This window comes from Cupressus sempervirens, chromosome 3, assembly GCF_028749045.1.
Source record: "Cupressus sempervirens isolate cs-2001-9-10 chromosome 3, ASM2874904v1, whole genome shotgun sequence".
In the NCBI taxonomy this organism is placed as follows: domain Eukaryota; kingdom Viridiplantae; phylum Streptophyta; class Pinopsida; order Cupressales; family Cupressaceae; genus Cupressus; species Cupressus sempervirens.
Genome location: NC_143120.1, coordinates 818,187,386 through 818,259,474, shown reverse-complemented (window position 1 = coordinate 818,259,474; position 72,089 = coordinate 818,187,386).

Genomic DNA, 72,089 nt, shown 5'->3' with positions numbered 1-72,089 from the left:
TGAGAGGGGGGGTGAATCATAAGTATCATATTTTAGACAATAAAACTTTTAACTGAAAGTAAATTGCATGCATGTAAATACATCAAGTAAATATGAAATTTAACACATGCATCAACAACTCATAACACTAGAATTTGGTAACCCAGAAACCCTCCAGGAATAAGAAGGTAAAAACTGGGGTGGGGATGATACCCACAAAAATTACTGCAACAATATTGTTCAACCACTTCTGATGGTCTACCTTGTTAAAGGCTTGCCCTGTTAAAGGCTTTACACTATGTCAATAGTGACCTAGTTAGAGGATTTCAAATGCTTAACATGAAGTGTCACCCTATTAAAGGATTTTAATCACCTAATCAAAGGATCTAAAAAATAGCTGTTAAGCTAACCTATCACCATAGGATTTTCATTCTAATAAAATTGCTAGAAAGTAATAGGTATAATGAACCTGATAGATTACAATCCTTGATTGTTGAATGCAGGCACCTTTTTTGTTTTCTCTGATCTTGATCCTTTTGTGATCTGATAACCCTCGCTTCTAAAAATAGTTTTCCCTTGTGCACCCTTGTATGTCCACTCATATATATTTACAATGAAATTTCATCTTCCTTATAAAAACTTCAAAGACTTAGGGTTAGATTTGGATCTACGATCCATATTGAATCTCAATTTCCTGCTCAATACTTGTCTTTTACTGATTGGTTGCATGCCTTTAACATTTTAATTATTGGCTACATGTAGATTGGATGGGAAAAATAAAAGATTCGATCTCATCATTAAATCCCTCGAAGTTTACCTTATGCCGGCTGCAAAAACTGTTTGCATCATAGTTTGTGCAATTTCAAACTTTTATGCTAATATTTTGTGTTACTCAACTCCTAAATCATTGTTGATGCTCGACACATGTTGTTTCCTGGATAGCTCGCCACCTAAACAAAACTGTATCACTCGGCACCTATTAACACTCAACACTTGTTACTCTCAGCACTTGTTGACACTTGGCACTTGTTACCACTCGGCACTTGTTACACTTGGCACTTGTTACTCTCGTTACTTGTTAACACTTGACACTTGTTACACTCGGTCAGCACCTACTGTTACTCGACACTTGATATAGCTTGACACTTCATCTTACTCGACACTTACTCTTGATCTTGGTTAAGTGTATTGACACTTAGTTGTCAAATTTATTCTTTAAGCTAACAATCTCCCCCTTTGACATGAGTGGCAAAAACACTTAACTAAGATCCTTGTGACTCCTTATTAATTGATCCTGTATGTACACTCAGTGAGTTCTGTCCAGTTCAAAATTTTCTATCTCAAAATTTGCTATCTCCCCCTTTTATCATACTTATCATTTCATATATTCTGTACTTAACTCCCCCATACTTAATCACTTCTTATCACTTCCCCATACTTATTCTCCCCCTTTTTGACACTTATGTCAAGGGTCTTAAAAGGAAATGCCATACTTGGCCAAAAATGTACTATTTACTTCAAGGAGTACCTTCAGAGTTGCATCCCAATTTGCTAATGCGACATCCAATGTCTTTCACTATTTTAGGCTCGTTCATGCTCAACAAGCATGTATCATTTCTCAACTTAATTCTTGTCATTAGTCTAGCATCTTTCTCTACAATGATTTGTGTAGTAGGATGACTCCTCTTGACATATTTGGACAATATTAGTTCAGCTCTAGTCTCATCATTTGGTTTATGTATTTCAAAGTCATTATGTACATTTCTATCAAGTAGTTCAACATCTCTCTCATGTACATTAATATTAGAATTAGAATGTGCCTTAACTTCATTTTGTAACTCAACAACTAAATGTAGCACAATTCTTGAATGCAACTCAGCATTCATTCTATGTGACTTGATAGTCACTGAAACTTGCTATTGATTAATAGCTTGATTGGCATCATCTTTTTCAGTAGGCATGCCTTCATAAAAATATACAAATGATTTGTAATCTTTCATTTCTTTCATAGGTTCAGCCTCATAAACTTCTTTATGTTCATCAAATTTCATATTTACACTTTCCACAACTTTGTTAGTGTTAGTATTTAAATATTTATAAGCTTTACATCTTGTGGAATTACCTATGAGCATACCTTCTTCACTTTTTGCATCTAGTTTACCATTCCTGAAATTTTTGAGAATAATAAATTTGCTTCCAAATACCATAAAACATTTTACATTAGGTGAGTAGCCATACCATATTTCAAAAGGTGTTGAATGAGTACCTTTCTTGACTTATACACAATTCAAGGTATAGATAGCTATACTTATAACTTCTCTACAGTATTTCAAAGAAAAAAATTTCTCCATCATGATTTTCCTAGCATAGTCCATTACAAACCGATTTGTCCTTTCAAAAATTCCATTTTGTGGAGGGGTTCTAGGGTAAAAGCACAAACCTGTGTCACCCTTTTATAAAGGAAAAGGCTACAAAAGGATAAATTTTTACCTTCAATGACATAAAATTGGTATTATTATTTGGAATTTGAAAATGAAGTTAAATAATGAAATATGTAGAAATGGATCAAGTTTAGGAATTTATTTATTCAATAATTATTTGGAATGAGAATTGGTATACTTTCCTATTTTTCAAAGATAAATTTTTAGTTGCTAAAAACTGCTAGAAATTAGGGGTCTAGTTCCCACTACAAAACTATATGATAATAAACTTATTATCATTTGATCTTAGAAAATGTTAAAGATAACATATGTAACTACAACAATAAAAAATAAAAATTGTCTTTAGATCTATATTTTCTCTTTTATAATGATTCAAATTTCAACTCACTAGAAATCAATAGTTTTCATCTCCAAACACATTTTAAAAATAAATCTATTCCAGCTAAAAGGAAAATTATGCATTCAGGAAGAGGACTCACTCTAGAATGTCATATAATTTATAAAAACAATTGATAAGATTTAAGATTTTTTTCTTTCTCAAAATTGACATCTTCTCAATTGTTAAAATATGTACTTGTAGACTTTTTAAATTACAATATACTATATTTAATTAAAGCACTATGAAATATATATAAGAATATTCTTGACTTTGAGCTCTATAAAATGGTGTTTATATGTTATTTTAAAAATATCATAAAAATAGTAACAGTTATTAAAATGTCATTTTTCTGAAATAATTTTATTCTTTTAGTGATTGGATACAACTATCATCAAACATGCATTTAATAGACATTTCCAATTAGAAAAGTGTGAGACCATATATAACTTAACTAGAATATATTTATCAAGATAATATGTTTGAAAGCATTTGGTTTTAGATTGAAATACTCAAATTCAGTCATTCTAATGAGTTAGACTAAAAGGTGACACAACTTTGTACTTTTACCCTCTAGGAGTAGATGTCTATCTTTTAATTCCTCTGTCATTACAAAACATCTCAAACACCTTTATGTAAATTCTCCTCCTCTGTCAGATCTCAAACATCTTAGACTTTTACTTGTTTCCTTCTCAACTCTTGCTAAGTACCACTTAAGCATTTGGAAAGCATCAGATTTCTATTTTAGAAACATAACTGTCATCATTCTAGAATAATCATCAAGAAGCAACATAATGTACTTATCTCATTTGTAGCTTTTCCCTTCAATTGGTCCACACAAGTTAGTATGAATATTCTCTAATATTCCTTTAGAGGTATGAGTTTTACTTTTAAAATTTGACTTTGTCATTCTGCCGAACAAACATTGTTTGTACATTATATTATCAAGCTTCTTCAACTTAGGAAAACCTCTAACTTTTCTCATGTTATTGATACTAACCAAGTTATCAAAATTAGCATGACATAACCTTTTGTGTTAGAGCCATACATCTTCAAATTTTACAATTAGACAAGAAGCATCCTCCATATCAAGATAGAATAGATTACTTCTAGTTTGATCACCCTTTCCAATCAGTTTTCCATCAGTATCATATATCTTAGCAATGATGTTTTCAAACTCAACCTTACATCTTGAATTATTCAATTGTGACACACTCAATAGAATATACTTAAGTCCTTCAACATAGTATGCATTGTTACATAAAATCTTTTCTATGAGTTTAATAGAAACTTTTCTTTTTATCAAGCATAGTGCATCATTACCAAATCTTACAATATTTCCATTACAAAATTTCAAGGTATTGAACTTACTTTTATCTCTAGTCGTGTGATGTGAAAATCCACTGTTAATGATCCTTTTGTCCTTCTTGTTCACACAAGACACAAGTGCAGTTGCCTCATCTTTATTAGATTTTTTCTTCATTGCAAAATACATCACTTCATCATCATGTTCATCAGATTCATCGTTTGTTTCCTCTTCAAAAATGTAGCAAGACTTCTTGCCTTTGTCTTTGTTATCCTTGATGTCTTCATCTCTTCTACTTCTTGTACTTGTCACCACCTTCGTAGTTCTTCTTCTCTGGACATCTAGTAGTAAGATGGCCAAATTCATCATAATTGAAACAAATGATAGGCAATTTAGCTTTAAACTTGCCTTTACCTCTATAAAATCTCCTTGCAAGTAGTTCTTGAAGTTGATCTACATCCTCCTCATATTTATCACTACCACTAGACACATACTTTTTCTTTTTCTTCTTCTTCTTCTTATCAAGTTCCTTCATTGATAGCTTAGCTTTGAAAGAAAATTTGATATTTTTAGGTTTGTAATTATCAAATTTATATAGCTCAAAAGTAGCCATCTTACCTATTAGACCTTCAAGAGATAGAGTATTCCCTAGTATACATCTCATTTCTTGTATTTTAGAAACTCTAATAACATATATAGGTAGCAATGTTCTTAAAAAAAAATTAGTATAGTGTCATCATCTATTGTACCAGTAGTTCTTCTTATTGCATTAACAGCATCTTTTATCCTTGAGAAATATTGAATGATATTTTCACCTTCTTGCATTCTCATATCATCAAACTTACCTTTGAGACTCTCAACTTTAGCTCTTACAACATTCTTTGTTCCTCCATAGATGTTTTGTAGAGCATCCCACATTTTATTTGCACTATCAAGACTTTTGATATCATAAAATATAACATAAATTAGAGAAGAGGCAATCTCCAACATTGCCTAGTTATGTTCTTTCTTCTTTTTTAGATCCTTAATAGTTAGGGCTCCAATAGGATCAACATGCTCAGTAGTAATGGTAGACTGTGTATGATCTCTAAGTCTTCCAAGGTGTAGCTTCATGAAACTCTTCCATGTAGGAAAGTTATCTCTATTAACCTTGGGTACATCTCTTTTTGACATATTGATCTTTGTGCTTTTAGTGCCTTCAAACTAGTCCTCTTAAGTAGATGGTTCTGATACCAATTGTCAGAATTCTGTAGAATAATTGAGAGTGGGGCTAAATTAGTTATTCAAGTTTTAGATGTATTTAAATAAAACTTTTCACAACTTAGTGAAACCATAGAACATTTCTCATCATGCATGCATCAATAAGATTATGCAATCACTTAAAACTTGTAGGTTACTGTCAAATCACTTTGCAGAAATGTAAATATGAAACATAACAGATTTAGTGAAACACTTGAGACAATTATTATGTGGAAACTAAATTTGGGAAAAACCACTAGTAACATGCTACTCTTTTTCACTCATTTGAAGTGATTCCCTATGAAAGGCCAACCCTATTAAAGGTTACAATACACACTGTTAAAAATGACATGGTTAAAGGATTTCAATCATCTTGTTAGGGGTGAGCCTTGTTAGAGGACTTTAGACCATTCACTTGGAATGTAACCTGATTAAAGGATTTAAAAATGATTTTTATGTCAACCTTAATCCAAATGATTTATCCTAGACTGATACAATTGTTAGAGAGTAACAGTAAGGCTTGATCTAATAACAATTTACAACTTCATTTGTAGATTACAAATCTCTATTTCAGTTCTCCATTCTGCTTGGCTTTCATACATTTTAGCTTTGATAGCTTGTTTACCCTTTAAGAATACATACCCTTAATCCCTCTTTGTTATCATGCCAATGTAGACTCTCAATTAGGTCACTGAATGAAGTAATAATGTTGACTCCTCATCTTTCTTAGGTTCTTGCACATGAAAACCCCTACTTCTGACCAATCATCCCCTTAAATATAGAATTAATATCATTTTTCATTCATACTCCATCATCCAATTTAGGGTTAGGATAGATTAGGTAGGATTCAATGAATCTACCCCATATTTCATATCACTTCTAGAAACTTTTCCTTCAATCCTCTTTGAAATCATCTCAAAATAGTTTACCATGTATTCTGTGCTAGTAATTCATCAATCTTATCTTCCACCTGGCTCACACAATCCAAGAAAACAAACTTGTTAGCTCAGATCCTTTGAATTCATCATATTTTTAATAATGGTGACACTTGGCATTAACTTTCTTCTGATGCTTGACACATACTACATTGCTCAGTATCCTCTATAAAATCACACAGCATGAACTAAAGTTTACTGGTGCTCAACATCAACTAAACTTTACTTGACATATACTATTTTTTTTTGCATAAACTAAAATAGACTCTTACTTAGCTCTAATTGATTTTTTTCTTTACTTGCACTAACTTTGCTCAAAACCTACTATCCATTTGGTCAAGCTTGACAAAAAAACTTTGTTTAATTTGTTTATCTAATCTTTCTTACTATAGCCAGCCTTTGCAACCTTAAGTAGATTATCAATGCACCATGATATCACTATCTTAACTGATTCTTGTACTCCTTTTTATATCATAACTCAACCTTTCCTCTAGGTGTTATTGTTACATCATTTTAAGAAATCCTCTTCATTAATTAAATAAGTGATAGAACTTAAATCATATAAGTTATAGTCTTACCCAAAAAATACCAGGTTTGACACTAGTGAAAAAATTATAATTGAAAAACATTTATCATACTTGTATCAATCTATGTTCAACAATATCCTTCTTTAATAATTTCCTCTTTGGCATTGATGGAAAACAAAACTAACTAGGTTAAAATAGTAAGGCCAACAAAATACCAAAAGGAAAATAATTCCTTGTATTGAAATCTCTCCCTCTATCAACAATTTTAATCTTTTGAATAGGTTACAAAACTCTATTGTGTCATTCTTATGACTCCCTCTGAATTACTTCTCTCCATTATCTTCCTCTTGCTAGGTAGATCTAATCAGCAAATACACTATCACAATTTCTCCCATTTTGTTCAATCTCTTGTATTTCTCCCTTAAGGATTAGTTTACTCTTTTTTATTTCTCCCTCTTTGACATCAATGCTAAATAATTTTCATCTTAATATGTAGATATGAACTTTTTCAATTTCTCCCTCTGTCACCTTGGTTGTGACTGATTTGTAGTTCTAGCTATTTGATTACTTTAGGCAGATCCTAAAGTAAGATCCACTACATCAATTTTTAACATATGGAAATTAGTTTGTTTGATGCAAGGCACTCTTTTTCTTACTTAGATAACCTTTGATAGGGTTATCACCCCTAGATTACCTCTTAGATTCTCATGATTTGTGAAGATATCAAAAATTTTCTCTTTTGTGTTAAAATATTCCATCTTTACCTCCTTATCTTGAACTAATTCTCCCAAGTAGTGATACTTTATTGCAATATGCTTAGTCTTTTTGTGCATCACAAAATTCTTTGATATATTTATAGAACTTGTATTATCACAATAAAGTATCACTAGTTTAGTGATCTCTTCCTTCATACCTTTGAGTAGTTGTTTGATCCATATAATGTTTGTATAGTTTACAACAACAACAAGATATTTAGCTTCAGCAGTAGATTATGAAGTGTAATTTTTTTTCTTGCTAGTCCATGTAATTAGCCTTTTGCCTAAGAAAAATTCTCCTCCATTGCTGCTTTTTCTATCACGAATGTTTCTAGCACAATCAACATCACTATATGATCTTAATTCAAATTTCTTATTTTTCTTAGAGTATAGATCATATTTCTTTGTTCCTTTTAGATATCTCATTATTCTCTTTACAACCATCAAATGATTCTCTCTAGTATTAGTAAAGAATCTTGTAACTATCTCTAGAGATAATGAAATATTAGGTCTTCCATGTACTACATATTGTAATTTGTCAATCATAGACCTGCATAATGTTTGACTTACCTCAACTAAATCATTAGTCTTTGACAATTTATGTTCTATCAACATAAGTGTACTTACTAGTTTGGAATCTTCCAATCCAAAATATTTTAGTACCTCATTGACATACTTTGATTGAGTGATGTAGATACCATATTTTATTTTATTTATTTGCAAATTCACAAAGAATTTGATCTCTCTAGACATAGACATCTCAAATTCTTGCTTCATTTCATTTGCAAATGCCTTACATAAAGAATCTTGACCTCCAAATATGATATCATCAAAAATAAAATTAGATAACAAAATAAATTTTCCTTTCTCTATCTTCATGTATAGATTGTTGTTATCATTAGTCCTTTCAAATCCAATCTTTAGAAGATAATTATGAAGTCTCTCATACCATACTTTTAGTGCTTAGTTCAAACCATATAAAGGTTTGTGTAATATACATACCATGTTCTTATTGTTAACATCAAAAAATTCTTCTAGTTGTTCTATCTAAACTTCTTCTTCTAATATGCCATTCAAAAATGTAGATTTAACATCCATTTGATAAACTTTGGAACCATTGTATGTAGAATAAGCAAGTAGAGTTGTTACTCCTTCCAATCTAGCAATAGGAGAAAATGTTTCTCTATAGTCAATTCCTTCTTCTTGTGTATATCCTTTGTAGATTAATCTTTCCTTATTCCTTGTGACTTCACCATTTTCATCTAGTTTATTTTTGTATACCCACTTGGTGCCAATCACATTATTGTCTTGTGGTTTAGAAAATAGAGTCCATGTCTTGCTTCTCTCTCTTTGTGCAATCTCTTCTTCCATGGTTGTTCTTTAGTCCACATCTTCTAAGAAATCTTTCACAAGCATGTATCATTTCTCAACTTGTTTCTTGTCATTAGTCTACCATCTTTATCTCCAGCGGGATGATGGCTCTTCATATATTTTGAAAATCTTATTTTAGCACTAGTTTCTTCATTTGGTTTATCTATTTTAGAGTCACTATGCACATCTCTGTTAGGTAGTTTAGGATCTTTCTGATGCACACTAATTTCAGAATTAGAATGTGCCTCAACTTCATTCTATAACTCAGTAGCTAAATGTAGCTTAGTTCTTGAATGCAACTTGGCATTCATAGTATGTGACTTGACACTCACTGAAACTTGCTATTGATTAGTAGCTTGATTTGTAGCATCTTCTTCAGCATGCATTCTTTCATAAAAATATACAAATGATTTATATTCTTTTGGTTCATTAATAGGTTTAACCTCATAAACTTCTATATGTTCATCAAATTTCATATTTGCACTTTCCACAACTTTGTTAGTGTTAATATTTAAACACTTATAAGTTTTACTTCTTATGGAATGCCCTAGGAATATACCTTCTTCACTTTTTGCATCTAGTTTACCATTCATGAAATCTTTGAGAATAAAGAATTTTCTTCTAGATACCTTAAAATATTTCACATCAAGTGAGTATCCATACCATAGTTCAAAAGGTGTTGAATTAGTACCTTTCTTGGCTTGTTCACAGTTAAAGGTATAGAAAGTTGCACTTATAGCTTCTCCCAAGTATTTCAAAGAAACACATTTCTCCATCATGAGTGTCCTAGAATAGTCCATTATAGACCTATTTCTCTTTTTACTATTCCATTTTTTGGAGGGGTTCTAGGAGCAGATGTCCATCTTTTGATTCTCCTATCATTACAGAACTTCTCAAACTCATTTGATCTAAATTCTCCTCCTTTGTCAAATCTCAAATATTTCAGACTTTTACCTATTTCCTTCTCAATGCTTGCTAAGTACAACTTAACATTTGGAAAGCACTAGATTTCTATTTTAGAAACAAAACTACCATCATTTTATAATAATCATCAACAAGAAATATAATATACTTATCTCCTTTATCATTTTTTACTTCATTTGGTCCATACAAGTTAGTATGAACAATCTCTAATATTTCTTGAGATGTATGAGTTTTCCTCTTAAAACTTGACTTTTCTATTTTGCCTAACTGACATAATTTGCACTTTATATTATCAAACTTCTTCAACTTAGGATAACCTCTATCTTTTCTCATGTTATTGATACTAGCCATGTTATCAAAATTAACATGACATAATCTTTTGTGCCATAACCATACATCATCAGATTTTACAATTAGACAAGTAGCATCCTCTATATCAAGATAGAATAGATTACTTCTAGTTTGATCACCATTTCCAATCATTTTTCCATCGATATCATATATCTTAGCAATCTTATTTTCAAACTCAACATTACATCATAAATTATTTAGTTGTGACACACTCAATAGATTATAGTTAAGTCATTCAACATAGTATGCATTATCACATAAAATATTTTCCATGAGTTTGATAGAACCAAGCATGGTACATTATTACCAGATCTTACACTATATCCATCATAAAAATTCATGGAAATGAACTTACTTTTATCTACAGTCATGTGATGTGAACATCCACTATTAGTGATCTATTTGTCATTCTTGTTCACACAAGACACAAGTGCAGTTGCCTCATCCTCATCAGATTCATCCTTCATTGCAACATACACCACTCCATCATCACATTAATTATATTCATCTTTTGTTTCCTCTTCATTACTGTAGCACGACTTCTTGCCTTTGTCTTTGTAATCCTTGTTGTGTTCATCTCTTCTAAATTTATACTTGTCACCACCTCTATAGTTCTTCTTTGGACATCTAGCAACAATATGACCAACTTCATTGCAATTGAAGAAAATGATAGGTAATTTACCTTTAAACTTGCCTTTACCTCTATAAAATCTCCTTGCTAGTAGTACTTCTAGTTGATCTACATCATTCTCATATGTATCACTATCACTGTGTTAGATTGTGGTGACTATACATCATTCTCATACTTCATAAATTCTTTGAGGCCCTATTTTATCAAGATTTTGGGCCGACATGTAATTATTAATTATAACCCTAAAGCAGTAAAAATACATGTATAAAAGAGCTTAGGGTTAGGGATTGTTTTATAGATGTGATAAAAAATTGGTTCTTATGGCAATATTAAGCTGTAAGGGGTTACAGACTATAATCAAGTTATAATTACTGGATTGTAATAATATTGGACATGTTATTTGGGGGACATAGCTTAGAGATTGGGTGAACCATGTTAAATCTTGGTGTCTTGTGTTCTTTTCTATGTGACCTATTATTTTCTATTATTGGTTATATTTGCATGTAATTGTTATTTCTGTTTGTTGCTCAATCCTAACAAGTAGTATCAGAGATAGGTTATTTTTCTCAAATATCTTCTACAGGAAAGTCTCACAGTTGAGTGGGAGCAATGGCAGATGATGGTAAGTTGAGGGTTGACAGATTTAATGGGTAGAACTTCTAGTTATGGAAGATGCAAATGGAAGACTATCTCTATTAAAAGGATTTATGGAAGCTATTGGAAGGCAAAGCCAAGAATTTGGCATCTATGTCAAATGATGAATGGGATCTTTTGGAAAAAAAAGGTACTTGGAAGCATTCAATTATGCCTAGCACCATCGGTGGCATTTAATATTACAAAAGTGAAGATAATAGAAAAGTTGACGAAAGCCCTAGTGACGCTGTATGAAAAGCCCTCCACTTCAAACAACATATTTCTCATGAAGTGTTTATTTAATATGAAAATGGCAGAAGGTGGATCTATTGTAGATCATTTAAATGAGTTTAATACTATTAATAATTAGTTACCTTCTGTGAGTATCAATTTTGAGGAGGAAATTAGGGCTCTCTTGATTTTGTGTTCTTTTCCTAAAAGTTGGAATGGCTTGGTAATGATTGTGAGTAATTTTGTTCTTGGATCTGGTTCCCTAGAATATGATGATGTGATTAGTGTTATTTTGAGTGAGGAAACTCGTAGGAAATCCTTAGGTGGATCTACATTAGGAAGTCCTTTGAATGCACAAAGCAGGGGAAAAATGATTGAGAGAGGAAGTAATTTTAAAAATTGTGTGAAATTAAGAGGAAATTCAAAGGGGAGGAGGTCTCAATTGAGAGGACCAAATGACTACTAGTACTGTGGGAAACCATGTCATAAAAAGAAAGATTGTTGGAATCAAAAGAAAAATGAAGGAGATAAACCAAATAGAGACAAGGAGGCAAATGTGGTAAGTAAAAAATCCAAAGAGGATGCTTTTATTCTATCTTTAGAAAGTGTTGATGATTCATGGATTTTAAATTTTGGTGCTTCATTTCATGCTACACCTCTTAGAGGTTATTTCATCGATTATGTCCAAAGGGATTTTGGGCTTGTTTATTTGGGGGATAATGAACCCTATCAAATTGTTGGAAAGGGATAAATTAAAATTAAGTTATGGAATGGGAATCATTAGTTACTGCATGAGGTAAGACATGTTCCAAGGCTATGTAAGAATTTAATTTCAGCAAGGCAACTCGACGATGAGGGTTGTGTAGTTACTTTTAATGATGAAAATTGGAAGGTTTCAAAAGGGTCAATTGTAGTAGAAAAAGGTGTGAAAGTAGGAACCTTATATATTTTTACAGGTCATATTGTTCCTTCTGCTTTAATTGTTTTAGAGAAAAATGAATGTTTAGGAACAATTGTTGTAGTTAAGCAGGAAGAACAAATAGCTACTGTAAATTCTAATACAATGTTGTGGCATAATAGACTTGGGCACATGAGTGAGAAAGGTATGAAAGTAATTCATACAAAGAAAGTTTTACTTGGTCAAAAATGTGTTAATATGGATTTTTGTGAAAGTTGCGTGCATTGAAAACAAAAGAGAGTGAGTTTTGTAAAGACTAGGAAGGAAAACAAAAGGGAGAAATTAGAGCTTGTGAATATAGATGTATGGGGACTGGCTCACGTATCTTCCCTTGGTGGCTCTCATTATTATGTTACATTTATTGATGATGCAACTAGAAAAGTATGGGTTTATTTCCTTAGACAGAAATCTGATGTATTCCAAACTTTTAAGAAATGGAAATGCTTGGTTGAAAATGAGACTGGTAAGAAATTAAAATATCTTAGATCTAATAATGGTGGTGAGTATTGTAGTCATGAATTTGAATATTATTTCTAAACTAATGGTATTCATATATAGAAAACTATTCCAAGGACTCCACAAGAAAATGGAGTGGCTAAATGCATGAACAGGACTATAACGGAGCGCGCAACGAGTATGAGATTGCATGTTGGGTTTCCCTTACACATGTGGGTGGAGGCTATCAATACTAATGTATATTTGATTAATAGAGGTCTCTCTACTCCTTTGGGTGATGGTATTCTAGAGGAAGCATGGATTGGTAAGAAGGTGAGTTATTCTTTTCTCAAAACCTTTAGCTATGAAACATTTGCTCAAATAGATTCTGAAAATAGAACCAAGTTGGAAGCTAAGTTAAAGAAATGTGTATTTTTTGGATATGGCATTAATGAATTTTTTATAGGCTTTTGGATTTTGAAAATCATAAAATTTTAAGAAGTAGGGATGTCATATTCAATGAGAAAGTGTTGTACAAAGATCTATTGTAGCAACATGAGAAGAAAGAAGATGATTATGTAGTGCTAGATGATACTCCACAAGATGATGTTCTAGCCCTTCCTCATGATGTGAAAAATCCACAACAACATGTACCACACACATCGGTGAATGTTAGATGATCAACAAGGAAAATTAGACATCCAGAAAGATTCTCACCCTCTTTGTATTCAATTTTACTTACTGATGCTGGTGAACCTGAATGTTATGATGAAGCTGTGTAGGTGGATACTAAGATTTAGTGGGAGCTTGCAATGAAAGACAAAATTGACTCTTTTCTGAAGAATAAGACATGAGATTTATGCAAGTTTCCTACACATAAAAGAGCTTTACAAAGTAAGTGGGTTTACAGGTTGAAAGAAAAGGAAGGAGGTAAGAAAATATTTAAAGCTAAGTTAGTTGTGAAAGAAATTGTACAGAAAAAGGGCATTGATTTTGATGATATATTTTCTCCTATTGTTAAGATGACTTCTATCCATACTGTTTTAAGTCTAATGGCTACTGAAGATTTTCATTTAGAGTAGCTTGATGTTAAAATAGTCTTCCTTCATGGTGATTTGGATGAAGAGCTATATGTGTCTCAACCACAGGGATTTATGGTCAAAAGTAAGGAGAACTTAGTGCACAAATTGATGAAAAGTTTATATGGCTTGAAGCAAGCACCTCGACAATGGTATCTAAAATTTGACATTTTTATGCATGAGCATGGATACAATAGGTGTCATTTAGATCATTTTGTTTATTTTAAAAGGTTGGATGATGACAACTACATTATTTTATGTTTATATGTTGATGATATGCTTGTAGTTGGGTCTAACATGGATCACATTAAGGGGCTGAAATGCTAATTAGCACATGCATTTTCTATGAAGGATTTGGGGGCAACAAAAAAAACCCTTGGTATGAAGATTTGCAAAGATAGGAAGAATAGAACATTGACACTATCTCAGGTTGATTATGTGCAGAAGGTGTTGCAACATTTCTCTATGGAGAATGCTAAAGTTGTCAGCATACCTTTACTTGGTCATTTGAAGTTGACTAAGGAGATGTGTCCTAAGATACAAGAAGAAGAAGATATGATGTCCAAGGTACCCTATGCTTCATCTATAGAAAGCTTGATATATGCTATGGTATGTACTAGGCTAGATATTGCACATATAGTGGGAGTCATTAGCAGGTATATAAGTCATCAAGGAATTGAGCATTGGAATGATGTCAAATGGATTCTCAAATATCTGAGAGGAACATCTAATAAGTGTATACACTTTGGGGGATCTACTCCTTATTTATAGGGCTATGTTGACTCAGATTTGGTAGGGGATATTGATACTAGGTAGAGTACTATAGGTTATGTCTTTACTATTGGTGGGGTAGCCATAAGCTAGGTTCCTAGGTTACAAAAGGTTAATGCTTTATCCACTACAGAGGAAAAGTATGTTGCTGCTATAGAGGTAGCCAAGGAGATGATATGGCTTTAGTTCTTCTTGGAAGAATTGGTACGCCCTCATAAGGATAATTATTTGTTTACAAATAGTCAAAGTGTTATTCATATTGGAAAGAATTCAGCTTTGTATTCAAAGACCAAACACATATAGTTGTAGTACCATTTCATTCAATTAGTTTTGGAGGATGGATAGTTAAAGCTAGAGAAGATACATAGAAATGACAATTCAATAGATATGTTGACAAAGGTAGTAACAAGGGAGAAGTTGAACTCCTCTTTAGCTTTAGTTGGTCTTCTAGACTAAACATGAATAAAAGAATAGCAATGTCCAAGGTGGTTTGATCCAATGGGAGCCTCATGGAGTAGTGACATAGCTATAGGATCAGTCTCCAAGTGGAAGATTTTTGTTTTGTTTTGAGCCTAATTAGTTCCAAGTGGAAGATTGTTAGATTGTGGTGACTAATCAAGAAAGTATTGTACATACTTCATAAATTATTTTGGGCCCTATTTTATTGAGATTTTGGGCCAACATGTAATTATTAATTATAACCCTAAAGTGGTAAAAATTCTTGTATAAAAGAGCTTAGGGTTAGGGATTGTTTTATAGTTGTGATGCAAAATTGGTTCTTACAGTGGTATTGAGCTATAAGGGGTTATGGAGTGTAATCAGGTTATAATCACTGGATCATAATAATATTGAACTTGTTGTTTGGTGGACGTAGCCTAGGGATTGGGTGAACCATGTTAAATCTTGGTGTCTTGTGTTCTTTTTTGTGTGACCTATTATTTTTTTATTATAGGTTATATTTGTATGTAATTGTTATTTCTATCTATGGTTTAATCCTAACACACTAGACACATATACTTTTTCTTTTTCTTCATCTCCTTCTCATCAAGTTCCTTCTATGACAACTTAAATTTGAAAGTAGATTCAATATTTTTAGGTTTTTAATTATCAAAGCTAGATAACTCAAAAGTAGTGAGCCTACCTACTAGACCTTCAAGAGATAGAGTATTCACGGGTATACATCTTAGTTCTTGTATTGTAGAAACTCTAGTAGTATATGTAGTTAGCAATGTTCTTAAAACTTTTCTTAGTATAGTATCTTCATCTATTGTACCAATATCTCGTCTTATTGCATAAAAAAAATCTTTTATCCTTGAGAAATAATGAGCAATATTTTCACCTTCTTGCATTCTCATATCATCAAACTTACCTCTAAGACTCTCAGCTTTGGCTCTTAGAACATTCTTTTCTCCTCCATAGATGGCTTGTAGAGCATCCCGCATTTTCTTTGGACTATCAAGACTTTTGATATCATCAAATTAAGCATAGCTTAGGGTAGAGAAATCTCCAACATTGTCTAGTTATGTTCTTTCTTCTTTTTTAGATCCTCAATTGTTAAGGCTCTAGTAGGATCAACATGCTCAGTAGTAATGGTAGATTTTGCATGATCTCCAAGTTCTCCAAGGTGTAGCTTTATCAAAATTTTCCATGTAGGAAATTTATGTGTGTTAAGCTTAGGTACATCTCTTTTTGACATCTTAATCTTTGTACTTCTAGTACCTTTAAACTAGTCCTCTTAAGCAGATGACCCTAATACCAATTGTTGGAATTCTTTAGAAGAACTGAGAAGGGGGGTGAATAAATTATTCAAGGTCTACACATGTATAAATAATTTTTTTCATAGCTTAGTGAACCCATAAAACATTTATCATTATGCATGCATCCATAAGCTTGTGCAATCACTCAAAACTTGTAGGTTACTATGTAATCACTTTGCAGAAATGTATATATGAAACATAACAAATTTAACACCACACTTGACATAATGATTTATGTTGAAATCCAATTTGAGAGAAATCACCAGTAACATTCTACTCTTTTTCACTCTTCTAAAGTAATGCTCTTTGAAAGGCCAACCCTGTTAAAGGTTACAATACACACTAATAAATGTAACCTAGTTAAAAGATTTCAATCACCCTTTTAGAAGTGAGCCTTGTTAGAGGACTTTAGACCATTCACTTGGAATGTTACTTCGTTAAAGGATTTAAAAAATGATTGTTAGGTCAACCTTAATCAAAAGGATTAACCTTAGACTTGTACAATTGTTAGAGAGTGACAATAAGGCTTGATCTGATAACAACTTATAAATTCATTTTTAGATTATAGATCTTTATTTTAGTCCTCCATTCTACTTGGCATTCACACATTTAAGATCTGATGGCTTGTTCACCCCTCAAGAAACCATAACTTTAAGCCTTGTTTCTTATCATGTCAATGCAGACTCCCAATTAGGTCACTGAATGAAGCAATACCTTTGACTCCTTTTTTTTCTTAGGTTCTTGCACATGACAACCCTTTTTTCTAACCAACCATCCCTTTAAATAGAAAATTAAGATCTTTTGTCATTCATTCTCCATCATCCAATTTAGGATTAGGATAGATTAGGTAGGATTCAATGAATCTACCCTACATTTCATATCACTTCTAGAAATGTATTCTTCAAACCTCTTTGAGTTTGTATCAAACCTATTTACCATGAATTATGTGCCACTAGCTCATCAATATTTTCTTCCAGCTGGTTCACACAATCCAAGAAAAAAAACTTGTCAGCTTAGATCCATCAAATTCACAATATTTCCCATAATGGTTACACTCGACATTAACTTGCTTCTAATGCTTGACACATACTACACTACTTGGCATTATCTATAAAATCACTCAGCACCAACTAAAGTTTACTAGTGTTCAACATCAACTAAACCTTACTCGACATCCACTATTTTGCTTAGCATACACTAAAATAGACTCTTACTCGGTTCCAACTAATTTTTCGCTCAACTTGCACTAACTTTTCTCAGTACCTACTATCCATTTTTTCAAGCTTGGAAAAATAGTTTTTTTTAACTTGTTCTTCTAAATTTTTTTAATGTAACAAACATTTGCAATCTTAAGTAGATTACCAATGCACTATGATATCACTATTTTAACTAATTCTTGTACTTCATTTTGTATCATAACTCAACATTTCCTCTCGGTGCTATTGTTACATCTTTTGATCAAATCATCTTCATCAATCAAATAATTGATAGTACTTAAATCATATAAGTTGTAGTCTTACCAACAAAATAGCAGGTTTGACATCAATCAGAAAATAATGATTAAAACACATTTATCATACTTGTATCAATCTGTTTTCAACAATCTCCTTCTTCAACACCTTGTTGCATGAAAATAAATGATAGGTAACCTACCTTTGTATTTACCTCTACCTCTTCCAAATCTTTTTGCAATAGGTTCTTCAAGTTCATCAATCTCATCATCAAAAATGTCACTGTCACTCTTCACATATTTTCCTTTTCTTTTTCTAAGAACCAATTGTGACTTAAAATCATATTCAATGGTAGAAATTGTGGAGTTATCAAAATTAGACATCTCAAAAGAAGTAAGTCTATCAATTACACCTTCTAAAGTCTTATTATTATCTAGAGTGCATCTCAATTCTTTATATTGCATAAAACCTAATGACATATATAGGAAGTAGAGTTCTCAATACCTTGCTTCTCATTGTTTCATCTTTAATTGTTCCATTTGCACCTCGAGTAACATTGACAACTTCTTTGATTCTCGTGCAATACTACACTATGTTCTCACCTTGTATCATCCTCATTTCATCAAAATTCACTCTCAAGACCTTGTCATCTCCTCCATATATGATCTTCAGTCTGTCCCACATCTCTTTTGATTTTTCAAAATCTTTTATGTCATCAAACTTGACATAGCTTAGGGCTAAAGAAATCTCCAAATTTTTTTGATTATATTCATGTTTTTCTCTCAATTATTGAGAAGTTAGAGGGACAATTATTATCTTCACATATTAAAAATCCACAAAATTTGCAACAATACCAATACTAGATATATGTAGCCTTACTAGCATTTTCCATTCAAAAATGTTCAAGTTAGATAGATTTGGTACTTCCCTTTATGAGTCATGATCTTTAGCTTTGACTACCTTCAAACTTCTCTTTATAAGAACCAATGGCTCTAATAAAAATTGTTAGAATGTTAAGAATAATTGAGATGGGAGGTGAATTAGTTACTCAAGGTCCATTAGTATCAATTGAATAATCAAACATGCACAACTTCTCTACTTTCTTCTCCTCTTCATATCTCTTTCTCTCACTAAAATTTAACCTTTGTGCCTCCTTAAATAGATAACTTTTCTCCTTTTCAATTTCTCAAAATCATCATAAATCTTAGGGTTTCTGATTTAATCTAATAGCTTCACTATATGTAATCATCTCCTTCTCTTCTAGAAACTTCTCATAGAATTTTTTCATTACATATCTTACCTAATACTCTCCTTGAATTAAATTATCCAACGCATCAATCCTTATCTTCAACATGATTTTCATATACCAAGAAATCAATTGAGTTGATTGGAAAACACAACTTCTCACACATATTCAAAATACTATCACTCAATCATGACTAGGTTCTGACACTTGCTCATCACTAGGTTTCTTGCTCAACACTTACATTATTTACTTAGTTGATATTGATGCTTAGTCAATAGTAAGTTTTACTCAACTTATACTAGAGCTTGGCTTGCTTTGTTCTAGCACTTGGTCGACACTAGCATCCCTTGCAATGAAATTCAAGTTCCTTAATCTTTTGTTATAATCCTTGGTCAAGCTTATGCAATCTTCTAGTCTCTTCTCATGTCTTCATAATGTAAATAATCAAATTATCTTCTCAAATTCTAACTAATCAAACATCCATTGTAGCTTCCTTTTCATAACTAAACCTCTCCTCTAGGTGCTTTCATTATGACCAACTTCTCAAATCCTCTTCATCAATCAAATAGATATGACATTTATATCAAATATAAATATGTCTCATTAGTGGATTTGATAATAATGAAAACATAACAATTGTTTAAATTGTAGTTTCCAATTCTTGAAAATTGACATGTTGCCTTCTCTTCTAAGGATTTCGTTACCATGTCATCTATGATGGTTCATTGTCTTAGCACCCCTTAGTTTGAGATATTTTTTTCTATTAATACTAATAGAAGTAAAAACAAAAGATATAGAATTTATCCCTTTACCACTTGACGGCCATAGAAAACTACCTTCCTTTGTACTTCCTTATTTTTAATTTCCATCTAAGGCTTCGTTCCCATAGAAAACTCTATCACCACCATTTTAGAATAGGTGGAAAATCCTCAAGAACTTGGGATAAAAGTAACATCTTCTTCTTCTAAAATTCTTAGGACATGATCATTATTGTTACAAACTATATCATTGATTTTAAGCTAGGTTGACTCACTTGAAGTCTCATATTAATCATCTTTATATTCAGTTCTAGTATGCATTTTCACACATCTAGTGTTAGGAGAATCTTATTGCAAAGAAAAATGATTTTTTTTGGTGTAGCAAAATTATGGAGGTCCTCAAATTTTAATGGGAAATTTAAAAACTAATAGTATTGACAGTATTAATGATTTTGATAAAAAAAATTAAGTATATGTAAAAGGTTGGAGAGTGAGAGATATAATTAGAAATAGAGGATGTGTGTGTGTGTGTGTGGGCACGTGCGCGCATGCCTGTGTAGGTGTGTGTGCGTGTGTGTGTGTGTGTGTGTGTGTGTGTGTGTGTGTGTGTGTGTGTGTGTGTGTGTGTGTGTGTGTGTGTGTGTGTGTGTGTGTGTGTGTGTGTGTGTGTGTGTGTGTGTGTGTGTGTGTGTGTGTGTGTGCACATGTGCATTTGTGTGTGTGTGTCTCACACTATATGTATACATATAATTGTATCTCTTTTTCTCTAATATAGTGATATTTTATAAGGAATACTAGAAATCATAAATATTGAATATAGATATTAAAAATTGAATGAAGATTGATGTATTAAGTGATATAATTGAAAAATAATAAGGATAGAGGTATATATTTCATGAATATCCCATGTGTACTCTAATTACGTTTCCACATAGGCAAGATAACATTGAGACAAGAGACACTCTAACATGATTAATAAAAAAAAAACTCAAGTAAAGAATGGCTTAGGTGAGTGAAAGAGTGGATCCAATGCAAAATTATAAATCATAAAAATTTACAATATACTTGACATAGAAGAGATGCAAATCACATGAAAATAAAATTTACTATATGCATGGGAAAATACGCTCTCCAAAGTAGGAGAAGTATAAAATCTCTTGTATGAAAAAATAAATTTTCAAAGAGAGAAAAAGAATAGAAATGATGTAGACCTCCCTTAATGAAAAATATCCTATAGTGATGTTGGATATTTGATAGTGGTTTCCAAGATAATCCAAGCTCTAAAAATATCATTCCTCCTCCTAGGAAGAAATATTTAACTAAACAAGTACATACTTTACATTCTCATTTCCTAGACGAATATGATGAACTAAAACATAGCATGTATGAATCCTTTGAGCTCTATTGAAGTGTTTTATTGTGTAAAAATTAAGCTACTAACTCCTAATCAAATATTTATGGTTATGATGATGAAGATAACAATAAATAATTTGATGAAGGCCAATATAGGTCTTAGGTCAAAAATATTGATGACGTTTCCAAATGCTACTCAAATTTATCCACACAAATTGTAAGATCTAATAGTTGATTGTGTGGAGAATGAAACAAGAACACCAAAATAAGCTCTCATAGCATATAAAGAAGAATACAAAACTCTATAATATTTTTAATGCAAGAGGTTATGAGTGTCATCATCGCTATAATTCAACTTTGTAAGATATGACTCACAAAAGAAACTAGATTTTATAATTAAAAAATCATCCCAAGAGGATTTAACTTGAATATTGATACATGAACTTGGTAAATTAAATCATGTTTAATAATCTTAAGGTAGAATAACTGAACATAGATAAACCAATGGTAGCTTAAGGAGGGTCCTTAACTATAGATATAACATATTATGTAGAGGATTATTGTATGATTAATAATCATTCCTAAATATATTTTAATAGAACTTAGGGTAGAAGTTATTACAATATTAGCCAATAAAGTACAATGATTTGGTGAAGAGACCAAGTGTCAATTCAAATTTTGGATGATTGTCTAAGAAATGAGAGGATGATCAATGTTCTCTACATGTGTAAAATATACCACATGCCAAGTTCTTTTTAAACAAATCATTTTATCAATCTGGAGTGTTTTTCATCACTATGGAGTCAATCTCTTCCATCAATGGGCTAAGCATGGAAGGGATCAAAATTCTAAGAAATGCCAAAATATTGTTCAAGGATTCTCTAGAGAGATTTAGAGAGCTAGGAGAAAAATTATGTAAATTCCTTCATGGGTTCAAGAGGAAGGCAATGTATAAGGTGTGGAACATCTTGGTCAAGGTTCTGATCCAATTCATCACTTGTGAAGGAAGGTACAAAAGGATTCATTCCCATATTTTCTTCACATTGAATCATTTTCATAGGAAGGACTTATTTTATTTTCCTTTTTGGATTTTCACCTCCCTTTATCCAACTATTGAAAAATGCAAACTAAAAGCATCATGTTGTGGTTTCACAATGCCTACCCCATTTTAACTAGAAATGTGGACTACCTACTTTATTTTTTGGCTTTTCAAAACCCTAGTTTGGGTTCCGAGTCTTTTTCAAGGTTTTCTCTAGTGTCCTTGTTATAATCTAGGTCCTAACTAGAAAACCCATATTCTAAAAATCAATGTTTTGGAGGGAGAAGACCTTTTTTGCAAAAAGAGAGGCACATCAGCACACTTCATCAGGTGTACTAGTGCACCAAAAAACTTAAGGTAATCATCCTTGGTGATGTACAATAGTGCAACTATGTAGTTACGTAGCACCAAGGGGTGCTAGGGGACCTTAGGCTATATAACATGGTGACACCCTCCCTTCTCCCCACTACATCTTCTTTGTCGATCTTGGTTCATAGTAGTGCACTAAACTAGGTGCCCATCCTTGCTTCCTCCGAACACAGAAAAAATGCCAAACAAAACCTAAACTAAGGTGTGCAGTACCACACCTTATTAAGTGCACTACTATTCACCTTTGATTACTCTAAAAAACACTAAAAAGCCTTAAACACTTAAAACATAATCAAATAAATTATTAATGTGCATAGTAGCTCACCTAATTAGGTGCACTACTATGCACCTTAAGAAACTTAATGCAATTATGCACCCAAAAGAACATAGGATACACATCAGCACACCTCATGAGGTGTGCTATTGTGCAACCTATCTATTAAGTTATTACATAGTAAAAGGTGCACTAGTTGCACCTATCAAGTGTGCGAAGTGCACCATTTTTTGCATTCTAGGGGTATAAGTTAGGTTTCTTGGTTTTTTTGAATAGATTAGGGTTTTTGGGTCTTGTTTGTGTCTATACTAGGTTTTGAACTAATCAAGATTTCTTCAACTCTCAACTAATGGATGTCATTTTGTACAGATTCAATGGCTTCTTAATCATCCTCCCTTACTAATAAGATGATCCCAAAGCATGTGGTATTCAAGATTCATGGCATTACTACAAAGTCATGATTATAGGATGATCATTTAGAGATCCAAGATATTGAATCAGGTCACACTAATTTTGGAGCATTCTTGACACTATGCAACAAACCAACAAAAAGGTCTCCAATGATATTGACATTGATTTGATCAGGGCTTGTCAGTGCAACATTACATCCAGTGTTAGTACAATCTTTAGAATTAATCATGACATTAGTAGAGAATTATGTTCCTAAAGAAAGTGTTATCAAGAGCATAACTAGAGAGATCATCATAGATCTCTTACCCAATAATATAGAGAAGGTATTCTATCTTCCAAGGGCAGATCAATTTATTAGATTGATTTATCACCAAGCTAAGAGATGGTACAAGGAATACATTGATGAAGCTTCTAAGATCATATAGTCATCATACCTCATAGAGAAGACTCCTCTAGGGTGGAAAGCAAGTAAAGTTGACATGACACAGGGATACATGAAGGAAGATATTGGATATTCATTCATTCTCTTGAGTAGAGTCATGGGTTTTCCCACTTCAAGACATTTGAACATATGGATGGTCAATTTCATTGAGACTATCAAGACAACAAAGATGTCAATTGATTGGGCCTCCATTCTTAGAGAGAACTTGGGTGAGTAGTTTGTGGCCATGAAGAATAACAGAAGGTTTTACGTGACATCATACTTAGTGTACTTGTTAGCCTCAAGGCTAACATATTATCCTATGTTCTATAAGAAGGGTAACATGCAGGATGAAAATGCATGGCCCTACAGTGTATATCCTCAACTAGTAAAGAAGAAGCTTTCAAAGAAAAGAAAATAATATATGATTGTGAATGATGCTTTCATATTAACAATAATTTGGTTCATAGAGGGGGATTATGTAAAAAGGATGTCACAAGAGGTAGCTGCCAAGATATTAGAAGTTGGGGCCTACTACATCTAGTTCCAAATATTCACATATTTGAGGGTAGCAGGTACAACTATTAACCCTAAGAATATCCCTAGGTATCCCAATGATAGATTCATTTTACTAGAGATCACTCAACGATTCTTGTCCACATATGACAGAGTTAGGAAGCGGGAAAAAAATATGTTGAATATGGCCTATTACCATAGGACCTTTCAATGTGGTGCAAAGACAAGACATTCCATATTTTTAGTGTGAATGGGATCAATATCCCTTGGAAGAATATAATTCTCCACAACATTATTTTGATAACATCAGAAGAGTGCAAATCTAGTTGGCAAGATGTTTCAGCATGAAGATGCGATTGAAGATCATTTGATGAATGCAATAGATGAGTACAATGTCTGCATAAGGGATTATTGTAGGATGACTTTGTATCAGGTAGAAAGTTCTTTGAAAGTAGAAATTCCATTGAATATCATACAAAAAGATATAGAAGATCTTCTTGATCCATTGTTCAATAGGGAGAAGATTGGTGAGAGGCCTATTATGAATACCGAGATTGACAAAGAAGAGAACTTGGACATAAATCAAAGAGAGAGGCACATCATCAAGTTGATGAAGGATTGGATCAAGAGACCTTTCAAAATTGATCTAATTCCTCAAACAATAGTCTTCCATGCTCAAGCACACCCAGCTAAAGGTTGAGGAGCTAAGGTCATAGTACCTACATTCATAGCCCAATCACTAGTGAGACCCAAGATAATACACCAACTAGATAGACGAGTTGGATATTAAAGGGATTAAAAAGGAAAAAGGAAGAGAACTTCTCCTTAATAGACTAAGCTAGAAAAAGAAGCAACTTAGGCACCTCCATAGTAGGGATAGGAAAATTTACAAGGGCCAGAGAATGTAGAAGTCACACAAGCTCAAGATGATCCTCAAGTGCCGCTAGCTAAACAAGGCCAAGGAGAAGCTCAGGTTGAAATACAAGAAGTGACTTCATAGGAAGTGCAAGCCTTCTCCTCTACACCTAAGAAGAAAAAATTCAAGACTCCAGTAAAGAGGAGAGAAAGGGTCATTAACAAAGTGATTCCTTTCCCATTAGTCCTTGAGCTTATTCTAGAAGAAATGGAAGAAGAGGATGATGAGGATGAGGAGAAAAATATACCTTTGAACTAAAGGACTCATCTCACAAGAGCTATAGAGTCAGAAAGGAGAAGAACCTCTATAATCACACTGCTATCTATCCCTAAGCAACCCATTTAGACTACAACATAAGAAGATGAAATGCAATAGTGGATAGATGAGTAGGATGTGTTGAGTTCTGATTGAAAAGATCATTGATTAGAAAGATTGTTATGTGTTTCAATAATTATTTTTTCACTAATGTCAAACCTACTATTTTTTGGTAAGATATTTGTTTATATTTTTTAAGTACTTCCATTTATTTGATTGATGAGGAGGATTTGGTCAAGAAGATGTAATAAAAGTACCTAGAGGAAAGGTTGAGTTATGATTATGTCATAATGTATAAGGATTAGGTAAGATAGTGATAACATAATGTATTGATGATCTACTTAAGGTTACAAAATGGCTGGCTATACTTAGAAAGTTCAGAGGAATAAGTTAAACAAAGTTCATCTGCCAAGCTTGAGCAAGTGGATAGTAGGTGTAGAACAAAGTTAGTTCAATCTGAGCATAAAGTCAGTTAGACCTAAGTGAAAGAAAATTCTAGTAGATGCCAAGAAAGACAATAGATGCTAAGTAATTTTCAATTGATGTTGAGCACCATTAAAATCTAGTTGATAGCAAGTAATTTTATAGTTGATTCCGAGTGACACAATATCTGCTGAGCATCAGAAGATTGATAATGTTGAGTTGCTTCATTATGAAAAAGATTGAAGATTTGCCAAATAAAAGCTAAAAAGTTTTTTTTCTTGGAACTTTTGAATTAGAAGGAAGATAAGATTGATAAGATGGTGGCACAAAATTATATGTAAACCATTTTGGAGGTGAATTCAAATGGATTCTAAGAGAAGTTTCTAGAGAAGACAAGATATGCGGTAGATACATTGTATCCTGCCTAATCTATCCCAAACCCTAATTTTAGATGAAGAATAATGAGTGGGAAAATGTTCTAATTTACTATATATAGGAATGTTTGGTCATGAAGCGAAAGAGTTAAGAGTTTGGTGGGAGAACCTAAGAAGGAGAAAGAGAAAGGGGTTTTTCTTCATCAAGTGACTCAAGAGAAGTATCTGCAATGGCATACTAAGAAAGAAGGCTTAAGAAGATGAATGCATGAAGGGTGAACAAGATATCAGAGCTGTAAAGAATGGAAGCCAAGCAGAATTGTGGATTGAATAGAGATCTTTAATCTGCAAATGAAATTGTAAGTTGTATTAGATCAAAAACACTACTCTTACTTTCTAATAATTGCATCAATCTAGGGTAAATCCTTTGGAGTAAGGTTGACTTAACAGTCATTGTAAAATCCTTTAATAGTGTGGCATTCCAAGTGAATGGCCTAAAGTTCTCTAACAAGGCTCACTTTTAATAGGGTGATTGAAATCCCTTAACTGGGTCACATTTAACAGTGTGTATTGTAACCTTTAACAAGGTTGACCTTTAATAAGGCATCACTTTAGAAGAGTGAAAAATGAGTAGCATGTTACTAATGGTTTTTCCCAAATTGGGTTTCCATGTTAAATCATTGTGTCAAATGTGTTGATGAATGTGTTGTGTTTTATGCTTTATATTTATACAATATTGACTTGACAGTAACATATTAGTTTCAGTTGATAGACAATAAATACATGCGTGGGTATGAATTTTTTTATGGGTTCACTGAATTGTGAGAAAGGTTTTATTTAAACATTTGGACTTTGAATAACTAATTCACCCCCCTCTCAATTATTATAAAAGAATTCCAACAATTGGTATCAAAGAGAACTATTTAAGAGGATTAGTTTTAAGGTACTAGAAGCACAAAGATCAAGATGTCAAAAAGGAAAGTACCCAAGCTCAATAGAGATAACTTTCCTACATGACAAATTTTGATGAAGCTACACATTGGAGGACTTGGAGATCATGCACAATCTTCCATTATAGTTGAGCATGTTGATACAACAAGAGCCCTAACTACTAAAGATATGAAGAAAAATAAAGAACACAATTAGGCTATGTTGGAGATTGTCTCTACTCTAAGCTATGCTAAATTTGATGATATAAAAGGATGTGATAGTATAAAGAAAATGTGGGATAACCTTGCCACCATCTATGGAGGAGAAAAAATATTCAAAAGGCCAAGTCAGAGAGTCTAAGAGGTAATTTTGATTACATGAGAATGGAAGAAGGTGAGAACATTTCTCAATATATTGCTAGGATAAAAGATGTTTTTAGTGCAATAAAAGGTGCTGCTAGTAAAATAGATAATGATACTATCCTAAGTAAAGTCTTGAGAACATTACTACCTATTTATGCTATTAGAGTATCTGCAATCGAAGAGTTAAGATGTATACCAGGAACTGATCTAACCCTTGAAGGTCTGGTAGGTAGAGAGCATTGAATCAACTTTCAAAGAAATTTTTTTATTGAAGGACTCTGAGGAGGTAAAATAGAAAAAGAAGAAAAGAAAGATAAAATATGCATCTAGTGAAAACAACACAGATGAGGAATACATTGAACAATTGTAAGCATTATTGGCAAGAAGATTTCATAGAGGTAAAGGAAAGTTCAAAGGTAAGTTACCGATCATTTGTTTCAATTGCAATGAACTTGGTCATACTATTGCAAGATGTACACAGAAGAACTATAGAGAAGGAAACAAGCACAAAAATATAAGAAAAAATAATGACAAAGACTATAGAGACAAAAGAAAGAAGCCATGCTACATTGTTGATGAACATGTGATTCTAATGAACATGATGATGAAGTGGTATATGTTGTAATGAAAGACAAATTTGGTGAGGATGGGGCAACTACACTTGTAACTTGTGTGAACAAAAATGATAAATGAATCATTGAGAGTGGATGCTCCAATCACATGACTGGAGACAAAAGTAAGTTCGTTACCTTAAATTTTTATGATGGAAATAGGGTAATGTTTGGTAATGATGCACCATGTTTGATAAAAGGAAAAGGGTCTATCAAACTTATAGACAATATTTCATTTGACAATTCTTAATATGTTGAAGGATTGAATTATAACTTGTTAAGTGTGTCACAACTGAATAAATTGGGATGCAAATTTGAGTTTGAAAATAAAACTGCCAGATGACTCAAATGGAAACTTGATTGGAAATGGTGACCAAACTAGAAGTAATCTATTTTATTTAGATATAGAGGATGCTACTTGTCTCATTGCAAAATTTGATGATGTATGGATTTAGCACAAGAGATTATGTCACGTTAATTTTGATAATCTGATTAGTATCAACAACATGAGAAGAGTTAGAGGTTTTCCTAAGTTAAAGAAACTTGATAAGATAATATTCAAATAATGTCAGCTAGGAAAAATGACAAAGTCAAGCTTTAAGAGTAAAGCTGATACCTCTAAAGAAATATTAGAAATTGTTCATACTGACTTGTGTGGACCTATTGAAGTGAAAAGCTATAGAGGAGATAAGTACATAATGTTATTTGTTGATGATTACTCTAGGATGATGATGATCATGTTTCTAAAGAATTTTTTTGATGCTTTTCAAATGTTTAAGTTGTAGTTGGCAAGAGTTGAAAAAGAAACAAGTAAAAATCTAAAATGCTTGAGATCGGACAGAGGAGGAGAATTCACTTCAAATGAGTTTGAGATGTTCTGTAATGATAGAGGAATCAAAAGATAGGCATCTGCACCTAGGACCCCTCCACAAAATGGAATTACTAAAAGAAAAAACAATTCTATAATGGACTACACCAAAACACTTATGATGGAGAAGAATGTTGCTCTAAAATACTAGAGAGAAGTTGTAAGTACTGTTGTATATACCTTGAACCATGTGAAAGCCAAGAAAGGTACTCATTTGACACATTTTGAACTATGGTATGGATATCCACCAAATGTGAAATACTTTAAGGTATTTGGAAGAAGATGTTATATTCTTAAAGATGATAGGAATGGAAAGTTTGATGCAAAAAGTGAGGAAGGTATATTCCTTGGTTACTCCACAAGAAGGAAAGCTTACAAGTGTTTAAATACTAACACTAACAAAATTGTGGAAACTGCAAATGTGAATTTTGTTGAATTCAAAGAAGTATGTGAGGTTGAACCTATGAAAGAACTAGAATAATACAAATTATTTGTCTACTTCTATGAAGGAATATCTGCTAGAGAAGATACTACAAATCAAGTTGCAAACCAATAGCAAGTAGCAATAACTATTGAATCACAACCTGTGAATGTTGAATTACATTTAGGAACCAAGTTGCATTCAAATGCCAAGTTGCAAAATGAAGAAAATACACATTTTGATTTTGAGATTTGTATACACGAAAGAGATGCAAAAATACTTGATAGAGATGTACACAGTGACACTAAAGTTGAAAGACAAAATTTATTTACAAGGATTGAACCAAGATTGTCCAAATATGTCAAAAGAAATCACCCTATAGATCAAATCATTGGAGATAAAGATGCAAGGCTAATGACAAGAAATAGATTGAGAAGTGAATCATGTTTATTAAACATGAAGGAACCTAAGATAGTAAAAGATGCATTAGAAGATGATGATTGGTACAAGGCTATGGAAGAAGAAATTTAGCAGATAGAGAAGAACAAAACATGGGGTCTAGTCCCTAGACCAAAAGACAAGAATGTGATTGGCACCAAATGGGTATTCATAAATAAGCTAGATAAGAACGCTGAAGTGACAAGGAACAAAGAAAAACTAGTTTGCAAAAGATATGCATAGGAAGAAGGAATTGACTATGGTGAGACATTTGCCCCTTATGGAAGAATGGAAGGAGTGAGAATTTTTCTTTCTTATGCTACGTACAAAGGTTTCAAAGTTTATCAGATGGATGTTAAATCTACATTTCTGAATGACATACTAGAAGAGGAAGTCTACATAGAAAAACCAAAATGATTTGTTGATAAAAATAACAAGAACATGGTATGTAGATTGCACAAAACCTTATATGGATTGAAACAAGCACCAAGATCATGGTATGAGAGACTTCATACTTATCTTGTGAACACTGGATTTGAAAGGACTAATGATAAGAACAATTTGAACATGAAGATAGATAAGGACAAAGGTATACTATTATTTGAAATATTTGTTCATGATGTCATATTTGGAGGACAAGATTCTTTGTGTAAGGACTTTGTAAATCATATGAACCAAGAATTTGACATGTCGATGTTTGGAGAGATCAAATTCTTTGTGGAACTACAAGTATATTAGATGAAGTATGGTATATATATCACTCAATCAAAAAATGACAAAGAGATATTGAAGACATTTGGATTAGAAGATTTCAAACTAGTAATTACACCTATGGTGACAGGACTCAAGCTATCAAATAATGATGATTCAACTGAGGTGAGTCAAACATTGTACAGATCCATGATTGGTAAATTGTAATATCTAGGACACAACAAACCTAATATTGCATTAGCTATGGAAATAGTAGCAAGATTCTCTACAAATACTAGAGAGAGTCACTTGATGGTTGTAAAGAGAATAATGAGATACTTGAAAGGAAAAGAAGAGTTTGGTTTATAGTATAAGAAGAATGAAAAGTTTGAATTGAGAGCCTACCGTAATACTGATTGGGTTTAGAACATTGATGAAAGAAAGAACATCAGTGGAGGAGCATTCTTATTAGGTAAAAGACTAGTTACGTGGACAAGAAAGAAGTAGAGTTGTACTTCCCAATCTACTACTAAAGTGGGGTCTGTTGTCGCTACTATTAACTGCATAAACATTGTATGGATCAAACAACTATTTAAGGGAATGAAGGAAGAAATCACAAAACCAATGACACTTTATTGTGATAATACAAGTGGTATCAATATACCAAAGAATCATGTGATGCATACCAAGACAAAGCATATTGCAATCAAGTATCATTATGTAAGGGAATTGTTTCAAGATAAAGAGGTGAAGATGGAATACATTAACACAAAGGAGAAAATTGTTGATATCTTCACAAAATCATTACCTAAGGATGCTTATGAGTGTCTAAAAGGTAAACTAGGGGCAATACCCCTATCAAAGGCTATATAAGAGATAGAGGGAGTACCCTACATCAAATAAGCTGACATTCATTGAATACAAATAGATGTAGTTGATCTTACTTTAGGAACTACCTAAAGTGATCATAGAATTGGAACTACAAATCAGTCACAAGCAAGGTGATAGAGGGAGAAATTAAAGAACTTACAAAATCTTATATTTGCATATATTAAAGATGCCAAGGGTTTAGTATATATATTTGGCATTGTTGTCAAAGAGAGAGAAAGTACATTAAATTGATCAAGTGCAAGAGGAACAATGGAGAAAGTACATCATCAGAAGATCAAAAAGAGAGAGGGAGAAATATAGCAGAAATTGATTAGAGAAGGATAAAGCAATCAAAGAAACGATCATTATTAGAACGAAATATTCTGCTGATCAATTCAGTTTGAAAGAGAGGCATAAGAAGGAATTTAGAGGGAGTAATATTTTGTAACGTAATAGATGGAATTTGGTGATAGAAGGAAAAATTGCAATACAAGTTTTCTTTTTGGTATTGTCTTACTATTTTAACCTAGTTAGTTTGATTGAACAAGATTTTCATCATCTGATTGACTTGGTTGATCAATTGGTTTGCCATCAATGCCAAAGATGGAGATTTTTTATATCTGACTGAAAAGATCATTGAGTAGAAATATTGTTATTTGTTTCAATCATTATTTTGTCACCAATGTCAAACCTACTATTTCTTGGTAAGACAATTTCTTATATGTTTCAAGTACTAACATTTAGTTGATTGATGAGGACGATTTGATCAAAAAGATGTAACAAAAGTACCTAGAGGAAAGGTTGAGTTAAGAATATGCAATGAAGTACAAGGATCAGTTAAGATAGTGATAACATAATGTATTGATAAAGAAAATTCTAGTGGATGCCGAGCAAGATAGTAGACGCTAAGTAATTTTTAGTTGATGTTGAGTACCAGTAAATTCTAGTTGATGTCGAGTAATTTTATAGTTCATGCCAAGTGACATAGCTCTACTAAGTATCGAAAGATTGATAATGCCAAGCTACTAAATTATGACAAAGATTGAAGATTCACTAAATAAAAGTCGACAAGTTTTTTTCTTGGAACTTGTGAATAAAGAGGAAGATAAGATTGATGAGCTAGTGGCATAGAATCACATGTAAACCATTTTGGAGGTGAACTCAAATGAATTCTAAGAGAATTTTCTAGAGAAGACAAGATGTGGGGTAAATATATTATATCCTACCTAATCCATACAAAACCCTGCTTTTAGATGATGTTCTAATTTCTTGTTTATAGGAATGTCTGGTCATGAAGCAAAAGAGTTAGACAGTTTGGTAGGAGAACCTAAGAAGGAGAAAGAGAAATGGATTTTGCTTCATCAAGTGACTCAAGAGAATTATTTTCAATGGCATACTAAGTAATAAGGCTTAAGAAGATGAATGCTTGAAGGGTGAACAAGCTATCAAAGCTGCAAAGAATGGAGGGCAAGAAGAATTGAGGATTGAATAGAGATTTATAATCTACAAGTGAAGTTGTAAGTTGTATCAGATGAAAATCTCTACTATTACTTTCTAACAATTGTACCAATCTAGGGTAAATCCTTTGGAGTAAGGTTGACTTAACAGTCATTGGAAAATCATTTAACAGGGTGGCATTCCAAGTGAATGGCATAAAGTCTCTAACAAGGCTCACTTTCCATAGGGTGATTGAAATACCTTAACTGGGTCACATGTCATAGTGTGTACTATAGCCTTTAACAGGGTTGGCCTTTACAGGGCATTACTTTAGAAGAGTGAAAAAGTAGTAGCATGTTACTAGTGTTTTTTTCCAAATTGAGTTTCCATGTCAAATCATTTTGTCAAATGTGCTAATGAATGAGTTGTGTTTTATGCTTTATATTTCTGAAAGATTGACTTGACTGTAACATATTAGTTTTAGTTGATAAACAATAAATGCATGCATGGGTATGAATGTTTAATGAGTTCACTGAATTGTGAGAAAGGTTTTATTTCAACATCTAGACTTTGAATAACTAATTCGCCCCCCTCTTAGTTATTCTAAAAGAATTCCAACAAGATGTAGAGGGCACTGATGTCTTTCATATGTCAAATTTTGATTGCATGCCTATGGGTACTAAATTGGTTAGGGATAAGATAAGAGACACTCCAACTGACCAACCTTAATAAGAGGATTATAGTTAGTTGTCTCCCTAGCCACAAGGACCTGAGGTAGCTCCATCAACTCTAGTATATGTCACATTTTATCTAGATAAGGCATCAGCTACCCCTTTCCCTCTAGATACCAAAGAAGAATAGATTTAGGTAGGGAAAGAGGAAGAGCCACAACAAGCATCTTCCAAGGAAGTGTAAAAGTAAGGGCTGATAAGTGAATAGCCTCAAAAAACTTCCCAAGATACCAAGGTAACTGCAATGGACTCTACAGACTTAGAGACTCCTAGTGTAGATCTCATACAAAAGGAGAGGTCTCTAGAGAGGAGAGTTAAGGGAAAAGGCATAGCCGAGAAAACTCCATCCTCAAAAGGAAAATCCTTGGTACAACATATTCCAAGATGGTTGAGAAAGGAAGTGATAAGAAATAAGAAGTAGGAATTTACCACTGAAGAGGAGGATAGAATGGAATTGATTGAAGTGTTGAAGAAACCTAAGTCACCAAAAAAGGATGCACATGCATTAGCCTTTATCACAAGTGATCAGAGCTAGGACTTGTTTTCTCACATGTCTATCCCTCCTCTACATTCAAACATTGAAGAATTGACCCCAAGGGATTATCAAATCAAGGAGGTCATGCTTGTGAAGCCTACCTTGGATACTGCTAAGATAATGGTTACAATAGGGATCAAAGAAGTATTCAAGAGATTGGAATATGATGTGGTGAAATTGATAACACTTTGATGAGAAAACAAAATCCTAAAGGGAAATTTAAGAAAAGTTGTTGGTCCCTTGGATTCCATAAACCATGAGGAAACCTTAATGCAACAAGTGAGAGTAGAGACAAGGGTGCGGTACAATTGGACCCATTTTTGTGAGCTTTTCAGCAGTGGGGAGAAAGTTTCAAGGAAAAGGGTGTACATATCATTCAAGGAAATCTAAAGCTATTACATGTTATGCAAGAGAATGTGGATAAGCTAGTAACCATTTTGAATCAAGATTTTGGTCTGATGGATGTATATATAGTTGAGTATTCAGACAAGATCAATCATTGGATTGAAAATATTACGAGTGGTAATAAAGTAATGGAGACATTACATGTAGAGATCCATAGGCTCAAGGATCAAGCCCAAGAGAAAATTTTGGAAGCTGAGAAGCATTATAGTTATGCTTGTTTAGACATTTTTGAGGATGATATGTAGGAGAAGTTCATACCAGTACAGGTAGCAGTCAATAAATTCCAATTTTTTTTTGAAAAGGCTACTAATGATGATGACATTAGTCAAGCATTTAGAACAAAGGAAGCATTGTTAGATCTAGATGTGAAATTAGGAGATTTTGCAGAGACTTGTATCGAGGTTGGCAACTATAGGTAGAACGTAAAAGAAAAATATGAAGCTTTAGATTTTCTAGATGCAGCTCAAGTCACTTAGATAATCAATAGATTCAATGGAAAATACCCAAACATAGCTCTGGTATAAAGGGGAACAAAACACAAAAGCTGGAATTTCAATTCTGACACTTAGTGAAATTTTGCAAATTTTGGAACCCACTTCCAAGGCACACTGCTATGCCAGGTGTGAAAGTGCACCAGGCATATAGGTGTGCTTTTTTAGTAGTGTTGTTCTAGAAGATTTTGAGCAATTTATGGGTGTGTTGACAATTAACTATTGGTTCATAATTTAGATCTTTCCATGATTCGAAACAATAGTTTAACTCCTATAGATACCTAGTGAAGAAGGAACTACTATTTTTGGCACATCCAAACACTTCTACATGAACTGAAGGCTTTCTCTTTCATATTTTCTCATGATTTCTTTGTTTTATGATATATAAAGGCTCATGCATCTAATTAATGATATAAATATGGATGGAGTCCTACTTAGCACCAAGATAGTCAGTTTGTACATAATTAGATTTGTTTTGTTAGTTTAGAAGCATATGATTTCATAAAGATATCTCTCACTCTCAACACAAATTAAGGAGAAGATTTCTTATAAATACGAGAATGTAATATGTATTCAAGGCTGTCATTATTTTGATGCAATAATATATATTGTTGGTGCTCACATTTGGAGTGTAGTGATTCTTGCCTAAGTGTGTTATTTTTTTGTGAATGTATGTTCATGGGATGTAATTGAACCAACAGTTATATTGCATTGTTCTAGTTGTGCGATCTTTTAATTCTAGTTTTTTCTATAGGTCTACAAATTCTATTTACATACCTAGTTTTAGAAGCGATTTCCATTTTTTTCTTACTTAGCTTTTCATCTCTCATGAGTGCACTTTCTTTGGCCTTTCTTTTTGATTAAAAGTGAAACATCTTATGGTTATTGAATTCCAATTGATGATTGCATTAGTGAAATTAAGGAAACACTACTATTTTCATTGGTTTCCTACCAATCTTTTCAAAATCTTAACTTGTAGATGTGTTGTTTCTGTGGTTTATGTCCGTTAGGATTTTATTTTGCATGTTAATTGCTTAAAATTTATTGTCACCTTATCTTCGTTATTTTCTTTACTAACCTCTTGGTTAAATTAGGAATCAATATAGTTGCACTGTTAGATTGCATTCATCATAAAATAGAAAATACAAAAATATATTCCTTTTTGAGATAGCAAGCAGATCATATATCTTATCCAAATTGTTTTGAAACCAGCAAAGGCCTTCTCATGAACATTCACATTTCTCTTCAACTAAACAGATTCTAGTAGGTTGCAAGATCACCTAGAACCTTAGATTTGATCCTTGGATTAGCTTTTCAAAAGAGGAATTTGAAAGGATTCCTGCCTTTAAGCACCATGTAAAAAAATAGCTCAATAGATTGCTACCAAAATATCAATGTATTTTACTTAGAATTTATGAGTTCCACTAGAATATGAACCTTTAGACCTCCTTTCACCTAGCCCTAAAGCTAAATAAACATATTTTCAAGTCTATTTCTTCCTTAGTGAAACAATCTCACACTCCTACAACTCCATCTGGTGGTGGCTTTACTAATATTCCTCCTCATAAAGACAATAATAGAAAGGATGAGCTCCTTGATAGAAAAGATGAAATTATAGAAGTTTTGAAAGACTTAAAGAAAGGCTCCTCTACCACTAAAGCTCATTGGATCCTAGATAATTCATCCTAGTGTTTTACCCATATTTCCCTAGGTTATACTATATACGCCACTCTCCCATCGTAGATTTAATCTACCTGGATGATCTAGTGGTGTCTAGTGAGTCCTTACCAATATTTTCTTATGGCTAAGAAAAGATGGCACAATTTTTAAAATAGCGAAGATTGAAATAAGATCCTAAAAAGTAAATAATTTCTCAATAATATGAGCCTTTTAGATTTCTTGGATTCCCACTTTCTATTTGAAGGATCTTGTTTTTGGAATGACATCTTGTTAGAAACATTAACCTTCCCTTGGATGTATTTAATTGGGATATTCCAAGGATCCCTAAATGTAGTTTGTCCTATTGTACACATGTGGAGGACATGTCATTATTTGTGCTTTATTCCACATGTGAGGACAACTCATTTTTATAATTTCTTTATTAAGGAATTTAGTTTATCCTCCTTAAGAGGATTGTGACAATTTGCGCACACCTATTATGAATGTGGCATTCATAGAAATGGGAGTTACACATGCGAACACATGCAACTCCTTTCTCATCTCTTTAAAAGAGATGCTCCTCTTTCTTTCTTCTTTACACACATCATTTTGATGTTATTATATTGAGCTATTTTGCTCCAACTCTCTCTCTCTCTCTCTCTCTTCTCTAGTCATTTGCCTTCATTCATAATACTCAAAAGGGGTTTTCTTTGCTTTCCCCTTATAAATCCTTGTCTCATTGTTGAACTATCTTGGTGTATGCTCTTGGATTATTCTTATCTCATGGTAAAATTGTTTCACACTTAACTTACTTGGATTGTTTCTCATTCCTTGCTCTATTGTTTCTTTCAGGGTATCAAAGCTTGGTTACTAATCCTCATTTTAGGTTTTGTGTTGAAGGTTTCCATTCATTGGAGCACACCTTATTTGGAGACGTTATTGAGAGAAGAAGTTTGTGTTGTGGTTGTTTGCTCATTCTAACATCTTGTGTGTGCAAGTTTTATTGTATCATTTTTTATCATTGTTTACTAACCCTCTTTGGAAGGATTGCCACCAAAGAGTTTTCCTTTCAAAATTTCAATATTTTTTTGTTCTTGTTTTGAAAGGCATGATGCCTAAACAAGAATCATTTATTAGATAGCACTTATTTATTATAAATTGTGAAATTTTTAATTTTAAATATTTATAACACTTATCATTTAATTACAAAAAATTTCCTTCAATAATATTAAGCAAATCATAATTCTCAGTTTGATTGTTAAAAACCTTAGAATATACAATAGATTAGTTTAAATCTATATTTTTTTTAAAAACATATTTAAATCATTTCCTATATTTTTAAAAGTTATATCTCTATTTATTTATGCAAAACATTTCCTATATCTCTATTTTAAATTTTTTTAAATTTAAATTTTCTTATTTATGGGATTTTAATATCTCTAATCTGTTAATTGGATTCTTTCCATTTTTTTTTTTTCTGATTTTCTTGCTTCTATCTTTCTTTTTTTATCTTTCCTTCATTTTTTTATTATCTTTCTTATTTTAAAAACTCATTTTTTTCTTATATTCTGATTATCGCTGGTTTCAAATCTGGGTCTGCATCTGTGTTTGTCTTCTGCTCCTGCGCAAGCCTTCGAATTTAATTTCTTTTTTTCCTTAGGAGCCTCCTCCTCGCAGTCTTCAACCTCATGCTTTTATTTCTGCCCTTTAGCTTGCTCGTTTTCCTTAGCATGCTTATCTGGAAGTATAGCCGAAATCCCACCTCGGCTCTTTTTTTGCCTTAAGGGGCTCTTTTTTTGCCTTAAGGGGCATGAGTTTTTTGAAACTTATATTCATGTCTTGTGTCTTTGAATAAACCCGTGCGCTACCATTGCTAGGTCTCTGTTCTGCATACCTCCTACATTTTTTTCATTCTCACCTGCTCCTGTGTTCACCAAAATAAAATCAGTGCTTGGAATCTTCAGAGCCAAAGCATTTGAATAACACTCCTGAGCCTGAGCCTGCGACAGTTTCCTTAGCACGAGATTCGATCTCAGAACCGGCAGTTTCCTTAGGATGAGATTCTTTGACCAGTATTACATTTTTTTTCTAAACCCTTGTTCAGGTCAGAATCGAGAGCTAGGGAGAGGTTCAATTTTTTTTTCCTTTTGGCCCGGAATCCTCCTTAAATCTTCTTTAAATCGCTTTTTAGGTTCTGTATTAGCATTTTTTTGTAGCCTTATTAAGCTTTAAAAAGAGGTATATTACGTGTTTTTAAAGTTAAAAGAGTATTGCATTCTTTTTAGTGTATTTATGTTTTTTTTTCCAAAAAAAAGTGTATTGGTTCTTTTGAGTTGTATTTATTTTAAAACTATTAAGAGTTGTTAAAAAAAATTTAACTCTTAAGTCTTATTATTCATTTTTAATTTTTTTTAATCCAAGTTTTTGTTTTTTGGTTTCAACTCAAACTTTTTACAAAAGTTTTTGTTTACCGAATCTTATATATTTATAATTAGTTATTCATAAGTATCTATAATTTTTTTTCCTTCAATCATTCTGAATTATTAGGGATCCTAATTATAGCTAATTAGAATCCTGTGTTATTCTTCTTTTGTAATAAACATTTAATTCTAAAAAAGCCTCTGCATTATTCTTTTGTTACAGATTAATAATTATTCTAATGATTCCTTGCAAGGTTGAAACATTCCATTTCACCTTAATAATTAGTACTTATTATTCTAACCTTTTTGTTGCAATTTTTTTTAGTTTCATCAACAAGTTTTTTTAAATTCCAGTTAACTTGTACATCATATTTCTATTAGTGGGGACATTTCTTTTTCTCATAAAAATGTCAACCTTAATTCCAGAAATAAAACTTAATCATACTAATTATCTTTCCTAGAAAACACACATTTCATTTATTTTTCATTTTAAACACCTGTTCGAGATAGCCATTGATCCTTCTGTTGAACTTGGTTCAGTGGCTACCCAAGATGAAAAAGATACTTGGAAACTTAAAGATGAAGAATCTTTAGGATTAATTGGTATTTCCATTATTCCAGATTTATATGTGTTAATTGCACACTATTCTAAAGCTCATGATGCCTGGTTAATTTTGCAAATCAAGTATGACAGTGGAGATGAATATCGCAAAATATAGTTGCAGGATCAACTTGAAGATCTCAGGTATACAAATTTTAAGACTGTGGATGAATTTTTGTTAAAATTTGATTCTATTAAAAGACAAATTATTGCTTTAGGTGTTCAGTTAGATGACATTCGCTTAATTCATATTATTCTTAAAAAGTGTCTTCCTAGACAGTTTCAACAGTTTATAACTAATGTTCATGCACAGCTTGCTATTCCTACATTAACTACTCAGTTAACTTATATTATTTTTCAAACTTTATTAAGACAGGAAGAAGCTAAGCTAATTCAGTTTGGTACCCTTAAATCAATTGAACATGCATTTTTATCTCGTAATTCAAATAATAACAATAATAATCATAATAACAAACACTATACTAATAATTCTAATAATTTTAATAATAAATCTCATGCCAAATATAACAATAATAACAATGACCATAAAAATCATCATAATAACAATCGTAATAATAATAATCAAAGGAATCATTCAGATTCCAAACCTCATTGTTCTTATTGTGGCAAAGATGGACATGTTGTCAATAACTGTTTTAAAAAGAAAAATGATAAAAAACCTACGAACAATAGTAACCATAATCAAAAATCAAATCATAAAAAAGGTAACTCTAATGGTTCCAATTCTTGTCATGCTTTTACTTGTAGCTTTAATGTTTGTAGATCTTTAGAGTGGATTATTGACAGTGGTGCATCACAACATGTAACTTCTCATAAAGAAATTTTTTATTCTCTGCAACCTGTTATTGGTAACATTCCTATTCAGTTAGCTAATAATTAGACTTGTAAAGTTGAAGGTTTAGGTGATGTAACTATTCCTAATGGTAAATTGCATGATGTATTGTATGTACCTGATCTAAAAACTAATTTGCTTTGTGTTTCAAAGTTATGTCAGGACTATAAAGTTGAATTCTATAAAGGTACGTGCTATGTGATAGATCCTCAAACTAAACAAGTGATTGCTCATGCTAAATTGGATAATGACAACTTATTTAAATTCCATGAATTTGCTAGTTCATGATATTCTTTACATACTTCCATTGATTTCAATATATGGCATGAAAGACTTGGTCATTTAAATTCAGATTATATTACTTTAATGCACAAAAGCAATATGGTTGATGGCTTGCCTCACATTATTCCTTCCAAGATTGCTTGTACTGGTTGTATGAGTGGTAAGATGCATAGGGAGCCCTTTCCAAGTGGTAAATCATGGCGCGCAACTCATAAGTTGCACCTTGTCCATAGTGACCTTTTGGGCCCCATGGAGAATAACTCCATCCAAGGTTCTCGGTATGCACTTACCTTTTTTGATGATTTTTCTAGACGAACTTGGATCTATTTTTTGCATAGCAAGGATCAAGTTCTTGATATATTCATTGAATTTCAATTATATGTTGAAAGGCAATCTAGTTTTAGACTTAAAATTCTCAGAACTGATAATGGAAAGGAATATGTGAATAATGCTTTTCATTCTTATTTGAAATCATGTGGAATTAAACACAAGCTTACTATTCCTTATACACCACAGAAAAATGGTGTGGCAAAAAGAAAGCATCAGACCATTGTTGAAATGGCTAGATGCATGTTGCATGCTAAGAATCTGCATTATAAATTTTGGGTTGAAGCCATGTTTTGTGCAACCTATATTCTTAATAGGACTCCTACCAAAGCTGTCAAGGATATTACTCCAGAAGAGGCTTGATCTGGTAGGAAACCTAATTTACATCATTTGTGGATTTTTGGATCTGTTGCTTATGTTCATACTCCTAAATAGAAAAGGCATAAATTAGATGCTAAGTCTTCTCCTTATATTTTTGTTGGTTATGATGAAAACACTAAGGGTTATCATGTTTATTATTCTACTACTAACAAAGTTCACATTGCTAGAGATGTTTGCATTGCAGAAAATGGTGTACATGACTGTTCTACAACACATGATGCAAAATTCAGTGGCACTAAAATTGTGCTAGTGGAGGACCAACCTCCTTCTCTTAACCCTACACCTCAAGCACCACCTATTATTTTTGCTTCTACTAGTAATGATATTCAAGTAGCTACTAATGATGCTTTTATTGATAATGATTCTTCCTCTAGTGATGATTCTATTACAACTAAACATAAACCTAAATGGGCTCAAAACTTAATCAATGAAAGTGATGACTACACTTCTAGATTTGGTGGAATTAAACATAGAAGGATTAATTATTGTAATTATGCTTTGATGACTACTATTATGAATTCTAATGATCCTAAGTCTTTTGATCAAGCTAATTCTCAACCTCATTGGCAAAAGGCCATGCAAGAGGAATATGACTCTTTAATTTCTAATCAAACTTGGGACTTAGTCAAGTTACCTCATGGCAAGAATATAGTTTCATGTAAATGGTTATACAAAACAAAATTGAATGCTAATAATGAAATTAGTAAATTTAAGGCTAGATTAGTTGCTAGAGGTTTTTCACAAATAGAAGGATTAGATTATAATGAAACTTTTGCTCCTATTGCTAAAATGCCTACTATTAAATTAGTTCTTTCTTTAGTATCTAAAATGAATTGGCCTATTCATCAAATGGATGTTAAAAGTGCCTTCTTAAATGGTGATTTACATGAAGAAATCTATATGGCTTAACCTCCTGGATTTGTTAAGAAAGGTAGTGAAAATCTGGTTTGCAAATTAAAAAAATCTATTTATGGTCTTAAACAATCACCTAGAGAATGGTATTCTAAAATTAATTCTTTCTTTATTTCTCAAGGCTTTTCTAGAAGTAAGAATTATTCTAATTTGTATATTAAACATACTGAAGATGATATTATCATTGTTATTGTTTATGTAGATGATCTAGTTCTCACTTCTAGTTCAAATGCTTTGATTTTTGATATTAAGTTTCAACTTAAACAAAAATTTCAGATGACTGATTTAGGTATTTTACATTACTTCTTAGGTATGCAAATTTGGAAAACTCCTAAGGGTATCTTTCTTTCTCAAAGCAAGTATGCTCATGATCTTTTAGAAAAAATTATGATGAATGATTCTAACCATATTTCATTCCATGTGAATTAGGAACTAAATTAATGGCTGATATGAATACTCCTTTTGTTGATGAAACTTTGTATAGGCAATTGGTAGGAAGTTTAAATTATTTAACTCTTACTAGACCTAATATTGCTTATAGTGTTGGTTTAGTTTCTAGATTTATGTCTAAGCCTCAACAAACTCACTTTAAAGTTGCTAAAAGAATCTTAAGGTACATTAAAGGAACTATTAATATGGGATTATTTTATGATGCCAATTCTAAATTTATTTTACATGGTTATACTGATTTCGATCTAGGTGGAGATCCCAATGATGGGAAATCCACTTGTGGCTATTGTTTCTTTGTTGGTTTAGGTGAAATTTCTTGGAAAAGTAAAAAAGAACACTTTATTTCCCTTTGCTCAACTGAAGCTAAATACAAAGGTTGTACCAATGTAGCTAAGGAAGCTTTATGGCTTAGAAGACTTCTTGACAATTTGGTTCTACCTCCACAAGCACCTACCCCTCTATATTGTGACAATCAAAGTGTTATTTCCTTGGCAAAGAATCTAGTTTTTCATCCAAGGACCAAACATATTTCACTTCAACATCACTTCATTCGAGAACAAGTTGAAGACAAGCGAGTTACTCTTCTTAATTGTAAAGGTGAACATCAAGTGGCTGATATTTTGACAAAACCACTTTCTAAAGAGAGATTTCAATTTCATTGTAAAAATTTGGGTTTACAACCCTTTGATGTAAACTCCCCAAGTAAAGATTAAGGGGGAATGTTAGAAACATTAATCTTCCCTTGGATGTATTTAATTGGGATATTCCAAGGATCCCTAAATGAATTCTGTCCTATTGTACACATGTGGAGGACATGTCATTTTTTGTCCTTTATTCCATATGTGAGGACAACTCATTTTTATAATTCCTTTATTAAGGAATTTAGTTTATCCTCATTAAGATGATTGTCACACTTTGCACACACCTATTATGAATGTGTCATTCATAGAAATGGGAGTTACACATGCGAACACATGCAACTCCTTTCTCATCTCTTTAAAAGAGATGCTCCTCTTTCTTTCTTCTTTACACACATCATTTTGATGTTATTGTATTGAGCTATTTTTCTCGAACACACTCTCTCTCTCTTCTCTAGGCATTTTCCTTCATTCATAATACTCAAAAGGGGTTTTCTTTGCTTTCCCCTTATAAATCCTTCTCTCCATTGTTGAACTATCTTGGTGTATGCTCTTGGATTTTTCTTATCTCATGGTAACATTGTTTCACACTTAACTTACTTGGATTTTTTCTCATTCCTTGTTCTATCTTGTCATTTCTTTCACATCTAAAAAGGTAAGTATTTAATCAAGTCAAAAATCAAATGGAAAATTAGGTGAAGACAAGTTTCTTTTTTAGGATCTGATCTCTTTCTAGTTAGTGCTAGCACCCTTCAAGGAAATATTTATTATTTGGTTTGGATCGTAGGTTTGTGATTATTGGTAGAATGATAGATGGGTGGACCTAAGAGTTCTTGATCCCATCTTTACTAGGCTATGATTGAGCTCAGTTCTATAGTACTGACTAAGACTTAGAATGATCAAATCATTTGGGAAGGTAGTGCTTGTGGTTCTTTCTCTTTATCATTGGGGATAAGTTCTCTTCAAAATTAAATCAATCCTCCCCTAATGTGGGACCTAGTATGGATCCATCACCTTGTTTTTAAAATCAATATTTTTCAATGGCTAGTGTTATAGAAAAAAATACTCACACTTGATAATCTTATGAAAATAGGTATGGTTTTTACTAATAGATATTCTCTTTCTTGAGGCAACCTTAAGACTAGAGACCATATCTTTCTATAGTGCCCTTATGTTTGGGAGACTTGGGTGATTTTATTCTAGAGATCAAACTTGCATTAAATTCTTCCAAGGATGATTAGTTAGTTGTACATTATGTGGAAAAGTTTTAAACCAATAGTGGATAAAGGCCTATGGTTTACCATTTCTTCCCATTTTTTTGGAACCTCAAGAATGAAGGAAACGATATGATTTTTATGGAGTCCTTCTAATCACCAGAAGTGTTTCCTAGTAGAATCAAATTCAATGTGGTGGATAAATTTGATTGTAGCTTCAAGGGAAAGGTGGACTTTGATGGGAATGTTAGATGGGATTGTCCCTCTATGGGCTGGTGTAAAATGAATTTCAATGGAGTAGAAAAGGGGGACCCTAGAGCTGCTAGTTGTTGTTTGATTCTTCAAAATGAGAATTGGGATCTTCATAAGGCAGTTGTTGTTCATCTAGGCTTTCAACCAAATCACCTATCGAAATCTATGGGTCTTCTGCAATTTAAGGTTAGTGGAGAACTATAACTAAAAATGGCTTGAGGGGGATTCTATGGATATTATAAACTCCTTAAATGAAAATATTAAGGCCTCATGGACCATAGCTAATATAATAATAGAATGTAAAACTATTATAAAACAATTTGATAGGATTGTTACTAGCCACATGTGTACAAAAGAAAATAAGGTGAAAAGTGTACTTTCTAACATGGTGGTTGCTAGATCAAAGACCATTATTTAGGATGATAAAATAAAAGGGTATAGAATTTTCAATGTTGTGATCAATCATGCAAACTTGTTTTTGAAGTATTGATACCAGTTTTATAACTCAAAAAATAAATAAAGACAAGCTCCAGAAAGAGTAATCCTTACTATTAGTCCTATTTCTAAGCAGTAAATAAAATGGAAAAATGTACTAGCAACACAGAGACATATTGTTGCTATTAGTCGAGTACAAGAAATCAATTTAGAGTGATCAAAAACATAAAAACCAAAGTAAATATAGTCAGGATTAGTTGCCCACTTTCTTTCCACATTCCTCATTCTTCTTTTCCTTAGGTTGTTCCCTATTTAAGTCCACCCCCTCCTCTTTGATATGTTTATTTAGGAGTGTCTTCAGCCAATCCTCTATTAGGAAACCATAAAAGGAGCATTAGTTTTGATCTCCTTGCCCAAATACTTCTCATCTTTGTTCACCTGGAAGAAATAAAGAGTGGTGGTAGTTGAGTGCATGATCTTCATGGAGAAGTCAGCCAAGGTGTCAATTTTTTGGAAAATTCCAATGTGGTTATCCACCATGTCCTTCATTGAATTCTCTAGTCACTCCAGTCAAGCCTTGCTTTGGCTTTGTCCATGAATATGTTTCTATTTCTTCCCCCTACCTTTTAGAGTTCCTTTCATAGGGGAGGTGATGTCCTCCCCCCGCTTCTAGTCATTGACAGGATGACTTGTAGGGTATCCAAGATGTGTGAGGAACTAGGTGGGCTAGAGATTGGCATCTTTCTAGTCTCTTGGTGTCACCTCTTCCTCTTGGTGGGGTTTTTCTTACTCTTAGTAGATTGAAAGCTAAAGTCATGTTTATGGGGAGACTTGAATTTCTCTATTTGGAGTCATTTACTAGCTATCCAAGAAGTTTTCTTACTCCTCCTCATGTCCATATTAGATTGAATGAGGCTTATTTTTACCTCGAAACTAGGGGTTTATTTTGACTTATTTTTATAGCTTGAGATAGAGCTAGGGTCCATGGAGATTTGGTGAGTAACAGTAGCCAGCGGGTTGATTAGAAGTAGTGGGTTTAAGGAACTATGGTGTTTGTAAACTTTCTGCAAGAAACCTTAGTGGATGATATAAAAGGGTTTTCCTTCCTCTTTCTTTTTCCTATCCTTAAAGACACAATCTTCTATGTAATATAGAATAACCTGGTACTAAAAATAAATTAGATCAATGTTCCTAAAATGGTTGAGAATAGGGAAATGGTAGTAATACGATAGTTAGAACCAATATTCAAGTGTAATATACCTCATAATGGTGTAGCAAATCACATACCAAAGCTTTGGAGGAATCTCTCTGGTAAACCCACAATGCATTAAAACTGACTCCTCATTAAATTTAAAGAACTTCCTCAAACTAGTTTCATCATTCACCCTGGCCTGCTTGTGCTAACTCTTTCCCTCTAGGGACAACCCTCTGACCCTAGATATAATCTCCTCCATGATTTCAAAAGCCATCCCATTGATATTCACCTTCGTATCATTCCAAGTGTTGAAGAATTACATCGAGATGCACTCGTCATGCTTTTCCATTCCTTCCATGAATGGTAGTAATCCTCCTTCCTGAAGATAAACCACTGCATCCTCACTCTTTCTAATTGAAGCCTCAACCTCCACTAGTTCAATGTGGTCACTAGCACCCATTTCTTCACCCAACTCAACCACCAATTTCTCAGAGTTTTCTGAAATCATATTATAGACCAAATTTTGGTAGTTACGGTATGTTAAATAAATCACACCCATCATAAGATCATAAGGTTTCCTAGAAATAAAAAAAACCTCTCTCAATGGCATGTGTGATCAGTACCTTTCTTTCCAAAATCAACCATCACCACCTATAATTGGAGTGGGGTTTGATTAAAATGTCCTTGTTAGTTTTTTACATCTAAAAATATCCATGTCACTCATCCTCTTCCCAAAGTAATTAAGGCTTATGGTGAAAGGATCACAAAATAAAATCATCACACAATCTTATCAAAATTTAACTTTATGTAAGAAAATTTGATGGCCTTCTTGCCTATACAGATTCATAAAGGTGTGCCACATTTTGTAATGATTCATATGGTGTTATGAAAAGTACACTCACATTCCATCATCACTTGAGTTGATGATGGATTTTCGCTGACATTCTCCCATTTGATTTTTCATGTGACATTATAGCTAAATTTTTCCAACTCATCTGCCACTCCATTTCCTTTATAGTAAATGTGATCCATGTGGATCTCTTGACCACCCTCCATTAACTTACAAATTTCCTTTATTATCATTTTGATGTTCCAGCTACTCCAACCCTCTTCTTTAACTACTTTGATAATCAACAATGAATCCCACTCTATTGTCAATCTATTAATTCCTATAGCTCTCATAATTCTCATTCCCTACACAAGAGCAAGAGCTTCCACTTCATTATTTGTACCACCTCCACAATTTGCAATATAAGAAATTGCCAACTCCTCCATACTATTTAGGAAGCCACCCCCAATTGCAATACTTCTAGCCATGGCCAACCCATCAAAATTAAGTTTTATACATGGTTCATGAGGAGGGTGCTATGCTATCCTATGCCTAGCCATAGCTTTGGTGTTGTCAAACTGTGCCACCATTGGGCCTAAGTCCTAAGTGGACACCCACTTCATATCAAGTCTTCTTGGGGGTTTCAATGGGGCAAGGAGTGTTCCATCACTAGATTTGACTACATTCCTTTAAGAGTCTAGTAACCTACTAGACCACTAGCCAACTAGTAGTGACTTTGCCCCAGAAGATTATGTTATTTCTCTCCTTTCAAATTCTCCATGATACATATGGGGAGATTATTTTCCATAGGGTTTTGAGATATGGGTGATTCAGTGACCTGTCCTAGTAAAAAAGATTGATGCAAGTTCACATTAGCATGTCATTGGACCTCCTATAATGCAAGGATCCCATCCAAACATCTGACAGAAAATGGAAGTGGATGAGAAGGTGTGAGATAGATTCCACTTCTTAGTAAGATAAAACATAGTTTTTTTCTAGCTGACACCCTCACTTTTGAAGATTATAAATTGTGAGGATAGTCTCATGTAAGGTTGTCAACCAAAAGAAATTTATATTTGGCAGGATCCATGGGTGTCAGATTTTCCTTCAATGCCCCTGGGCCACATCCTCCCTTAGACAACAAAGATAAGTCGATTTCTTCATGAAGTCTCCTGAGGTGGTACATCTCCAAACTAAAAAGTCATCAACTCGGTGGAAGGAATCTGATAACACTAGCTAATATCTTGTAGTTCTAGAGCAAGCCCTATCACTATAAATTCCTAATTATGAATTCTTTTCCTTTGTCTATTAGAGGTGATATAACTTTGAATCAAAGTACCATTATGTCTAGTACAAGTCTCACACAAGGGTTGGAACCTAGTCTATATGAGGGAGTCATCTTGAAGCCATTCATCTTCCTAGAAGTCAATGATGTTTCTATCCCCCACAATCCAGTGAGTACCCATATTCATAATTTTTAAAGTTTGCATGCCACATTGTTCCAAATTTTAGAACCCTGGGCAAGAGCACGGGTCCATAGGAAATGATGGAACGAGTTCCCTCGAAGATAATTAGCCTTCACAATGTTGTACCAACTACCAAAGGAGCTCATCAATCTCTAGCCATCCTTAGTTAGGAGGGCCTTATTCATATGTTTGATCTTCCCTATATTCAAACCTCCATGGGCCTTAGGTCAATAGACTTTTTTCTAGCTCACCAAGCTCATCCTAGACTTCTCTTTAGAACCTAACCATAAGAAATTTCTTTGGATTTTTTCAAGAATGTCTCTATATCTACTAAGGAGTTTAAAGATGGATTGAAAATACATTGGAATGCTCTATAAAGAGGCTAAGAGAAGCTAGAGTTTCCTTGCCCTACTCAGGATCTTTCCTTTCCATCTTGCCAGCTTTCTTTGAAAGCTTTAAATTAGGCCACTAAAGTACTAATTGGAGACTTTTTAAATTGTGAGCGAGAGGCCCAAATAAGTATCCAAAAGATTTTCCTCCAAGCATTCCAATATTCAAGTCATCTTTTATCTTAGACCAATTTTTGTTTTGAAAAAAACACTTTATTTTTTTGATAATTTATGCAGTGTCTCAAAACCATCTCATGCTGATTTAGAATTCCTTTCCACTCCCTAGCTTCATGGACTAAAGAGATGCCAAATAAGAAGGTGTCATCAGAAAATTTCTAGATAATCTTTGGTGGGCACAAGTATGCAGGTTTAACACATTTAATGATGACAAGTTGCTATGTAAAGTTGGGTATTTTATTAAATTGCTCATTCATGAAATAAAAGTCTAAGGACATAAATAGAAATGGGGGAAGTACTTATGGAAAATTGATGTATAAATTTTAGATATTTTCTCATGCTTTGTGGGTGACATTTTCTCTTACATTTATCTTGACCCTACTTTAAGAAAAGAGTATTTTAGTTGGAAAAAAATTGTTGGTAAGGAAAGTTGGAGAAACATTACTATGAGTGGTGCTCTAAAAAGGTAATAACCTAGTGACTATATGTTAGATGGAGGAAAGAGCCCAAAGTTTGGGATAAGCTAGAAAAGGGTGGTTTGGTCTCATGTAAAGAGAGCATGAAAGATCCCAAACCAAAGATTACTAAGGCATGTAGTAATGGTTCAGATATGAGAATTTTTCCTTAGTAAGGAGACATCTTAAGTTGGATATCGACACTATGGTGATGATAATAAGACTCAGAGATAAAGATATGAACCTTTACTATAGTAAGGAAATTGCTAAGGAAATGATTAATAAATTTCAAATGTCTAATGATGGGAATTTGGTTAAATAAAAGGGAGGGGTCTTTGTTATTTCTTCTAATAAAACATTCCACAAATTTTTCTTTAAAGCTCAAATTGAATATGTTAATTTGGATGGGAGGCATGATAGGGATCAAAATTATGATTTTTTTCTATTAAATCATTTTAGAAAAAAAAATTAGGGTTTTCTTTCTATTTTATTTTCTTTGTTATATGTTGCATAATATTACAGATTATAAGGAGAAACTAAATAAGCCCATTCTCCATGAAGGGGTGATGAGATTGATTTTATGATGGACATCATTAAGGAAAATTTTCATAGACCTATTTATATTAACCTTTAAAAAATCCATAAAATTCCTGGTAGTAGCTATGGCAAGAAAAAATATTTATTTGCAGTATTGGTGTTTTGATTAACCATAGACAGAAATAACAATTACATGCAAATATAACCAATATAAAAATATAATGAATCATAGAAAAGAGAACACAAGAAAAATATATTTAATGTGGCTCAACCAATCCTTGGGCTACATCCACCAACAACAAGTCCAATACTATTATTATCTAGTGATTACAATCCATAAATCCTTATAGCTCAATACCATTACATGAAGCTACAAGCTTATCATACATTATGAATTCACTAACCCTAAGCCATTTTATACAAGCTTTTGTCACTTACAAAACTAGAGCTAGAATAATTCATCCAATAGAAAAATAATAGCAAATAACTTTTACAATAGTAGAGTCATTTTTGGCTTTGGGGGTGTTGTCCCCAAAATGATAGTCCTTGCAAAAATAATGTGGGAGAAATCGTGTTGAATAAATGTCCATGTCTATTTAGGCTCCACATCACGACAATATCTCATTTGGAGATTGATCAAATTCCAAAAGAATAACTTCCTACTTGGAGATAGATTTTAAAACCACTCAACTTGTAGCTCTCACTGGAATATCAAACCACCCTAGAATTTGTTGTTTCTTAATTTTTTTTAGTCTAGAAGACCAGCCAAAGTTCAACTTCAACCTTGTTACTACCTTGGTAAACATATCTGTTGGATTTTCATCTATATGTATCTTCTCTAGGTTTAATTTTTCATCATCCAAAACTAACCGAATGAAATGGTACCACAATTATAAGTTTTTTTTTTTTTGAATGTATAAAAAAATTCTTTGCAAGATGAATGATACTTTGGCTATCTATGAATAAATAATTATTCCTCTATGGGTGTCCCTATTCTTCAATGAAGAACTGAAGCCATATCATCTCCCTAGTTTCCTTTCCAGAGGCAACATACTCAACCTCTATAGTGGATAAAGCATTCACCTTCTATAATCGAGATACCCAACTCATTGCTGCCCCACCTATAGTAAATACATAACCTGTAGTACTCCACCTAGTATCAAGATCCTTTGCCAAATTTGAGCCAACATGGCCTTTTAAATCAGTAGTAGAGGCCCCAAAATGTATACACTTACTAGATGTTCGTCTCAAATATCTGAGAATCCATTTGATGTCAATCTAATGCTCAATTCTAAGATGACTCATATACTTGCTAACAACTCCCATTTAATGTGCAATATTTGGCCTGTCCATACCATGGCATACATCAAACTTCCTACAATTGAAAGATAGGGTACCTTAGACATTTTTTCCTCCTCTTCCTATGTCTTTGGACAAATCTCCTTAGTCAATTTTAAGTGAGTAGCTTTAGAATTCTTCATAGAGAAACATTATGACACCTTCATAATATAATCAGCTTGAGATAAAGTCAATTTTTTATTTTTTCTATCTCTACAAATCTTCATGCCAAGTATATATTTCCCCCCCAAATCCTTCATAGAAAATGAATGCGCTAACTATCATTTCATCCCCTTAATTTGATCCTTGTTAGACCTAGCTACAAGCATAACATTAATATATAAACATAAAATAATGTAGTTGTCATAATCTAACCTCTTAAAATAAATGTAATGGTTAGAATGACATAGAGTGTAACCATGCTCATGCATAAAACTATCAAATTTAAAATACCATTGTCGAGGTGTTTCCTTCAAGCCATATAAATTTTTCTTCAATTTGCACACTAAGTTCTCCATACCTTTCACCTCAAATCTTTTTGGTTGTTCCGTATATATCTCTTCATCTAAATCACCATGAAGAAAGATTGTTTTAACATCAACATGCTCTAAATGTAAATCTTCAGTAATCAAAATACTTAAACTAGTATGAATAAAAGTCAATTTAACTACATGAGAAATATCCCATCAAAATCAATGCCCTTTTTCTATTCAAATCCTTTTATGACTAACCTAGCTTTAAATCTTTTCTTACCTCCATCCTCTTCTTTCAACTTGTAAACTTATTTATTCTATAAAGCTCATTTACCTATAGGCAACTTGCATAAGTCTCATGTTTGATTTTTCAGCAAGGGGTCCATTTCTTCTTTCATTGTAGACTCTAACTGAATCTTTGTATCCATTTGCACAACTTCATCATAACATTCAAGTTTACCAATATCTGTTAATAAAGTAGAACACAAAGAGGGGGAAAATATTTATCGAGGTCTACTTAGCCTGGTTAACCATCTAGCATTGATTGGAGTTTGTGGTATTTGTTGTTGTAGTTGTTATAGAGCATGAAGGACTATTGTTACATCTTTCTTTTGAGATTCATCTAGCACTACATAATCATTTTCTTGCCTTGAATGTTATTGGAATAGATCTTTGTAAAATGTTTTCTCATTGAATATGACATCCAGACTTCTTACAATTTTATGACTTTCAAAATTCCAAATCCTATAACCAAATTCATCAATGCTATATCAAAAAAATACACATTTCTTTGACTTAGCTTGGACAAATTGGTTCTATTTTTAGAATCAATATGTGCAAAGGTTTCACAACCAACATTTTTGAGAGAAGAATATCTCATCTTTTTACTAGTTCATGCTTCCTTTGAAATACCATGACTCAAAGGAGTAGAGGGACCTCTATTAATAAAATGTAAAATCATATTGACAACATCCACCCACATGTTTCAGGGAAGCCCAAAATGTAACCTCATGTTCCTTGCATGCCCCATTATTGTCCTATTCATGTGTTCAACCACTCCATTTTCTAGTCAAGTCCTTGGAAATTTTTTTTGTCTATGAATACCATTAGTTGAGAAATAATCTTCAAATTTGCAACTGCAATACTCACCACCATTGTCATATCTAAGACATTTTATCTCGAGCCCACCCCATACTATGATAAGGAGGGCACCACGGGTGGTACCCTAGGAACCAACAACACTAAATAAACCTATGAGTCTGATTAGGCTCCACATTACAAAAATTGGGTGAAACCAAAATAAAGTTTGTGAAAAGAAATAAGAAGAACATTAATTATAAAGAATTGAAAATTGATACTGAAGGAGCTAGTGAGGAAGAGGTGAATAGTCCACATACAAAGGAGGATGGTGAGAGAAATTACTCTAGTGGGTCACTAGAAAAAAATTTCAAACCTCTAAGTACAATCTCTTCCTATGTTTTTGTTCATTTAGAGGAGGTTAAAGATAGTATGCAGAAGAAGGATAATGCATCAAGCAGAAAGATTAATACTGGTGAAGATGAAGAGGAATTTGATATAGAAACCATGTACTTTAATTCATTTAAAGAAAAAATTACCCTTGATATATTTACTGCTTCTAAAAAAATTCTTTTAAAAGCTTCCCCTAAAGAAATGGAAGACAAGAATGAGGGAAATAAAGATAAGAATTTCCCAATAGCCAATCTAGTGGATATGAATGAGATTAATGTGACGTTGTTGGAAGATGACCAAAAATGGGTAGATATTCAGCCTCATGTAAAGGCAATATCTATGTATACCCCCAAAATGGAACAATGGTCCTTTAACTCCATCAAAAAGCACAATATAAATTATAGAGCCCTAAATGCCAAAATTGAAGAACTTTTGAATACAATGAATGGGGGGCCTAAGAATGATATGACATGGACAAGAACCATATGTTGCAAGGTTTGGTAAATAGAATTGAGAGCCTGAAAAATACTATTAACAATATGGTTTAAAAATACTAGAAACTCTTAGAGGAAACAATGGAGAGGATGAAAAAAATTGTTGGTAATGTGGATTTGAACATGAATAAGATTATGGTGTTGGACTTGGATGATCCTAAGGTGGTGGAAGAGTCTCTTGATAAAAAAAAAGAATCACGTCAACTACTAGAAATATGAATACTAAGAATGATGAGCTTAACGAAGAGGATTTTAAAAAGGTCATTGAAAAGATCAAGGAAATGTTGGAGAAGATGGATCTTGAGTCAACTTAAAGTTTGGTTTTAGTGGGTCTAGTGTACTAGTCTTTTTGAACGTTTGAGTCTAAGGGATAGGTTAGTTGTTGTGTTATCGTGTTGTCCTTTGCTTAAGTCTAGTGTTGGCTTTGTGGTGGGTTACTAGACATTCGAGGATGCTAATTTTTATTTTCAGTACTATTTCAATTAGTAAACTATTTTATTTTAATATGTAATGACTATTGGTTTTTTGGGTCCTCTATAAATACATGTTTTGACTTTTAATAAAAAGCCATTTCTTTATTGAAACCTTTGATGAGATGAATGACTTCTTTAATTGCATTTAGCTTGTTCTCACAAGATAGTATTAAGGATCTAAGAATTTTTTGAATAACTTCATCTTCTATTATAGTTCCTCATGTTGTCTCTATCTTTGCTGAAATTTTAGAAATCCTTTGTACATGTGGTCTAATAGTCTCATATTATTGCATTCTAGTATTCTTTAGTTCAGTTTTCCAATTTTGTAACTTGTCTTTCTTTGTATATACACCCCCCTCATATAATTTTATTTATTTATCTTGGATATCGCATGCTAGGTCAAGATATTTTACATCAATGAATTCTTATTTATATATGGAATATTTTAATGTTTCCCTTGAAATCATGTATTAATAGTTCATAACTTCTTGTCCTCATCATTGCATGATGAAAGATATCTTTCAATCTTGACACCAAATTTATCCCTTGTAATTAACTGGTTGACAATTCTCATTTAGATTAGACCTATTTGCATCTTGTTCTTCTAGCTACCATTTTTATCACCATCATATTCTAGATCCTTCTACTTGTAAGCCATATTAGATCTCCTCAAGCTATTCAGGTTCCTTCTCAAAGAAGACCTAATACTCTAATATAAGTTGTTAAGAAGTAGATTCCACATATAACTCAGAGGGGAGGATGGGGTGAATTAGTTGTGAATGAATATATAATTAAATCCAAACTTATAAATCTAATTTCCTTTAGTTAAAAGTATGACGCACAACAAAAAGAAGTCGTATACCATAAAAAATATATTACTTTTTGACTAGGGAAACCTTTGATGAGAAAGAAAACCCCAGTACGTATGGAACCCACAAGATAATGTATTAATATATAAATATCTTATGAAAGTATGTAACTATGTTAGGAGTTAAATATAACTCATTTAGTATAATAGTTAATGTTAGAGTATACATCTTTATTAGGAGTCCTTGATTCCTTTTTATAATGTTCTAACCTTGTTAAAGGATGATAAGAACAAATAGACCATCTACATAATTCTCCAAAAAGTGTGAAAGACAATACTTACTTCCCAAAGAAGATCCTTTGAAGTCTTCTTGAATCAAACAACAACATATCTACTCTTCTCTAATCATCCAAGACAAAAACATGTATCATATCTATCAATAAATACTAAGCATCTCATGCATCAAGAAAATATTGCATCATATGTATTTACACATACCACATATCTCATGCATACATTAATCCATTGACCCATCCAAGGAATAAACTTTCTATCTAACCCTAACAAATTATTTATTAGGTATACATTTTAGAGCTTCTCCAATGTACAATTCATTACATAGGACAACGGTAAGACATGTACCCATTTATAAGAATTATTAAAATCATTGTATTAAGTTTGCCACATTTTACAAAAAATATTATTATATTTTTCAATAATAAATTACACACTTTCTCAACATAATCGATTGCCATTAAAATATACCACATGTTACACACTATCAACTTTTTCAAATAATCCAAAAAATTCCCTCTTTGAACCATATGTACATGAACAATTATTCCATCACCCTCTACACTTGAAAAGGTTACTTTATGTTTGCCGAAAATATCTAACCAAAATGTTTACAACTATCTATGTTACTATTTTTTGCACACATGTACATAATACTACTATTTTCCAAATAAAGTTCAACTTAACCAAATAATCCCATAAAGTTATAGTGAGCATATATATATATATATATATATATATATATATATATATATATGAATATGATATCTATAATCATTCAATTGCACCCATGTAAGCTCTCTTAAATAACCATGTCAACCGCTAACTTTGTTGAACTAATAAATAACCTATGATGTATAGAATCTATGTATGTTAGGAACATAAGAACATATATTATCATTAATACAACATCCCTATGACTCATCCAAGTGTGAACAAAGTACTCAAAGCCTAACACAAGTATCTAGCTAAAGAAACTCTAGGTAGGGATAAATTTAGTAGTGGATATTCACCAATTGGTGAATCTCACTCACTAGGGACCCTGGATTTGGTGAAAAAATTCACTTTCAAGGTGGTTTTATCGCCCAAACTTTATGAAAATTGGGTCCTATGATTCAACCAATAGCCAATAATGATACAAAATTATTTTAATTTTAGTGATGTCTTTCCCAATAGAATTAAAAATTTTCACACAATACGTTAAATTTTTTGCATACAATTTCTAAGGCTTGCCTTTATTGATAATCATATTCGCCATTATGTGGTATAAATTTAAGTTCGGTTAGAGTTAAAGTACATAAATGATGCATGTCTCTATTCTAGAGAGTTTCCTTGGAACTTTTCTCATTTTTTCCCAAAATAGATATTAGTGTAGAAACATGTCTTTATTTTGGGAACTTTCTCTCAAACTTGGTGTACTTGAAATTTTTTTATCCAATATCAGATTTAGGCCATTGATTAAGGATAATCCAATGGTTATAAATATGGGGATTTTATATATTATACAATATAATATTAAATTAGGCTCATCTAACCTTCAAGTTTGATAATTAATTAAGCTACATATAATAATAATGGAATAATAGTTTCTAGGTATGTGTATTTATGCACCTATAACTTATTAGCTTTGATTTTCTTCAATAATGAAAGACTCACCAACACTTTATACAAATTCGATAGGATTGAAGTCAAGTTATATGTAACGTACATATACTTGACATTTGTCTCTATTCCAAATACTTTTTGAAGAACCTTTTATCTTTCTAATCTTTGGCCTAAAATAGATTATGTTGTGGAAAAGTGTTATTATTCTAGAAACTTTCACTAAAACTTGTTGTTCTTTAACATTTTAGCCCAAAATAGGATTTCTACCATTGATTTAGGATCATCTAATAGGCATTAAAAAGGGTTATTGTATTTTGGATAGTAAAAAAATTTGGTTTCTAAGTATATGTACATTTGGTTGCAATTTTTTAAAATACTTAAAGATTTGTTAGTGTTTTACCAAATTTTCATAAGACAAGAAAAAATACCAATGAAATTAATTTTTTTCCTATTTTGAAAAAAAAAAATTGCCAATACAAATTCTTTTTTAGCCCTAAAAATAATGTTTGATTCACCATGATTTTATATATTTTTCCAAATGGGGATTTCTTAAAGATATCCTTGCTAGGTTCTTTTCTCAAAGTTTCATTGGCATGATAGATGTCTAAGATATCAAAAGATCAAGACCAAGGAAGGAAAAGATCTATGATGGACACAAACACTCTTACCTACATAAGAAACCCCAACATGCAAAATTTGAGTAAATTGTAAATCAATACACAATAAAAATAATAAGCCAAAGAAGATCAAATGAGCTCAAAACTAAGTTAAAATAAATAGAACAATTATATTAATTAACTCAAAAGGGAAATGGGTAGATATAGAAAAAATAGTGTCTAGTTTTACATTTTTATAATCACCTATGAATTTAATAAGAAAATTGTTTACAATATTTCAAATAATGGTTCAAGACATAGTATGGTCTATCAACCTATATAATACTTTATATAGAATATAGAAAAAATATGTGTTTACTTACCCCAAGTGCATCTAAGGCTAAAGAAATGCTAAAATAAAGCTATGATTATCAAATCCAAGATCTATAATGATCAATAAACTAGTAGTGTGTGTATAATACTTGATAAAAGATGGTGAATTTACTAACAAACGAGTACTAAAAATATATATTTAAAATGACACAAAATTAAACATTTCACCACTATCAATCACAAATATAAACTTAATATATTATCATACAAGTGGTGAGAAAAATATTGCTATGTGCATAGATATTCAAATAGAATGCATCAATGAGCTTTTCTTGAGAAATCCTCAATAATAGGACACATATCTAAAAGAGGAGATCAAGTACAAGAGCTCCAAATATATTTCTAATTTTTAAAATGAATGACAAAATTTAAAAAATTCAAGATATGTTTTTAAAATATTTTTTCAAAATTTGAAGGGTTGAATATAGGTGAAGAATAATGTTTGATTTCTATCCTAGCCAAATTGAAAAGATTAATTGTTAATATAATATTTATCAAATTTAGCAAAGATGATATAACTATATAAAGGAGTATCATTAAAATAGAAATTAAAATAGATTGTAATAACATGAATAGATGAGTACAAATTAATATTATAGTTATCTACACAAAAAATATTATAGTTATCGTATATATAATGACTTACATTACAAAAAAAATTCATCTTAACTTTTATGAAAATTTCATATTAATTTTTTTAAATTGATACCTTTCTATATTATTAAATAGAAAGCCTAAAATATCTACCATGTAAATAATCAATATCAAAATAGAAACATATATATATATATATATATATATATATATATATATATATATATATATATATATATATATATATATATATATATATATATATATATATGGATTTGTATGGAAAACTTAATATACACACTTCAGAATTGATGTCTTCCAATAACAATCATAACAATCTTAAATTGACCTCCTAAAACATGTATAGTAATCTCTTGCAATAATCAAATTTGAAAGTAAAAAGAAATATAAATCTAATACCATGGCATATGCCTATGCGATAACGTTGGTGATGTAAAATGGGAATCTAACCTAGAAGTAGGGACACCATTATCTACAGTTATAAACAGTACTCAACGACCTCTCTTCCAGTAATGTCGTTGACATTGATCTGAGGCACTATGCATATCAATCTCCTTGCCATTCCCTGCATCTGTTAATGATCTGCACTATGCATATCACATCCTCAACTTCTTTTGTGCTACTAATTTCAATCCAAAAATTATATTTTTCTACAAATTGTCATATCCAGGCTTAAAAGTGATAGAGAGAGTAAGTTAAAATGAAATATACTCTTGAATTCTATAGATATCCGCTATCAAAGGCGTTGTATTCATGCATAAGCAACCATTATGTAGACCTTTTGTAGGTTAAAGTGATCCTGGTTAATTTGAAGCCATGTGTGATTGAGAGAAATCGTGCTCCAATGAAAGTCTATAGCTTTTTCTAGTCAGAATGATGCTGAGCTTATAATAGTAGTTAACCAGTCCATGGACTATGCTGTTCAACTAGGCGTAATTTATTCTGTTGAAATTTAAGATTATCCCCACAATATACGACCCACAAGATTTTCTGGCTCACAAATTTGGACTTTAATTGGAAGAATATGTTTCTACATTTGACTGAACCATATGAGTAGACGTTTTGATTAATTGCATTGGGTGATACAGTTTCATCTTCAACCACCTCGTGATTAAGATATCGACTTTATAATGTCCGGGAGCTTTTAATATTGAAAAGACGAGAATAGCCGTGTTTGCAAAATAAAAATAAAAATAATAAAAACGAAATAGAGGTGGAAACCAAATGTATTGCATAAATGGAAAAACATTAAATATTTTTTCACCAACTGTGAGGCAGAAGTCAAGATTTCGACGCTTCTATGAAGCATCTTCCTTTTGGCGATAGCTCTGAATGCAATTGTCTCTTCCCGAGCACATTTGTCAATCTTTGTAATACATATTTCTTTCAATATTTTTAAATAAAGAACTTAATTTAGTTTAAAATATCTTTTGTATAGGGTAGTTTTCTACATATATTTTCGAGATACAATCTTAATATCGGAATTCTTTATTTGTCTTCAAATTGTTAGTTTTTTTTTGATGAATTCTTTTGAGGCTTTTAGTTCTGTTTTGACCAAAGTTATAATGATAATGCAATGATTATATCATTTAATTAGGATTCCAAGGTAGTATTAGACCAATAAAAAAGTAAATAGTGAATTTTTTTTTGTAATTATAACAAAATGTCACAATGCTAATTTAAGATGCTATTTCAAAATTGAAATATTAAATTGGAATAATTATTTCATATGGGTGTTTAATAGGACAAAACTATTGCATATAGTATTTTTTTAATCATTTATAAGTAATTTTTATCTTTCATTTCTAGAAGGTTGAATTATTCTTAAGTTCATTTGTAGGGATGTTAGTTTAATGGAGTGATAGGTGCTTATCAAGTGTAACATAGCATCAAATTGAATCTAAGGACATACATTAAATTATCTTTTGTTTATATTTAAAAGACATTTGATTTATTTGTCATGTTGCCAACATGTAATGTTGTACTCTCAAAAATCTTACAGTTCATAGTTTATGAGATGACATAAATAATTTAATTATTCTTAACTTCAATAGAATCTTTATTAAATATGAATATGATATATTTCTAATTTTAGTAGCAGATATAATTTACTACTACCTTTGAAAATTTATTTTTTGGGACTTCAATATGCCAACCACAAGAAATTATAAAATATTTTTTGTTGTAAAATATTGTTGATAGTATGCACCGTACTATCCAAAATTACAAGGTATATGAAATTTGTGAAACTAAATTTAATACCACTTACATTATAACGATATGGTTTTTTCTTAATAAATTTATGAGAAGCAAGGGGGAAAATGGATAATTAATCAAGAGCCAAGAACATAATATAAGATCACAATGTTATTTATGTTGAAAAATCTCATAATAACTACTTAAACTTACATTATCAGAGTTCACATGTATAAAATTTTAAAATGAACTTAGAAGAAAATCAAATTCTTGAAATAAACTACTTGTAATTTAAATCACCAAAGTTATATTTATGACCAATATTATATTTCTATATATCTTGAAATATACTTCTTCATTATGATAAATATATAATTTCATTTATAATTTTTTTTATCAAAATAGATCTTATAACCTCAATTATAATCCTTGTGAACTGAAGATAATAATAATACGTATAATATTTTTTAAAAATTGCTCTGCAAAATGATGAATTTTACAAATAACCCAATAAAAGCAGCAAAAAAATGTAGACCCGAAAACAAGCCTTCCCTACTCCACTATGTTAATTAGTGCCAAACTAAGGAGGAAAGCACTCTATAAATTAAAAACCAATTTGAAGCACTCTCCATGGATCAACATGAATAGCGAATATGCAAATCACCAAAAAAAACCAAAAGGCTTTAAAACCCTAATACGACTCCATGTTGGAAAAAATGTTGTCATTCACAAAATCTAGAATAGAAAAAATGAAAATGGATGTTAGATTATTCAAAACTAGAAGAAGTATAGATGACGCACAATATTAGATAACAGGGGAGACGAAATGGACCAATGAATGAAGAATCAAAAGGCTGTCTTCAATAAAATGAAATATTTTAACAGTGAAGAGGAAAACACTAGATTGGGGTATTTCAATCAAAAAAAGAAAATGTATCAACCCAAGTTGATTTTTGAGCCTAACAATATACCCTTAGGTCTAGCATCGACTAGAAGAAAGGCACAAGCAAGAAAACATGAATCAAATGTCTTCACTCTTAAAAACCATTTAGAGAAGGGAGCTAATCAATCAGCAATAGAGGCATATATCCCACTACATCGAAAGAAGCATTATGAAGCAAACAATCCAAGTGGAGGAAGGAACCCCAATTTAAAGCATTTAGCCAAAATTGAGAATACTAACACTATAATCATTAGTAACATTCATAGTGAAGCAAAGTGGATGGAATGCACCAAGAAAGGTGTCTATGCATATTGGAATTGGCCAGCAAAATCCTAAAGTAAGCTAGAACAAAAGTTGGTCAAAACGTGTGGTAAGAAGGTAAGTAACATAACCCTCTATGCTAATCAATATTTGTTCATATAATGCAAGGATATAAAATCTAGAAATGAAATATTAGATTTATCAAAATGTTTCTATAAGGGGCATCATATTAAATTCACAGAATGGCAACCTAATTTCAATGAAAATCATAATAAACACAAACAAACAATCAAATGGATGGAATGCACAGACATACCATTAGAACTAAATTAGATTAAAACTATCAAAAGAACAGGTGAATCATTAGGAACCCTCATAGGAGTTGAAGTCAGTAAAATTAAAACAAGCAAGATAAGAGTCTTAGTTAAACTAGAACTAAGCAATATAATAAAAAAGAAAATCATAAAAAATAGATCGATATACAACTTAATATTTACTGAATATACAGGAGAAATAGATAAATTCATGGGAACAAACTTTTAAAATATTCATATCAAGAACAATCTAAAAGGAAATCAAAGGGAAAGCAAAAGAAAAGACAAAAAAATGGAGGAAAATAGGGCAAAAAGAACATCAAAGAAGGAAAACATCAAAACCATGGAAAAAACAAAGATAGTCAAGGAGCTTCAATAGGAAAGACCGGAAAGAGAAGAAAAGGAGGAAAGTAGATGGATGACAAATATAGGCTATCAGCATTCTTTAGACAAATTCAAAAAATGTAAAGATTGTAGAATAAAGAAGGACGACATAGAAGAAATGGAACCCAATGTTAAAAAAATAAAGATGCTTTCACACAAGATTTTATTACTACAAAAAGATCTGGTAGATCAATGCACTTTGATAGAAGTTGCTCATATAGAACATAAAGGTAAGAAGATGTTGATAATAGACTCAAAGGAGGTATCAAAAAATAGAGGAAACACTTAGAGAAACTCAATTGAAGAAGAGACATCAATAGCACAAGAAGGGAAGCTTGGTAATAATCAGGCTGATTAGAAGAACTCTAGAGAAATAGAATCTGAGCAAGAATTGAGTCAAGAAGAAGCTCAAATATCAAAGAAGTCTAAATAGAATCTAAATATCCCGCCAGCATAATCAGTACATTAGAGAAACATTACTATCAGGAAAAAAGAAAAAAAGAAAAGTTACAAATTTTGGCAGACTCCAAGCAATGGTGAGGAAATGTTTGACCAAAACAAAGAAGAAAGAGGGAAAGAAACAAATACAAGGAAAAAATTCATAGAAATAGAACAAGTTAGAGAGCAAATAAGTATGCAAGAAAAAGAATAGGAAAATCAAAGTGAATCTTGAGCAATCAATATGGGATGAGTTCAGAGTTATGGTGGAAAGTCCTAACAGGGAGAATGAAACTAAGGAAAAGAGATTTGAAGAAGAGGGGCAAACCCTAGAAGTAGAAGACTATCAAATCAATAAATTGTTACTCAAGGAAATTTTAGCAGAAGATAATTAGATAATAGAAGAATCAGATATAGAGAAAAAGGTAAAAAAACAACTAAATTTGGAAAATATGGGTTTATCAATGAATTAGGAAGGGTTAAAGACACCTAACTATGGAAAACCCAAGTAGAAGCAAGGAAGAAAATCACTAAAAGAGCTGAGGGAAGCTACAAGACAAGTAAAGGAACAAACTAAGATCTTTGAAATCCTGCAAGGTAGGAAGGGGGAGAACCTTCCCAAGGAACAATGAAAATCACTACATGGAATGCTAGGGGCCTAAATGCCCCTAGCAAGAAATGCTTAATAAAGTGTAATCTAATACTATTTGATTCAGAAATTCTATTAATTCAAGAAACTAAGTTAAGCAAAGAAGAAGGCATAAAATTACGTCAAAAAATTGGAACATGGAAATTCGAATTTAAACAAGGAGCCTCAAGAGGGCTGGGAATTATATGGAATACCCAAAAAGTCAACATAGAAGGCATATCTACCCATACTAATTGGATGGGAAGTAGAGTAACTAGCACAATGTCAAATCTCTAGATGATAGTAATAAACATCTATGGGCCTATTTAAACAATAGATAAATTAGTAGTTTGAAGTGAGATCAATATGTTCTTTAACACAGTACCAGATCAAAATATGATCATAGGGGGAGACTTCAATGTAATACTAAGAAAAGAGGAAAAATATGGTGGGATAAAGACAATATGTAGAGCTATAGAAGACTTACGAGAATGGACAGGGAATAACTCCCTGATAAATATCCCCACTAAAAATGGAACATACACTTGGAACAACAGAAGGAAAGGCTTTTGCTACATTGCAGAAAGACTGGATAGATTTTTTTTTTTTAAGGAGAGTTAAGTAACCTGGGTAGAGAGATCAATGTAGAAATTCTACTTATGGCAGGTTCAAACCACTTCCTTGTAAAAATAGAAATTAAAGAATAGGCTAAACCCAACAGGAATCTATTCAAATGTGAAAAGATGTGATTTTTGGATAAGAATTTCATGGAATAGATAAAAAGTGGTGACAAGAAGAATATTTTTAGAAATCTAAAATATTGTGTTTTATATCCAAATTAAAAAGCATAAAAGAAAAGATATTAAAATGGAACAAAACATAATTTAGAAACATATTTAAAGAAAAATTAGATATAGAAGAGAAATTGGAAAAATTAAATAAAGAAATTATTAAAAAAAGGTATGAATAATGAGACATATCAACTAGAGAAAGAATACCTTTTAAAACAAGAAAAATTTTTAGGAAAAGAAGAGATATGCTAGAAGCAAAAATCTAGAGAAGAATGGCTAATAGAAGGAGTTCATAACATGGAATTCTTCCATAACAACACACTATATAATAGAGCACACAATAATATATCAAAAATTAAAACTTCACAAGGCGATATAACAAAAATTCTACATAAAATAGAAGATTTTTTTGTTGAATAATTTAAAGATATTTTTAATAATTATGATACTTCTAATAGAACAAAACCAGAAGAAATGTTGAAGACAATAATTAAGATGATTACAATAGAGGATAACAAAGTCATCAATGAGCCTTTCATACTTCAAGAAATCAAAATGGCTCTCTTCAACATTGATCTAGAAAAATCACCCGAACCTAATGGATTCCAAGCATTCTTTTTTCAAAAATGTTGGAATATTTTAGGTGAAGATTTATGGAAAGCACTGGAAGCCTCTAGAAATGGAGGATCCCTCTTATCAAAAATTAATCATACCTTCTTAACACTTATAACCAAGAAAAACAAGAGTGAAGAACCAGGTGACTTTAGACCTACTGCATTATGCAATACAATCTATAAAGTTATTTCAAAAACTTTAGTGAACCATCTCAAAATATATCTCCCCAAATTAATATTAGAAGAATAAATAGGGTTTCTACAATGGATATCTATTTTAAATTGTATCTCTCTCATCCAAGAAACCATCCACTCAGCAAACAAAAACAAGGAAGACTATATGTTATTAAAACTAGACATGCAAAAAGCTTATGATAGAGTAGACTAGAGATTCCTATGCAGAACACTCAAAGCTTTCAAGTTTTTGAAACAATGGATGAACATCATTTCAATGCATATCTACTCTAAAAAATTCTCTCCTTATCAATGTAACTCTAGAAGGTTTCTTTAGCATATCTAGGGGAATTCAACAAGGCAACCCGATCTCTCCATTTTTTTTTATCATCATGGCAGAATCCTTTGGAATGGAAATCAAAATAGTGCAACTTCAAAACAAAATCAAAGGAGTAAAGGTTACTAAAAATGTGGAAAACACAACCCATCAGCAATTTGCTAATGACACAATATTAGCTGCACTAAGGAAGAGGTAGATAACATAGAAACAATTTTGAACACTTATACAAAAGCCTCAAGCCAAATATTCAATGTAGAAAAAATTTTTTAAAAAATTCTTAAACACAATAGCTGACAAAGTAAACTATATATGCAAAAAACTAGGATTTAAAAAGGGCACTTTTCCATTTAAATATCTAGGTATATACCTAGATAAAGGAAATAAGAATAACCTAGGATAGGATCAAACTTTATGGAAAATTGACAATAAGACTGAGGCCTGGAAAGGAAAATGGCTACCTAAGGTTGGAAGAGCAACAAAAATTAAAGCCATATTATTAGCTATTCCTACCTATCAACTCTCATGCATACAACTACCAAAGAATATAAACCTTAAAATTGAAAATAAATTACAAGATTTCTTTTGGAATAGAATAGAAGAGAAAAAGAAGGTAGCCTTAACTAGATGGGAAAAAATGTGTAGGCCTATAGAAGCAGGAGGACTAGGTATTAAAAATCTAGACTGACAAAATGAAGCCTTAGGAGCTAAATAAGTATGGAGTTTTTACCAAGAATGAGATATTAAATGGGCCAAAACCCTATTTAACTAATATCTAAATGCATTTGATTGTACCTCACTACTTAGAACTAGGAAGCCCCCTAAGGGTTCAGCAACTTGGAATTTCCTCATGAAGTGTTGCCCCCTAATAATAAAATTCTTAACATGGTATATAGGGAAAGGGGGAAAAGCATTATTTTGGAAAGAATTGTGGAATGGATCCCCCCACCTTGACCTTACCGAGGTAACCCTCAATGTAAAAATACATTTAAAGACAATTTGGGGTTCTAAAGTGGAAGATTATATACAAGTAATCCAATCCAACAAAAAAACCTCCTAGGAATGGAAATCCTTTGCCAATTGTGGACTCAATCAAGAAGACCAGGATATTATAGAAAATATACTTAAAGAGTGTTCGATCATAGTTGAAAATAGGGAGGATAGACTAATTTGGGCAGCTTCCAAAGATGGAATTTACAAAGTAGAAGAAGGTTATAAACAAATTGTTAAGTCATAGAGGTGGGAAGCAATAAACATCCCAATGAGCCTCTACCAGGATCCAGTAGGGCTTCCTAAAGTAGGCATCTTTCTATGGGCAACCATCCAAAAGAGAATCCTAACAGTAAATAGAATCAGAAAAATGGGATTTGAAGGCCCATAAAGATGCATGCTCTATAAAGAAGACTCAAAAATAGAAGAGCACCTCCTATATCAATGAAAATATGCACACGATTGTTGAACTTGGCTCAAATCCAAACTTAATTAGATAACCCCTCTACTAGGGAAATGGTGCAAACATTTGATAGGATGGCCTAAAAATGAAAATAAGAAAGTTTATGGAAAACTATGGAATATCACTCTAATAATCTTAGTTTGGGAAATATGGAAAGAAAGAAATAGATGAATATTCCAAGACAAAGAACTAAATTCACTATCTCTCTGTAACAAAATCAAGGCCAACATAACTGAAGTTATCAATAGCAACTTAAGAAAAAACTCAAAAGAAGAAGGATCATTCACAGAATGGGATGTAGAGATCAAAAAACAATAGAAACATCTTATTAGTCTACATGTCACATATATAAGGAAAAATAGTGTAGCTAGAAAAGAATGCAAATGGGAACCACCACCGATAGGATGGAAGAAATTGAATTTTGATGGTACCTCTAGAGGCAACCCTGGTAAGGCAGGAATAGGGTGCATAGTTAGGGAAGAAATAGGGAACTAGTTAGTAAAAAGAGGAAAGCCTTTAGGACTAACATCAAATAACATGGATGAACTAGAAGTAATAGAAGAAGGACTAAAAATCTGTAGTAATCTAAGAATCAAAAAAATATAATTGAAGGAGACTCACAAATAGTTCTAAACGCTCTTAGGAGAGGGAGAATGCCAAATTGGATTTTAAACTCCAGATTAGAAGCAACTTTGAAGAAATAATCTTTAAATTTGTAACTACAATACTCACCACCATTGTCATATTTGAGACATTTTAATCTTGACCCCACCCTATACTATGACAAGGAGTGCACCTGGGGAACTACCCTAAGACCCCACACAGGGTGGTAGCCCCAAATCTCGACAAAAATAATTTGTGCATAAATCAAATTGAATAAACCTATGAGTCTGATTAGGATCCACATCAAAATAATTGGGTGAAACAAAAAAAAAAATTGTGAAAAGAAACAAGAAGAACATTAATTATTGAGAATTTAAAATTGATTTTGAAGGAACTAGTGAGGAAGAGGTGAATAGTCCACATACAAAGGAGGATGGTGAGAGAAATTACTCTGGTGGGTCACTTGAAAAAAATATAGACCTCTAAGTAAGTTCCATTCCTTTGTTTCTATTCATTCAGAGGAGATTAAAGATAGTATGCAGAAGAAGGATGATGCGTCGAGTAGAAAGGTTAATACTAGTAAGGATGATGATGAATTTGATAAAGAAACCATGTACTTTAATTCATTTAAAGAAAAAATTACCCATGATATATTTATTGCTTCTAAAAACTTTCTTTTCAAACCTTCCCCTAAAGAAATGGAAGATGAGAATGAGGGAAATAGAGATAAGAATTTCCCAATGGTCAATCTAGTGGATATGAATGAGGTTAATGTGAAGTTTTTGGAAAATGACCTAAAATGGGTGGATATTTACCTTACTCTGGGTCTTTTGAAAACTGTGAAGGCAATATCCATGTATACCCCAAGAATGAAACAATGGGCCTTTAACTCCATCAAGAAGTGCAATATAAATTATAAATCCCTAAATACCAAAATGGAAGAAATTTTGAATATGATGAACGAGGGACCTAATAATGATATGACATGGGGAAGAAAAATATGTTGTAGAGTTTGGTAAATAGAATTGAGAACTTGAAAAATACTATTAACAATATGGTTAAAAATTACTAGAAACTCTTAGAGGAAACAATGGAAAGCATGAAAAAAATCATTGGTAATGTGGATTTGAACATGAATAAGATTATGGTTTTGGACTTGGATGATCCTAAGGTGGTGGAAGAGTCTCCTGATAAAACAAGAACCATGTCAACTACTAGAAATATGAAGGCTAAGAGTGATGAGCTTAACAAAGAGCACTTTAAAATGGTCATTGAAAGGATCAAGGAAATGTAGGAGGAGATGGCTCTTGAGCCAACTTAAAGTTTGATTTTTTTGGGTCTAGTGTACTAGTCTTTTTGGATTTTTGAGTCTAAGGGATAGGTTAGTTGTTGTGTTATGTTGTTGTCCTTTGCTTAAGTCTAGTTTTGGCATTGTAGTGGGTTACTAGATGTTCAGAAATGCTAATTTTTATTTTCAGTACTATTTCAGTTGGTAAACTATTTTATTTTAATATGTAATGACTATTAGTTTTTTGGGTCCCCTATAATAGAACATGTTTTGAATTTTAATAAAAAGCCATTTCTTTATTGAAACCTTTGATGAGATGAATGACTTATTTAATTGCATTTAGTTTGTTCTCACAAGATGGTATTAAGGATCTAATAATTTTTTGAATAACTTCATCTTCTATCATAGTTCCTCATGTTCTCTCTATATTTATTGAAATTTTAGAAATCCTTTGTACACATGGTTTAATTGTCTAATATTATTGCATTCTAGTATTCTCTAGTTTAGTTTTACAATTTTGTAACTTGTCTTTCTTTGTATATACACCCCCCTCATATAACCTTTTTTATTTATCTTGGATATCACGTGCTAGGTCAAGATATTTTACATCAATGAATTCTTATTTATATAATACATATTTTAATGTTTCCCTTGCAATCATGTTTTAAAGGTTCATATCTTATTGTTCTTATCATTGCATGATGAAAGATATCTTGCAATCTTGACTCCAAATTTATCCCTTGTAATTAACTAGTTGTCAATTTTAAGATTTAGATTAGACCTATTTGCATCTTGTTCTTCTAGCTACCATTTTTATCATCTTCATATTCTGGATCGTCCTACTTGTAAGCCATATTAGATCTCTTGAAGCTATTAAGGTTCCTTCTCGAAGAGGACCTAATGCTCTAATATAAGTTGTTAAGAAGTAAATTCCACATATAACTCAGAGGGGAGGATGGGGTGAATTAGTTGTGAATGAATATATAATTAAATCCAACCTTATAAATATAATTTCCTTTAATTAAAAGCATGATGCACAACAAAAAGAACTCATACACCATAAAAGAAAAATAAATTAATTAATTAATTACAAAACAAAAATGACTAGGGAAACCTTTGATGAGAGAGGAAACTGCAGTAGGTATGGAACCCACAAGATAATGTACTAATATATATATATATATATATATATATCTTATGAAAGTATGTAACTATCGTAGGTGTTAAATATAACTCATTTAGTACAATAGTTTATGTTAGATTATAGATCTTTATTAGGAGTCTTTGATTCCTTTTTATAATGTTCTAACCTTGTTAAGAGATGATAAAAACAAATAGATTCTCTACATAATTTTCCAAAAAGTGTGAAAGACACTATTTTTAGGATAACATATCCAATAACATGAACTAGATGTTATGTAACTTACTTCCCAAAGAAAATCCTTGGAAGTCTTCTTGAATCAATTAACAAAACATCTACTCTTCTCTAATCATCCAAGACAAAATCATGTATCATATCTATCAATAAATACTAAATGTCTCATGCATCAAGAAAATATATCAACATATGTATCTACACAAACCACATATCTCATGCATAAATTTATCCATCAACCCCTCCAAGGAATAAACTTTCTATCTAACCCTTACAAATTATTTATTAGGTATACATTTTAGAGCTTCCCCAATGTACAATTCATTACATAGGACAACGATAAGACATGTACCCCTTCATAAGAATTATTAAAATCATTGCATTAAGTTTGCCACATTTTACAAAAAATATTATTATATTTTTCAATAATAAATTATAGACTTTCTCAACATAATTGATTGCCATTAAAATATACCACATGTTGCAAACTATCAACTTTCTAAAATAATCCAAAAAGTTCTCTCTTTGAACCATATATACATGAACAATTATTCCATCACCCTCTACACTTGACAAGGTTACTTTATGTTTGCCGAAAATATCCAACCAAAATTCCTACAACTATCTATGTTACTAATTTTTGCACACATGTACATAATACTACTATTTTCCAAATAAAGTGCAACTTAACCAAATAATCTCATAAGGTGTGTGTGTGTGTGTGTGTGTGTGTGTGTGTGTGTGTGTGTGTGTGTGTGTGTGACTATATATATATATATATATATATATATATATATATATATATATATATATCTATGTGTGTGTGTGTGTGACTATATATATATATATATCTGTGTGTATGTGTGTGTGTGTGTGTGTGTGATATCTATAATCATTCTGTTGCA